This window comes from Lepisma saccharinum, unplaced genomic scaffold (genome assembly GCF_977018435.1).
Source record: "Lepisma saccharinum unplaced genomic scaffold, izLepSacc3.1 HAP1_SCAFFOLD_205, whole genome shotgun sequence".
Lineage (NCBI taxonomy): Eukaryota > Metazoa > Arthropoda > Insecta > Zygentoma > Lepismatidae > Lepisma > Lepisma saccharinum.
In genome coordinates, this window is record NW_028142992.1 from 120,141 (window position 1) to 192,229 (window position 72,089).

The following is a 72,089-nucleotide window of genomic DNA, read 5'->3' on the forward strand; positions in this document are numbered from 1 at the left end:
AATTATCTGCGTGATTTATTTATTTAATATAATTTATTTATTCTCTAAATTTATTAGCACTGTTTAACTTATCTTATTCTAAATTTCACTGCAAACTTATCTTATTTTAATTTCAGGTGTTATGTTTAAATACTTAAAATGAATTGAACCGTACTAAGGTACAAGGTAAGGAAAAATTGAGTCTGATTTACTCCTGACTACCTGAAATAAAATAATAATTATTATTTATGCGATCTTTAAATGCATTAAAATACTAACATCACTAAAACTTGAAGAATCTTTAATTCTCTCTACTCATTCTAAAATATGCTTAGCATATTATTGTGGCAAAGTTAAAAACTAAAACCGTTGTGGTTTACTCATGATCATTCTGCGATGGCAGAATGGATTTCCAGGATTTTGGTCATGATCCAATATCCGAAGGAAAATACTTGTTAGTGGAGCGCAAAAAAAATCTTGACGTCGACGTCTACATATTCATATAATATAAATATTCTCATAACTGGCGCTTAAAATAAACTTTGCTAATATAATCATATACCTTCTTCTGAAGAGTAACTATAAAATTCCAGTGATGTATTCGCTGAGCTAGTATTATTACATACTGCAAAAAAAAACTTTTGTGCCTAAAGCACATTATTAAATAATAAGTCTGCTTTTAATCTTTAATATTATTAGTGCTATTTTATGATAAATTATTATTATTATGTCATGCAAGTGAAATTAAAATGTTAAACCTGTTACTTATATGAATTTTCAATTTTAGTGACCATTATCCGTGCGTGAGTCCGCGTTGTCCTCTTGATGATCTTCATCTTCACCTGCCAAATTCTCTTCGCCTTCACCGTCATCAGGCGCATAATATTTTTTGAGTCTCTGGACGGCAATAGAGTCCACTACTGTCTTTCCGCGCTTGTTTTGGAATTCCACCAGGTATGTATTCGGATTCTCTTCTCGAATAACTGTGGCTGGGCCTTTATAAATACCTGAAAAGCACCGTGCGGTTCCAATTTTCTGGGTGCTGTCAAAAATTAATACTTGATCGCCTGGTTGAAACTTGATCTGTTTCCTCTTCTGATCATAATATTTCTTCACTTCAACATGTCGTTTTGCTAAGTTATCCGTAGCATTGGTTCTTGCTTTCTCCAATACTCGGAACCGTACGTCATTTTCCACATTTTCACAGCTTGGTGTGTGTAATGCAAGCTCCCAGGGCAAAGTGGGTTGGAATCCATGTACTAAAAAGAATGGGCTATACCGCAAATTCTGATTCCTGGTAGTATTGTAACTAAATACACTTGGCTGTAAATATTGGACCCAATCTGTGTGTTTTGAATTGACATAACACTTCATTATACTCTGTAAGACCCCGTGGTTACGTTCCGAAAGACCTATCAAATTATGAAGACCGACTGGTGAAAACTTGATGTTGATTCCCAATTTATTGCCAAGTTCCTGGAAAAGCTTAGATTTAAATGCTGATCCGCGATTCGTGTAAATATCCTGTGGGACTCCGTAGCGTAACACTATCTCTTCATACACAAATTCTGCTGCTGTACTGGCCGTGCAATCTGCAACTGGTTTGGCTATTAAATAGCGCGTCCCAAAATCTGTGGCAGCGATTATGTATCGATGACGAAGATTGGATGAAGGAGGATATGGACCTGAAAAGTCCAGGCAAATCCGCTGAAATGGCTTCTGTGCGGGAAAAGTGCACAGTTCCCCTGCTGGTAGACCTGGACGGCGTTTATTCTGCTGGCATGTTATACATTCCCTAATTTTCCTCTGTATAAACAACTTCATATTTGGAAAATAAATTCTTGGTAAGGCCACATTGTAACACTTGGTAAACCCAAGATGAGAACCTCCTATGGGTGAAGCATGGAGTGTCTCAATGACAGAATCACGTAATGTCATTGGAATGCATAATAATTTCTTGGTAGTAGCTCCTAATTTCTGTTGTCTATACAATAATCCATCTTCCAACACATGATGATAGACCTGCCTCTGGATGTATAGAGGTAATGTTCCATCGTCCCTGTCTGGGTCCTCCAAAACTTTAATAATTGGGCCAAAAAATGAGTCCTGTCTCTGATGTTCCGCGACATCTGTGCTTGCATCAAATAAAGTAAGTGTCCTGGGTTCGGGAATGTCCTCTTCAGTGTTGCCATCCTCTACGTTTTCTCCACATTCTCTGCTGAGGGGATCGGCGATGTTCTCCGTAGTTTTAACATGGATCGGTGTAAATGAAAAATCCTCCAAAAGGTTGCTCCATCGAAGAAGCTTTGAGCTCAAATTACGGGATGTCCTAATGTACGTAATTGCTTTGTTGTCCGTGTATAAATCAAAATGGCGGCCAACAAGATAAAATCTAAATGATTTGAAAGCATATAAAATTGCTGTTAATTCTTGCTCAATAACACTCAATCTTTTTTCAGTGTCGGTCAACGTTCTACTACAGTACGCACATGGCAAGTACTCTCCTTCTGCATTGGGCTGCATTAATACGCCACTGACCGCATGAGATGAAGCATCAGTGAAAACTTTGGTGTTCTTCGCTGGATCGTACGGTAACAAAACAGGTGCAGTAATTAGAGCTTCCTTTAATTTCTCAAATGCCGATTGTTGTTCAGGACCCCATGTAAATTTCTTGCCCTTACGAATTAAACCCTGTAATGGTGATGCAATATCAGAAAAATTCTTGACATATTTCCTCACGTAGCTGCAAAGACCTAAAAACATTTTTACCTTCTTCGTGGTGGTGGGAACCTTATAATTCTTAATGGATGACAGTATTCTATCACTTATACGATAGCCATATTTGCCCACATTGTGGCCCAAGGCAATTGTCTCATAATATCCAAATGAACATTTAGGTACAGCCAATTTCAATCCGGCAGATCGTAAACATTGAAACATTTTCTCTAAATTGACCAACATATCCTTAAATGTATTGGCAAAAACAAACATGTCATCGATATAAAAGGCAAAATTATTGTCGTTCATCCCCGCTGTAGCGAGCTGAACACATCGGGTCATTGCCGCGGGAGAAGTTACATGTCCCATAGGTGTAAAGTTCATCGCAAATTGTCCCCTGGCTGGTATAGTAAAGGCAGTGTACTTTTTCGATTGTTCTTCTAATGGTATTTGAAAAAATCCTTGTTTCAAGTCAGCACTACAGTAGTAGCTCTTACCGGCCATATTGTGCAATATCTCTGAGATGTTTCCTATAGAAACTGCATCGAAAACAGACCTAGCATTTAGTAATCGGAAATCCTGCACCATGCGATAAGCTCCTGATTTCTTCTTGACAAGAAAAACTGGTGAATTGTACGGTGATGTTGTAGGACTAATGACCCCTGCTTCTAGCAAGTTGTCAATTTGCTGGTTAATTTCCTTGCGCAGGTGAACTGGTATAGGGTAGGCTGGGACGTGAAATTCCGAATCGTCCTTTAACTTTATACGATGCGTATAATTAGTGGCACAACCAATGTCTTGCTCAGACCAAGAAAATACATCTACATATTTCTCTAATAATTGTCTAAGTTGCAATTTCTGATCGGGTTCTAATGCTGGATTTATGTCAAATTTAGTAATATCGTGCACTGGTTTTGTCACGGTGCCAGTCTCCTTGGTCACCATAACGTTAGGTCCTTCGTCGTCTGCAATATGACGCGAAGCTGGTACTGGATTTTGCCATGCCTCTGCGGTACCTAAGCGTGCCCCTTTCCTAATTTTAATTTTGTAGGAATTTGGATTAGTGATCCAAATTAAAAATGACTCCGGATTTACAATGGCTCGAGGCACCATTAAGCCTGTGTCCATTTGAAACTGTAAATCTGGTTCCAAATAAGTTAAGTTTTGATTACTAGAATTTGTCAATTTGACAGGAATACACAAATGAGATCTAGGTTTGATTCTAATTTGTCTAGAAGTTACAAATTCCGGCACATATAAATCCCTGATCAGACTAGCAACTTTAATGGAAACGTCAAAGGTCTTTCGGTGTTCCGTCCTTAACTGGTTTCGCGGAGGAGTACCAAATCTCCTCAATGTGAGTCGATTTTGATCAAAATCCAAATTTGCCTTATGGGCTCTTAAAAAATCATTTCCTAGGATTGTCCCATGTTCAAAATTTGGAATCATCCGAAAAGGATGGGTAAAATTGCGGCCGTTTATTGCAAAAGTTAATAGGACAATCTCTTTAATTTCAATTTGTTCTTTTGCTACTCCCCTTATGGCCGTATGAATTTTAAATCGTTTGGCGGTTGAAGGAATGCCTCGATCACTGGTGACGGATACTTGGCTTCCGGAATCCACGAGAAACCTCTGGCGTTGTCCCCCTAATACTGCGTTAATATAAATTAGTTCCTCATAGGGGAAAGTAGAGACTGATATCTGTTTGCCAACGAAATCTGCGCATACGTCTCTTCTATGGGCAGTCACTGTTCGTTTAAAGCCTCCGTGTTCTGAAAACAAGTGGCTGCTGTGTGATTAGGGTAATTACAGATTGAGCAGCGTGGTCTCCCCCGTTGCTCTTCCCTGGTTTCCTGGTCTCGCCCTGCTGACGACGAGGAACCCCGCGAGTTCTGGCCACGGAAGTTTCCACGTCCTCGCCATTGTTGGGAATTTCCATATCGCCTATTGCGATCTGAGTTGTTGCCATTATTATTACGTCCATTCCTGTACCCCCTATTGAATTGTCGTCTATTATTATTACCCCGATAGGAGCCTCTATAATTATTACTTGACTGATAATTATCCTTATTATAATGTTCTCTAAATTGTTTTGGAGTAGATGAGTCGGTGCCAGGGTTCTGCTTTTGATCCTCCATGCTATCCAATCTCAAAGTGAGACTGGCTAATCTCGCTTCCAGACCAGTTTCCTGAGCCTGGACTTGAGCTTTGGTATTGTGAGGATTGTTAAATAATTTTAGTTGCTCAACCTCCTTTTGCAATGCTTTGAATTTTGCCTCAAAGTCTGAAGTGGGTCGCGCTTGCGCTGACTCAGCAGTAGCCAGATTGTTATTCTGCAGTAAAATCTGCTGCTGTTGCGAAAGTGCTGATGGATTATGCAAAGGAGAGAATAAACTCTCTCTTTGATCTTCGTACCTCAATTCCTTCAGCTTGCGCTGTCTCATCAAAAATTGGAGTTTCTCAAAGGATTTTAAATCTTTAAGCAACCCATGCACGGACTCATACTCCTTATGGTGGATATCTTTCATATAATCCACCTGTAAGCCTAATATGATCTGTTTGATCTGTTGTTGGATACTCATTTTAGGGTCTGCCTTGAGTAGAAGTAATTGTTTGTCCCGAACATAATTCGTAACTGGCTCAGTTTCTTTGTGTAATCTATATCGAATTTGCTCCTCGATCTGGAGTTGATCCAAGGACCCTGTAAATTCGTCTTTAAATTTCTTCTGTATCTCCTCATAAGTAACTTCCTGATTTTCTGTACCATCTTTCCAGGTCTGGTACCATCGTAATGCTGGCCCGGCCAGAAGGGCTGGAAATAATTCCTGTTTACGGGCATTATTCCATCCATTTAATATGGCAAGGCTATCCACTTTATCTAAAAATTTTGAAACGTCCTCCCCGGCTATCCCCTGAAATGGGATACCCTCTAAAATAGTTGGGGGAACAAACTGCGACTGAGCCATTGTTGCGAATTGTGTTTGGTCTAAATCTCTAAAATCCTGATCTTGTAGCTCTAATTGTGGTTCACATTTCTGTTTTTCCAATAATTCTCGCTGAAGGCGTCTAGTTAAAATTGGGCTACGTTTAAACTTGGGAGTGGAACTTGCAGCTGGGCCGCTGACATCTAAATGAAAACTTGTAGTCCCTCGTGCTATATCTAATAATTGATCTAAAGTTTCGTCGAGTTCATCAGCAAGGTGAAAGCTCGACATCTATCATGGCACAAGTAAATTCTTCTCCCCCCATAAATGCAAAAGTTTTAAGCCCTATGTATTTTCAAAATTAATTTTGGCAAGGACATAATAAAAACTAAACAAATGAGCAAAAATGTTTGGGGTGGGTAATGAACTAGCACTCCACTACGTGTCAAAATTTGGGGTGGGGAATAATTCTAACCTGGTTAACAAACTTTTTTCTCATCGCATTTCCGAAAAAATGCATGAGAAGCCCTAGCAAATCCACCACGTGTCAAAATTTTGGGTGGGGTTTAAATTTAAACTGGTTGTTAAAACCTCTTTTCTCATCGCATTTCCGAAAAAAATGGATGAAAGCCCTAAGCACCTCCATCCACGTGTCATTCTATAGAATGAAGGGATCTGAACCAGTTAATTGATGGGGTGATGTAAACTACTCATCATTCATCCTCTTGATGAGACCACTCGTCATTGACATGACGAGTTATTGCTTGGCATACGAAAGGTACAAATTACACAAAGGAATTAAACTACTGAAAAGACAATGGCAACTCGTTGGATTTTGTGAACCGTTGAACCTGTATCATGGCTGGGTGTAGGATAATTACCTGTCTAACTGAAGTCTCTGAGCTGAATGAAAATAGCGAAGTCCTCTGTAAGCTTCTAACTTGTTGACCAAAGCGTGCTTCCACTATCGACCTCCTGTCTTGCTGACCTCCTCTCTCTACCAACTCAATTCCCAAAGTCCAGTCACTTCCCAGCTTGTCTCACCTCTATATTCCCTGGCCATCGAGCTCTTCCTCGATGCCGAATCGCCGAATCGTGTTTATTATAATTGCTACCATGCAAACCGCTGACACCAAACCCAGAAGTGTTACCTGTTTCCTGAATACTCAGGAGGTTTGCATGGCTCAACACAATGCATTGTAAACATGCCTAAGAGGCTTGAGACAGCTGAGAAAAACAAGTGAATGCCCTGGTCAACATGAAGCGTTCAGAGAGACTTAATAAAATAAACATACAATCTTAGGGATTGATACGATATGTGATTACAAGCCGCCACTGACTTCATTGTTTGGAAACGTCCTCCTAGTTGGTAAAATGCCAATAAGGTGTGCGAATGTGTGGTTATAAGCTGTCATTCATTGTATTTTGTAAACACCGAGTGCTTTACTCCTTGCGCAGTCCGCGGATTGCTCTTTCGTTAGAAAACAGAACATTTCCGAGAGGTGGCGTTGTAATCAAACAGGATAGGTACAATCTGTACAGAGAATTGTACATGCTTGTGACCAATTCCGAAATGATACGGTGCTGTTCGAAAGAATTGGAAACTCAATGCGGAATAGCGTACAGTAATGCATCTAGATGAAAGGATGACACTTTGAACACCTCCTTTAACAGGTACGAGTGTACAGTAATTGTAACAAAGAACATACGTACTAGGAAAGTAGTGCTGTATTCCTTGTTAAAGTAAGTAGAATGTTAAATAAAAGCAATGAGATCTCCTGATTTTTCATACTGTATTATTGGTATTTTACCAATTAGGACGACGTTTACAAACACTGAAGTCAGAGACGGTTGTTAACCCCACATTCGTACACATTATTAGTATTATACCAACTAGGACAACATTTACAAACAATGAAGTCAGTGGCGGCTTGTAATCACACATTCGAGATTGTCTCGAAAACGGTTCGTTTACAGACCCATGTTTACGGAGACATTTTGCACCTATTATAGTGTACTTTCACCTGTATCAGTTAGCGCCTTTACTTTTGAGACACCCTGTATAATTTATATGCACAGGGTGTTTCTAATGTTCGTTTCCAACGCGTAAGAGGTGATTATACAAGGGAAAATAAACACAGAAGTTCATGTGACGGAATGCCAAAAACGGCACCCATTCGGATTTCTTGAAGTGGGAAAAAATTTGAAAATAATGTTTACAAAGAAATAGTGGCACAACGGACAACCATATGACCGTGGCGAAGTGCGTTCTACAAAGCGTAACAATCCCTAAGATTGTATGTTTATTTTATTAAGTCTCTCTGAACGCTTCATGTTGACCAGGGCATTCACTTGTTTTTCTCAGCTGTCTCAAGCCTCTTAGGCATGTTTACAATGCATTGTGTTGTGCCATGCAAACCTCCTGAGTATTCAGGAAACAGGTAACACTTCTGGTTATGGTGTCAGCGGTTTGCATGGTAGCAATTATAATAAACACGATTCGGCGATTCGGCATCGAGGAAGAGCTCGATGGCCAGGGAATATAGAGGTGAGACAAGCTGGGAAGGGACTGGACTTTGGGAATTGAGTTGGTAGAGAGAGGAGGTCAGCAAGACAGGAGGTCGATAGTGGAAGCACGCTTTGGTCAGCATAAGAGAGAAGCTTACAGAGGACTTCGCTATTTTCATTCAACTAAGAGACTTCAGATAGACAGGTAATTATCCTACACCCAGCCATGATACAGGTTCAACGGTTCACAAAATCCAACGAGTTACCATTGTCTTTTCAGTAGTTTAATTCCTTTGTGTAATTTGTACCTTTCGCATGCCAAGCAATAACTCGTCATGTCAATGACGAGTGGTCTCATCAAGAGGATGAATGATGAGTAGTTTACATCACCCCATCAGTTAACTGGTTCAGATCCCTTCATTCTATAGAATGACACGTGGTCGAGGTGCTGGGATTTTCATTTATTTCTTCATGAACTAAATGAAAATTGAAAGATTAATTTTTGTAACCAGTTTAGAATTATTTCCCACCCCTAATTTTGACACGTGGTAGAGTTGCGGGCCTTTTCATTTTTTTTTCAGAAAATGAAAAGAGTTGCAGTTAAATTTTAACCAGTTTAAATTCAACCCCACCCCAAATTTTGTTACATGGTTTTAAATTCAAACCCACCCTAAAATTTTGCTCATTTGTTTAGTTTTTTGGATAGCCTTGCCAAAATTAATTTTGAAAATACATAGGGCTTAAAGGTTTTAAAATTAATGGGGAGAGAAGAATTTATATATGCCATGATAGATGTTTAGTCTAACATGAGGATGAATTAGATTAAATTTATCGACCTCAAGTCTGGGTCGGTAATCAGCGAAATGTAAGAATGCAGAGGAACCTGCGCCTTAGCTCCGTCGCGGTTACCCGCGTCGGGCTGGCGCTTTGGTATCAGGAGCGTCCGGCATTCCGCGTGGCGGAAGGTTCCTTGTCGGATTTTAGGGAGGCCCATTTCATCAAAAATGTGGCCGGCCCAGGGACGTCCGTGGACGATTCCCTATCAATCTGCTCCTGGTAGCTCTGTGGTTCACTCACGAACCCGGTACCATGGCTACAAATTCCCACCTGGGAAATTATTACCATCCAGAATTTTAATTAAGGAATAAGGAAAAGGCATTTAGATTTGAAGATTTCTTGCATTGACAGTGATTTTAGAATTTTTTTTACATAATCTTGAATACGAAAATTATTACAACGTTGGTTATGAGGATGCAGTAAGCTACAGTGAACAGTAAACGATTTTACCTTTAACATTTTAATTAATTAATAATGTGGATTAAAAGTGGATTTTAAAGTTATTTATGAATGAGGAAAATAAATTAGTGCCACCGAGTCAGAGTCAATCGGCACTATGGTGCATTTTAACGAGTCATGGCACAGAGTATGCTTGTTTGAGTCAATATTTTGTTATTATTATTAATTGAAATTTCTTAAAAGTTTAATTTAAATTTTGTTTAAAACTGACCGTAACTTGTAAAGGATTTAGAATGCTTGAACTATGACTGCTAAGACTTTTGCAACGAGGATATTACATTTTTATACATATATAGTTTTGGGAACGAATAAGGCCCCGAGGACCACTTATTTATATTCTTAATGACTGAAGTCTCCTAGCACCTCATGAAGGGAGCTTAGATTAAGGAGATAGTCAAGTTTATACGAGATAGTCACTTGCCTTATGTTACCTTAACTTACGAATACATTGCCTAAAAATTTTCAATTCATGTTAATATGTAAAGAAACGAAACGCTAATTATATTCCTCGACACGCTGTACAATTATGTCCGCTATTACGCCAGGCGTATATAGTTAGAGTGGCGTACCGTGATTTAGGGTATAAACCGCCCGATTAATTAAAAGTTCTAGTTGAGAAGTAATAGATGTATAAATAGGCTGCAGTGACGAGAGATGTCCGTTCACAGGTAAGCAGTAGTGACGAGAATGAGTCCGTACACAGATATACATATACTTATATGCTTTAAGCAAAGTTAGGCACAGCCAACTTATTTTGAATAACTAGAAGAGAATTAGGAGAGCATCACACGGCGTGGACGTTTCTCACATATTAACGAGATTTTTTTTTGTTAGTATATATTTATATTTTTTTTCCTGTCCGAAACAATGTTTCGTTTGACAGTTGAATATTTATCCTTAGCACGTTGTAGCTTCGAACGTTAAAAACTTTAAAAAGTAGTTTGTTTAAAATTTTAAAATATAAATATTAATATTTTGCTCCAAGTTACGGTATTTATTAAAGTGAAACAGGTCTAATATTTTAAATCCACTCTCGTGACATAATAATAATTTATAATAAAATAGCACTAATAATATTAACAATTAAAAGCAGACTTATTATTTAATAATGTGCTTTAGGCACAAAAGTTTTTTTTGCAGTATGTTATAATACTAGCTCAGCGAATACATCACTAGAATTTTATAGTTACTCTTCAGAAGAAGATATATGATTATATTAGCAAAGTTTATTTTAAGCGCCAATTATGAGAATATTTATATTATATGAATATGTAGACGTCGACGTCAAGATTTTTTGCGCTCGTATAACAAGTATTTTCCTTCGGATATTGGATTGCAACCGATAATCCTGGAAATCCATTCTGCCATCGCAGAATGATTATGATTAAACCACAACGGTTTTAGTATAAAGCTTTGCCACCATAATATGCTAAGCATATTTTAGAATGAGTAGAGAGAATTAAAGATTCTTCAAGTTTTAGTGATGTTAGTATTTTAATGCATTTAAAGATCGCATAAATAATAATTATTATTTTATTTCAGGTAGTCAGGAGTAAATCAGACTCAATTTTTCCTTTACCTTGTACCTCAGTACGGTTTAATTGAATTTTAGTATTTGAGAATAAAAATAACACCTGAAATTAAATAAGATAAGTTTGCAGTAAAATTTAAAATAACATAAGTTAAATAGTGCTAATAAATTTAGAGAATAAATAAATTATATTAAATAAATAAATTACGCAGATAAATTGAGCCTAGAGTCAGAAATAATTAAAAGTTGAGTTAAAATATTTACTAATTAGACTAGGCAGGCTTAAAGTACGTATTAGTTTTGAAGAACTGTTTGTTTTGATTGCCTAAGCAACATGAAAATCATTGCGATTTTAGTTATTTTAAACGGATTTCTTCCATACGTAAAAGCTTATAATTTTATTTATCTGTTGAATAAGTCCTTTGACTATCCTTATAATATAATTACAATTTTATTATTAACAACATTTATTATTAGTATTTTTATAATTTTCATAATCTGTTATTTTCTATGTCACCGCAAGAAATCTATTACTTATGACCATGAGTGTACCAACGAGTTACAGTTAAGCAAACTTAATAATGATTCACCGCCCATTGATCAGATTTACGACGATGTTGCACCGATTGTTGAAGTGGTACCATTTAAAACGAGTAACCCGCCAATCCCCCCACCCCTTTCTCAGTCCATTATTATTCAACCTAGGGTACAACAAGAAGTTCAAGATGTATCCAGAAATAGTTTAGTCACTAACGACGACAGTATAGATTTGCCGAAGAATATTTTATCCGTTAAAGATAGAGTTCAGAAATTTGCCGTAAACAAGGGTCCTAATTTTGTTCAAAACAGTCGCAAAATGGAAAGTGAATTGCCTATTTCACCCTGTGTTCAGCCAGTTGTAAAAGTTAAAGAGTTATTTGCGAATCAGTCACCAGTAAAAGTCAAGAAAGTTTCAAGTGTTACTTTAAAAGCAGAAAGTAAGCCAAATTTTCAGGTTCCCGAACCTGTTGTATCGTTTACAGACCATATTTTTTACGACTTCATGTTCGATTAGAATTTTTATATTAATTACGTTTCAAATTTTAAGTATAATTCATTTTTTACGTTTAATTGTACCTTATGCAAGGTTTATTAGTCATTTAGTTTGCTAACAGCTTCCCAACTGTTGTTATTTTACGAGCACGGAAGTGTTCAAGTAACACACTGTCGCAAGCGCAACGATATATTTTTCCCTTTCCATCCCATCTATGACGTAATTTTAAAGACCTTGACTTTATTTCGAACTCCCGCAGCTGTTACTACACTTTGTTCGTAGTAATTTAAAGTTTTGTAAACTTTAACGCGTCATTCAATGTATCAGCGAATCATGGCGTTGCATTTTCGTCCTCCGTTCCTTTGCTTGTTGCCCGAAGCAACGATTTTTTCGTTCGCTATCCCGAACGGAACCCGAACTTCCCCGAAGTCGCCGATCACGCCTGTCGCTGTAGAGAACTCAGTCAGTTAAGTCCAAGCAACGTCGGAATTCAACGATAAGCAGAAATACATCGCAGCTGAATTTGCAAATTCCTTTTCCGCACTGTAGCTCTCTCCCGAGCACTTTGAACACGCTGGAAGCTCAGAAAACACTTACCATAGGCTTTGCATATTTTTTTTGAGTTAGTGGCGTTCGTTCAGTAAAATTTTATGGGATCAGTTTAGTTACGCATATAGCCATCAGAATTTGATTTTTACGATAGAAGTTCATGTAAACAATGTTACGGATAATTTTTGTTATATAAATAACTTTTGCCATAAATCGTCGCATTTATGCACTTCCGACTAATCACGACCAATAATTTTACAAAGGAACAACAAGACGAATTTTTGCGTTTTTTCTCGCAAAATTTTCCCGTTTTTCATAGAGATATTTATAGTAAGTAAATTTTTTGGGAAATCGACGCATTTTTTCATTAAAAACAGGATAAAGTCAAACGAAATTTCGATAAAATCAGGGAAATTTTACAAAAGGGCAATTTTAGCACTTTATGCACTTAGAGTAATCAAAATTATTAGCAACATGCCTAGGCTAAGCCTCGGTGATTGGCACAGGCATGTGAAGCAAAAGTCGCCACGGCATCGTTACCCTTTCCAAATTTAAACAGTGTGGTTTACCACAAATGTTATAATTTGGGAATTTATTATTATTATTAATATTTATTATTAGGAAATTTAGTTTACTTACCCAATTTGCACCTTATTCGACAATGCAGCAATAAATTCATTACTTCTTACTGATTAACTTCATGTTAATGTTAGTACAGTAGGTAATAACTATTAATTTGTATTTATATTGTAATATATAGCTTAACTATTTTCTATTTATTTTGTTTGGACATACCTAAGGAATTGACACACCATTCTTATATGAGTCAAGTATACCTTTCCGCGGCGGGTCTGTTTACACGACCAAGTGATTTGAGGTATACGGCGGACTCGAGAAGTTTTGAGTGGTTAAATTTCTTTTGTTTAAAGAAAATTTGACATTGAGAAAGTTTTATTATTTTTATTGTGTTTAAAATTTGAATATCACCCTTTTAATTCCCTGATGCTATATTTGTTACCACCTGGAGTTTCAACGAAACTCAGAAGTAGCATTTACTGAAAATTTTGTTTTACATTGCATATTAATGAACCACGGCGAATTGCACCGGTCTATCATTTATTTGGAGGCCATTAGAGGCTTGTCAAAGCAACCTTTTAGATACGAATAGCTTGCTTTGCGCAACACAAATTTTATATATTTATTTTAAGGGTTCACAACATAATAATTTTTTTTTTAAATTAAAACAGAATTTAGAACATGCTTGCAACACACCGATGAGAAATGACCCTTGCTTCTCCTACAGTGGGCAAGAGGACTCAATTACATTGCATTGAACCTTCTCATAGAATGGAAATAACTTAAATACGTAATTTAATTATAACCATATGTTTATCTCTCGTACGTGAGTTTGCAAAAATATACGCACATCTATGTCCACTTCCATAGTTCAGCTAGTTAAATGTTGAAGATATGAGAAGTACGCAATAACTAGAACACTTCTTACTTGCGTGTGCATTTGTTACATAGCACAGTGTGAAATACAAATTCTGTTAGAAATCCTTAATTTGCATTGACCGCTATAAATGACGTTAAATATGGAAACACAAGAAACCTTTACCACGTATCTTAATGAAATCCACATAAGAAGAAGAAGAAGATGCAGTAACGAACCTTTGTTTGTGCTCCGCAACTTTGTTTAATTTACTCAGTTTTTGTGTCTATACTGGATATTCCTGTTATAAAACAAATGCAGTAAGTACTGTAGATTATATACATACATAAATCAATCGAAACTAGTAATGTAAAGTGATATATTTAATCATTTCTCGTCACTCAATACAATGTAAACAAAGAACAGCAGTTTCAACGACAAGTGTAGTCACATTGTTTATACAGCACGATTGGAGCACAATCGTTCGGCATGAATGCGTGTGCGGTGTGTTCGAAACCTGTTTCGATTCAAGAACTTTTATCAAAAATACAGTGCAGCAACAGTTTTAATTGGTCTCATACGAAATGTGTTCAGCTGAAAAACGCAAATGTAGAATTTATAAATTCTATGAAACATGTATAGCGCTGTAAAAATTGTGTAAAGAATAGACGCAGAAGTATATCTCTTGAAAGTGTTTCGGAACCAAATGAAATGAGTCAGCCGTCTATGATGGATGTATACAAACTATCGCAAACAGTATCGAAGGAAGTGGAGGAACTGAGGAAGCAAAATAAAGAGACAGAGCGGGAATTGATCAAATCATTGGATTATGCTAATCAAAAACTGGATGAAAATGTTGATTTAATAAAAAAGCAATCCGAGACCATCGCCACATGTCTTGGACAGGTGGAACGGCTGCAAGAGGAGAACACTCAACTCAAGAAACAACTTCAGGAGACGCAGTTGTAGCTTCATGAACTTGAACAATACGGGAGAAGAAATACAGTGGAAATTTTCTGCATTCCCGAAAACCCAAATGAAGAACCTTATGAAATTGTGAAAAATGTAGGACGGGCTCTAGATATGCAAGTGGAAAATGAAATGATAGACACTTGCCATAGGTTAAGGAAACTTCCCTATCAAAAATCAGCAGGTATTATTGTCAAGTTTGTAAGGCGGGCAGATAAAGAGAAAATTGTACAAACACGAAAGGTTAAAAGGAATCTTAATTGTACTCATGTAGGATTTTCTGGTAATGACAGTGTATATATTAACGAAAGTTTAACACCTCTTCGTAAGACCATATATGGTCAAGCAAGAAAATTAAAACGAGAGAACAATTATGCATTCTTGTGGGTTGACAATTCAGGTACGATTAAACTAAGAAAAAGAGAAGGCGACAGGAATGTTTTTGTTTTAAGGACAATTGAAGATATTACTAAATTGGCATGACTCTAAATGGCTTCCCCAAATGACATTTCCATTTACTATCAAAATGTTAGAGGTCTAAATACAAAAACACAAGAGTTTTATGTAAATAACATTGTGAATAGTTACGATATATTTGTTATTACTGAAACTTGGTTAAATATTGGTGTATACAGTGATGAATTGTTTGATGATAACTAAAATGTGTCCCGACATGACAGGTTAGAAAATAAGAGAGTTGGAGGCGTATTAATTGCTATTAAGCATAATATAATATCTGATAATATTATTCTAGACAATAATAGGGATATTTTATGTGTAAAAGTAAACTTAAACAATAGAATATATTATGTAATTGTTGTATACTTCACCCCTTCTTCAACTCTGAATGATTATATATCGTTATATGATCTGTTTGAAGACTACGAAGAATTGCAAAACAATAACATTATTGCAATTGGTGATTTTAATCTGCCGAAAATTGTAGATTTCAACTATAACCTACAAACAGGTGGAACTTGTTACAGAAGTTTGGACAATTTCTTGAATCTTTATAACTTACATACAATATTAAAAATCACAATAGTAGAACCCTAGATTTAATTCTAACAAATGCACATAACAATATCATCGTAAATAGGGATGAGATGCCTCTTGTCAAGGAAGATCTTCACCATCCGGCTTTAATATTAAATGTGCATTTTAAAATATCAACAAATGTGATGAAACGAAATCCAGTCGAAAAATTAGATTTTAAGAGGGCAAACTTTTTAACATAATACAAAACTGGGCTCCCATTACTAGCATGGGTGAAGTGGAAGAGACTATAAACTATTTTTATGAAAATGTCAACTCTGTATTTCATAACACTGTACCAAAGAAGAAGGTCCACAGAAAATGCAAGTAGCCTCAGTGGTTTACTGGAGAAATTATTAAAACTTTAAAACTTAAGGAATACCATAGAAAACGCATGAAATACGCGGATGATAGTAAAACAAAATATAGAGAAACTAGCAAAAATCAAAGGCAATTATAAATAAAGAATATCGTATGTACATTAAAGAAACAGAGGAAAGCATTAACAATAATATAAAATCTTTTTGGAACTATGTACATAATAAGAAGGGTAGAAACGCGTATTCAAATCAAACTATGATACATGACAGCAGAACTTTACAAACAAATCAAAGTATAGCTGACAGCTTTGCATCATACTTTCAATCTGTTTATGCTGAATATCCTAGCACATACGAAATTACCGTTGAAGTTAAATTAAAGGTATCTAGTTCACTCACTAATTATGGGATCACTGACAAGGAATATTGGTATGCAGTAAAAATATTAAAACCGAAAAAATCCAGTGGACCAGATGGAATTCTTCCATATGTAATTAAGGCTTGCGCCGAAGTGCTTCAGAAACCATTATGTTTTATTTATAATGTAATAATGAAGACACAATGTTTCCCCAAGATTTGGAAATTAACTAAAGTCTACTCAATCTTAAAATCAGGTGAATGTACAAGAATTGAAAAATATAGACCAATTGCTGTAATATGTGCACATGTTAAAGTGTTAAAACAAATTTTATATGCAAGAATAGTCAAACATGTCAAAAACTACAAAAGCGATTGCCAACATGGGTTTTTTTCCAGGTAGATCTACTACAACTAATTTAACAAATTTTGTGCAAGATGTATATAATGCATTCTATTGTAGATCTGCTGTACACACAATCTATATTGACTGTGCAAAAGCTTTAGATAAAATCAACCATGATATTTTTCTGCATAAACTATCAGGCTTTGGTTTGACAAATAATAAATCATATCTTCAGGGTAGGAGACAATATGTAACTTACAAAGAATCAAAGTCATGTGAATATACTGTAAACACCGGTGTCCCACAAGGATCTAATCTAGGACCTCTCTTATTTATTTTGTATGTAAACGATCTACCAACTTGTGTTAAGAACTCACAGATTCTTCAGTATGTTGATGATATTAAATTGTACAAAGTAATTAATGGTCTAGACGATACAATAGATCTCAAAGAAGATATAGATAAACTATATGATTGGAGCTGCTTAAATGATCTCACATTTAATACAAATAAATGCTACTTTATGCAACTAACGAATAAAAGAAATAATTTGAGGTGTACATATTCAATTTGTGGTAAATTACTTCCAGAGGTGAACCTAATCAAAGATCTTGGTGTTTTCATTGATTCTGCTTTGACCTTCAAAGAACACATATCATATATTGTAAATAAGGCCTACAGATCATTGGGTTTTGTTATCAGGAATTATAGAGATTTTAATAATATACATTGTATTACAAGTCTATATAATAGCATAGTATGTGCATAGTAGACTTGAATACGCATCCGTTATTTGGTCTCCAATATATAGATCGTACGAAAATAGCATAGAAAGAATTCAGAAAAGGTTCCTAAGGTATTTCTTTTACAAAAAATATGATATGTCCTCACGACAAAATAACGTGAATTATAATAATCTGCTTGACATATTTGGATTTAATAGCCTTAGTAATAGGAGGAAAATATTAGAACAGTTCTACTTGTATAAAACAATTAATGGTGTCTTAGACAACAGCTCCTTTCTCGGTCAAATACAATTCAATATAAGAAAAAATAATCTGCGTAATAGAAATAATCTAACTTCTAAAATGTCAAAAACGCAGAAATATAGAAACTCACCAATAAATGGAATGTGTCACAGTTACAATATCCTTGTTGAAAACAACCAACGTGTAGATTTTTCACTTCCATTTGACAGATATAAAAGAATAATAGATTCAGTGCTATAAAAACTCTGATAGAATATAGATTATTTAATATAAATATTACCATTTACAGTGTGCAATATTTGTGAATTACGTATAAACCTCTTGCTTAAATGTATGTAGATAAGTGTGTATATATATATCTTGCGTTACGTATGTTGTATGTTGTATGTTATCTGTATTGTACGTGAATGAATGAACATGTGTTTGTGTATTTCCATGTAATTTCTATTGTATTAATCAAACACAGTGTACGCCTTTTGTAATTGGAGGTTCAATCCTCTGTAGAAGTGCAAAGCATAAATAGATAAATAAATATTGCTGTTCTCAGAAAAAAAACAGCTTCAAGAGAATGCGCAAAATCTCTTGAATGAGCAGTCTTAAATGAGAACAACAGAGTGCCTATAAAATTGATACACTCAGCATACATCAACATGAGACACGGTTCTTCAGGAGCTATCTCCTCTGAATTTGATTGGATTTAAATCACAGCAACACCTTCACCTCCGCTCCAGCAATCCAGGTCTGTAAATGGCGCACATTAGTGATGCTTTGATTGATTGATTTGGTGTTTTAAGTCCACTTTATGCAAAGTAAGGCTAATCGGGACTGGACCTACAGTTTTAAGTGGGATCCAAAACACTATGTGCCTCCACGGGGTATCGAACCCGGGGCACCTTGATTACAATGCGAGGACGCTACCACTACGCCATCGGGAAGACCCACATTGCTGATGCAAATGAGAATCAATAAGTGTTACCAACACAACTACAGGAATTCTTCCAACACAAAATGCAGTAGATCTGTAACATTACTGGCCACTCTGGTCTCGAATTACCAACGAAACTACGTCAAGAATTAGTTGCGGCACTGGCAACAAGAGAACTTTCTGTTGGAGCATCGTTGTCAACCCCTCAAGCAAAATCATTAGAGGAAACTGAAAAACAAGTGCAGAGGACCTACAGAGGAGGTATATATCAAACCTTCGGTCACGAAACCACACACACCTTCAAGAAAATGTCACGCTCTCCCATAAGAGAAAGAAATACCGGATAGAATTTTTTAGATATTCCTCTACATCTTCCATAAATATGTTCCTTTCTACTAGTTAATATCAGGATTCAGGGATCATAGAAAAACTGGAAAAGTAGAGGAAATTATTTATTTCCTGAATGGCAAGACTTTTCCTTTTCCCTTTGCGCAGATCTTAACAGCGAGAGAGGCAGATATCCGCAGGAGGACCGAACGACTACCAAGTTCGACGTCATGGTTTAAGGAGACGATCGACCTTTCTGCACTTTCCGAACTTTGCACCTATGCAATTGGAACGGGCGGAGCGAAATCTTTATAATAAATTGAAAGCATGTGCATCAAGTTGGAAAGGAAGACATCATAGTCCACGCTAGATTTAAATATTTCTTCTGAATGCACTTCGTTGTTTATTGATAGAACCTCGGTCTGCGAAGTACTGGTATTTCTTCCAAAAGATATGAAGAAATAAGTCAGAAACACCTGAAAATGTATTTATCAATAAAATTAACATTAAATTGTAATATATGGAACAATGTCAAACAGACAATTTTTTTAAAAAAAAATTGGTTAAAGCATTATACTGAAATATATTGAATGATATCACATACCCAAATGATTTATTAATTCTCAATAAAAATTGAAATATATTGATTCGTATATTGAACGATATCATACACCAAAATGGTTCAAAAATTGTTGATATATATATTAGTATTGAATTTAAATGTTTGACTGACACATTAAACGATATCATAAACCCAAAATATTGAAAACTTCCTTTTTTAATTTTAAAATTTTAAAATTAAAAAAAATATACTTTTGACGGATAGACTAGATAATATAGGAATGCTAAATGCAAGAGGTGAGTTGCTAGGAATCATGACAATGTTTATAACATCTATATTTAAGAATCATTATTCAAGGCTTTCTATAAAAGCATTGAACTGACATATAGTAATTGACATATTAAACGATATCATTCACTGAAATAATAGAGAAATACCGGGATAAAATTAATATTGCATTGAAAAACATTCATTCATATATTGTACGAAATTCTACACGCAAGTTACTTAACATTTCTGACAAAGTTAGCACCGAATTGAAAGATACTGATTCCTATATTGAACAAAGATATCACACAAGAAATATATTCAAAGATTCTAATAAAGTTAACATTGAATTATAATAAATAATAAAAAGGGGGAACCCACCGAAGCTGCCCGCCTCCACCACGTACATTCTAGGTACGCTCTTAGTGCCTTTAAAAAAACTTGGACTTCATTAGCTCCGAATGTATCGGTTGCCCGGTTTTCTTCTTATTATTATTATTTGCTTTATCTATCTCTTGTTTAAGATATACAAAATTAAATATATCATAAGAAGAAAAAACAAAAAGAGTAGAAGAATGCACTTATTTCATACATGTATGTTTATCATTATAGACCTGCTCTGTTACACAAAGCAGGTTGCACCTGTAACCAATTATATTTTCTATGATTAAATGTAGATTTAATATACGTAAAGGGTGTTGAAAAATACCTGTTAAAACGTATGGGGGGTGATTCGTCAAGTAAAAACAAGGAAAAAATGCCATGTGAAAAAATGTCGAAATCGGCACCGTTTTCGAGTGACAGGCGTGCGAAAATGGTCTCACGCCGTGTTAAAAGCACAATAACTCAAGAGGGAAGAAATATATTTATATCGGATTAAAATAATACAAATAAAGTTTTATATGACGAGAGGCCCTGTGTAAATTGCGCAAGGGGACTCTCGAGGAAAGTTGGGTCCCATAATGGAAAATACAGGAAATGTACTTCTATTCTCTACATAACGGCGAGATCGGAATGAAGCCAGTTAAAAAATGACAACGTATGTCCACGTGTCCCAATACTGCTGGAACCTCGTCCCACACTCGTGAAATAGGAAAACTACTGCAAGTCTCCTGTTGTATACGGTTCACATTGCAGTACGAAGAAGAAAATAAACCAATGTGTAGCATGTCCCACTACAGCTGGGACACCATCCCAAATGGAAAAAAATACGGGAAAACCGGAAAAAAACGTTTTCAATCTACTAATGTTTACACACTACTTTGCAATACGATAAACAAAAGTTAAACAATGACCACATGTAGTCAGGCTGTACATACTACAAGAGAGATGTCCCAAACAAATTGGATAATCCTCGAAGAAATGATGACGGAGAATAGCAAGAAAACGCACACAATGACAAGTAACATTTGCAGGCACAGCTCATCTTGAAGGGATTCCCGTGAGAAGCGCACAACCTCCGCATATGCAGATCGTCGGTATGTATTGCAGCAATCTCCAGCATCTTCACTCGCACATTTCACTAATGGACATTATGCGGAACTAATAGGGGCTCACAAACACCGATATACTCAGAGACGGTGTTAAAAATATCTGCCATTGACTTCAATATAAAGATGACCTTGGCGAAGCACTGATTGTCTGTTACGCGCAAATACCTCTGGATTGTCACCAATTGTCCCAGCAGCGGCAATAACACGAGCAACGAGGTCCTCAGTACTATCCACAGGGGTTTCTTAATACACAAGCCTTTTCATTTCTCCCCACACAAATAAATCCAGTGGTGTGAGGTCGGGGGACCGAGGTGGCCAAGAAAAAGGTCCACCCCTGCCAATTCAAAGATCGCCGAAAATATCGTTGATTAAGGTCTTCGCTCCCCGGTCGAAATGCGCAGGGGCGACGTCGTGTTGAAACCAGATACGTTGTCTACCTGCCAGTGGCACGTTTTCCAAAGGTTCAGGTAATACGTCATGTAGAAACACCCGATAATTCCACACAAAGTAGAGGGCAGAATGTACGGGCCTAACTAGGTCACAACACATATTCACTGCGAATCTATGTTGATGATAGCCCACAATGAATGCATGCGGATTGTCCATATCCTAGACGTGGCTGTTGTGGCTATTGTACATGCCGTTCCTGATGAACATTACCTCATCGGTCCAGAAAACTATTGTTTGGAAATCTGTAATGGCAAGAGTTTGTTGGACGTACAATTCGCAGAAATCCATGCGTAGGGGAAAATCCATGGATAGTATGTGTTGCATGAATACGTACTCAACATATAATACTCATTGCCGCAATTCAAACACACACGCACGCCAGACTAAACTCCTCGCTGCGACATGTAGACCAGACAGGAAGAACAATGGTCGAATACACTCTGTACGTAGTATCCACCAACGCTAATACGTAAAAGGTGACCTACACTCCCAGCGCCTCTAGTGAGGCTTTCTGTATCACTTAACTGAAATCAGTCTCAGCGTAATCTGACGGCATAGGGTCATTTTCAGGTGAATTTCTTATTTCCCGAATGTGGAACGGTGTCCCAGCAGTAATGGGACATGTGGACATACGTCGTCAATTTTGCTGGCTACATTTCGATCTCAACATTATGTAGCAAATAATAGTAAATTTCCTGTATTTTCCATCACTGGATTCTCCATTTTCTTTGAGAGTCCCCTTGCGCAATTTACACTAGGCCTCAATTGCTGCACTATTGTATTCGTCAGGTACAACTTTATTTGTATTATTTTTATCCGACGTTGATATCTTTCTTCCTTCTTGAGTTATTGTGCTTTAAACATGGTGTGTGACCATTTTCGTACGGCTGTCACTCGAAAACGGTGCCGGTTTCAACATTTTTTCACATGGCATTTTCTCCTTGTTTTTACTTGTCGAATCACCTCCCATACGTTTTAACAGGTATTTTGCAACACCCACAATATAGAATAATATGTAACAAACAATAACTGACGACATCTATTGCATTGTACAATGTTTAACAATGAATGTATGTATTGTATTGTAATTGTGATCCACTTTTCCACCGTTTCACAATCGAAGTTCAGATTTACAGGTGCCTAAAGTGACCCCTTGCAACGTTCCTCAGCTAAGAAATGGCGAAGTCCACTTTACTGGGTTTGCGTCCAGTGTCCAGAAAGCCGTAAACATGTCTCAAATGAAATAGGTTCTCTTGTCCGGGCCTACGTGATGTTCAAGTTCTCACGACGCCCAAGGAAGATTGGAGGGAAGGGGTGAAGAGAGGACAATGATATACTGAGATGGGAGAAGATTTCTGCCTTCCACCCGTGAAGTCGACTGTTGTGTGACGTCAGTTCTCCTTGGAACATGCAAAGGTGAACGGGAAGGTGGTTGCGGGAACATGTGTACGAGGTTTGATCTTTGCAAACCCGAAAGACTACACACCTGCAACTGGATTGTACTGTGCTAAGCTAACTAATTCTCTAGAATTTTTAAACCGTAAATTTTATGGCTGCAACAACGCAAGCCTACCATCTGTCTCTATTCTGGGCAAGATCAATCCAATCTTTTTCATTCTTACGGATTTCTTTTATGTCCATCTCAACATTATCCCTTCATTTTCGTCTTGGTCCTCCTGCAGGTCTCTTACCATCAGCTTTCCCAACAAGAATCCTGTAAACTCTTCTTTCCATTCTCATTAGTGCCACAGAACTTGCCCTCTTACGTCTTCTTCATTTCATTTTTCTAATAATATCTGGACATGAATACATATTATATAGTTCTAGTTTATGTAACCTTCTCGACCTGTATCCTCAACGCTTATACGTCCAAATATTTTTCTAAGGATTTTATTTTCAAACACTCTTAATTTGTATTCCTCTCTCAATGTAAGGGACAAAGATTCTGAGGGCCTCATAATTGTTTGACGTTAATTAGAATATGAGTAATAGAAATTTGTAAAATGTATTTTTCACCTTTACTTTGTACAGTTAATAAGCTTTGGCGAGAAACTTAATATAGGTACTACTTGTTGCTGTACAAAGCAGGAAAATTATTTCGGTAAATTACTTCTTTCTGTTATAATATATATTTTAACAATTTTTACAATAATGATACAATAAAATTCATGATTATTTCAATTTCAATTTCAATTTCAATTTTCCTTTATTAAAGGGCGAGGTTCAGCCTGTGGCTGTTCTACCACCTAAGGCATAGAGCTTATATGTATGAAATTATGGATAAATAAATTTGAGGGTAAAGATACACGGATAGGATAAAATGATTGCTACAATATACTGGAGGGTAAATTTAAAGTCTTACAGAGTTCATACAGAGATGAAGGTTCTTATTCAAATAAGCAAAATACTTGCATTGAGTTTATTTGCATTTTGATCAATCAGACACTTATTGCGAATATCTAACGTATAATCAAAGAACTTCATTTTTCGTCGCCGACTGAAACTATAAACAGTTTTATTCAATATTTTTGTAAATGTTCCTACGTTGACGTTAGTGTATGCCTTAGATATGTAAGTGGTCTTGTAGAAATTACATAGTTGAATGGATGTTATTATGCTTTTAAACATATTTTTCTTCCTTCATTATCATTATTAATACTAATATTACTGATATCCGAGGATTCGTCTCGAAATTTATTCCTAGATATAAGCCTCTTTCTTACCAATTATACTGTATATGGGTTTAATTTCTGCATTATGCACAGTGGGCTCCCTCTTAACCAGCCATCACAGAACGGACCCTTTGATGGATAACGAAATGGCCGGTTAAACGGTAATATGTAATGGAATTCAGATAAACATCGCTACATCACTTCAAAAGATGAGCAGAAAATCACAGAATAATACTGTGTATGTATCACTGTAGAGTATGAACACATTTTGAAAGCTAAATACTTGTGGACTACATCTTTAAAAATGTATGAGTACTACACGTATTTAAAGAAGGCTGTACTGTATTCTAGAAGAAAACAACATTTTTTCTCAGCTGAGCTGCCGGTTATACCGAAGACCTGTTGAACTGAGACCGGTTAAGAGAGCGCTCACTGTATAAATAGAACAATATACAGGGTGCGGCAATGAATCGGACTATTTCAAATACTCCACACTGACAGAAAAATTATATATAATACACAAGAAAGCATACATAATTAGGAAAACATTAACTACATTTTTCTTTAAAGAAGTACTATCAAAAGTAAAACTTTACATATATTTTGATTTATTTGAAAATAACATCCCTAATTTCTTTATACTATCTTTATCTCAGTCCTATGAATAGGTTACATATCTCATTTCAGCATGTCCACAGGATCCGACTTTTTAAGTCCATGCATTGAGGGTGTGTGCAGGTGTTGGTTGGAAGACTTTTGCTTTCAAATACCCTCCTATCCCCATTGCTTTTGCAATATGCTTTTACTGTGAAAGCACTCTGTCCCTTTCCACAACTCTATCATAAGAGAATGGTAAAGCATGCTGCATGATGGTGGTAGTTCTCATTCCGTAACATGTAGGTATATACTGTTTTGCAAATTGCCCGATTCATTCCTGCACCATGTATAAACTGTTGTACACTAAATTGTTACATTGTTCAAATGACTGAAATTTGATGTAAATATCCTTCACAAAGATAATATTTTTCATCGTTCAGGAGAGATCTAGGAGGATGATTCATGAAAGCTCTAAGTTAATAAAGGAATCTCTATGACATGAAAACCCCCGTCCTGTCCGTGAAAGTTCAATATGCATGCCGCTTGGTTTGAAGACAGGAATGAAAACTAATGGAATTGTTTGTTGTGGCGTCGTAAACCACAAGAAAGTCGGATTCCTTGCCCAGTCCGCTATGAGAGTTGACAACAGAGATTCCGTAGAAGGTGTTGATGCTAAAACCTCGTAGTGACGTCAACCTTCTGCATGAACTAGTCGAACGGAACATCATGTGCTTAGACAACTTTTTTGCCAACATCCCCCCCTCTCTCCCTCTCTCTCTCTTTCTCTTCTCCCTCTGTTCTTTTCCTCACCCGAACACACACCCTCGGGAAGTTACTCCAATATCGAATTGTTTTAGAACCCTCAATGACGCATGGAAATCTGTACCGAGTTTTCAAACTCATCTACGCAGAAAAAAAAAAAAAAAAACGTTCTGTAAATTTATGTATTAAAGAAAATCAAAATTTAATGTGCCGAATTATTGTGAACATCTATTATATTATAATTATTAATATTGTAAACAAATTATAAGTTATTATTTCTGCTTTACATCGTACCAAAATGGAAATGTAAGTTGTGCCAGGCCCGACGTTAAGGGCCTTGTGTGGCTGTACCTCGGACTTTCAGTTGCAAATTGTTGTCTACTGGTGCAAAACTCCTTTGAAAAGAGTCACAAAATAGACAACATTGTTTTAAGTTTAAGAGCAATGGAGATAATGCATCTCCTTGTTTAAACCCATCATGAATTGTAAATTTGTCAGACATATTAATACCCACACGAATTTTACTTTCTGTTTCACTGGTGCATATTTTTATCATACTAACAAGCTTCTTAGGTATTCCGAACTCTACTAATATATTATATAATTTATCTCTTTTGACCGAATCATATGCTTTTTTGAAATCAATGAATGGCTGATGGACATTTTGATTATATTCCCACTTTTTTTCAAGTGTCTGTCGATGTGAAAAATTTGATCTGTAGTTGATCTGTTACGTTTAAATCCACATTGATAATCACCTATAATTTCATTAGGATATGGGGTTAGTCTTGTTTAAAGAATGTTAGATATATTTTACATGTTGTTGAGAGTAGAGAAATTCCACGGTAATTATTGCAGTTCATTTTATCACCTTTTTTAAACAAAGGAACAATTATGCATTCTTTCCGCTGCTGAGGGATTTCTTCTTTATTCCATATTAAACAAATTAATTTATGAATTTGACATATTAATGAATTTCCACCACATTTAATTAACTCAGCAGGTATTAAATCAATGCCAGGTGCTTTGTTATTCTTTAGCCTTTTAATAGCATCTTTAACTTCAGTCAAGTTAGGTTCTGGTTCTGCTGTGTGGACTTCATTTACTTATGATTTATCTCCTACATGGACATTTAAAAGGTTATTAAAGTAGTTCTTCCATCTATTTAGAATATCGCTTGGGTCAGCTAGGAAATCACCGTCTTTATCTTTTATCAAGTTTACTTTAGGTTGCCACCCCTTTCTAGACTCATTTACACCTTTATATAAATCTCTGATATTTTTATTTTTGCTGTTTGTTTCAATTTCGTTAATTTTGCTTTTCAAGAAATCTCTTTTTTTACTTCTAAACGTGCGGTTAACTTCTCGCTTTATTATATTATAATTGTTTAGATTTGCATCATCAGAGTTATTTAACCACCTAAGTCTAGCCTGATTTCTTATTTCTATTAGATTATGACATTCATTATCAAACCATGGCTTACTTGTTTTCGGTTTATGGTATCCTATAGTTTCTTTAGCTGCTGATTCTATTGCATTACGTATGTGTTCCCAATTCTTATTTACGTCTGTTTCATTTATATTTTCATCATCATTTAAATCCTGCAAAACATCAAATTCTATTTGACAGTTTAATTTGGTAGTCTTTCGTAATTCTTTCATCAGTAAACTTTCCTGTATCAAATTTTAGAACTTTTAGATTTTGTTGCTTATGATTTATCACTCAGAGTCTTTCTCTTAATTTAGCAATTACTAAATAATGGTCACTGGCACAGTTTTTTTGTTTATTCCTACAATAACAAACATTATAGACATGATATAGATGTCGAATAAACATTGTTTACAAACTTTACACATGCTATATATTTTGTTTAACCCCGACGGCTAACAGCACGATAGGAAAGAAGAAGTATTGTAAATATATTTTGTTTACTCAGAATATTTAATTTTAGAGAAACCGGAACAAAAAAAAAAAGAAAATCGAGTATGTCAGTTTGCGACTTATAAGCATTTAGCCGAACACCCTAGTATATCAATATGTTAGCCATAAAATGTGTAATGATTAGGTTCTGAGTTAAGGTCCACACATTCCCCGTGGGGAAGTTGATCAAACCCTGCTGCTACTACACGTATCAACATCCTCATAATATTCTCCAGCACTGTAGTCTACGTATATTCCTGTAATGCACCACACAGGATTACACCTATTACAAGTGTTGCCTCTCCATGGGGAACTCAATGTGGGGAACTATTAAAGAGAAAAGGTGGCAACACTGCTGGCACTTACTCTTACGTTAGTGACAGGCCGCAGTTCCCACGGGCCAACGGACGTTGCTGTGTGCGTTGTTATAACGTTCCACATACATCTTTACTCTGCTGAATAAAAATCTATATAAAATATGTTTCAAAATGTGAGTTGACAATGCTAAAGGAACTTAAAAAGATGCGAATAGCTATAAAACAAGGCCAATGTTGTATTTGTAGGCATATACTAGGAAAACGTTGTTTCGAAAAATTGATAGCAACGGTTATTTGACAAATTTTAAAAAAATCTGAAAATTAATAATTGTTTTTAAAACCGTTTTGCCTGCATCGTACTAGACTTTGATTACGATCGGACAACCCGTTTTCTATTTATGGAACACGAGTGGAGAAGCAGAGGGAGGAGGGAAGTTCTTGATGCGCAGTCACATTTAAACAGCTTTGGTCTAACCTATTACCTTTCCCCGGATAGCGATCGCCTAATAGTTCCTGTGACAATAGAAATAATGTCTGCTAGACATCAAGGGACGAATGGGAATCAGAGAAACAAAGCACGTGCTGCTGCAACTTTTTAGTTTAATCTTCACTTTCTTGTGCTCTATTAAAGAAGCTCGTTTTGCACAGTATCTGCGGTAGTGGTTATTGTGTTGTACGCACAGTTGTGCAGCTTCGTGTAGTTTTGGCAGTCCGAATTCCCCAAAACCTACTGTTTACAGTATGTAGCAACCAAAACAATATAAAGATGTATTTTTAGGCTAATTATTTATCAATTGTTGTCCTGTTTACTTGGCAGAGGGATACACCTTTAGAAAATGAATTTCGGCCACCAAACATTTCAATATGTTTGTAATATTTAGCGCCGTTATTCTGCTAATTTTTGATAATCGCGACGATGAGGATGAGTGATGAAATTTATGGAAAAATTGGGAACCAGCAACGTTAGCTCTCATACATTCGAGGGTATGCGCTTAAGTCCTGGTGCCTTTGAATAAAGTAGGACATCTGTTGATTAAATTTAATCGGTTCCCTCGCCTTTTAATTTTCATATTTTTTTATATAATATACAAATGAAGCACTCCACCGAATAACGCTGTATGGCACTTTTGGGAATGTGCTGAGTTATCAGTGAAATCATGCTGCGGCCCTGTTTCTACAGGCTACAAGCTGGCCAGTGATAAGGTCAGATGTTGCCTAAAAATTGCTACTGTGTTTGCATAAGGATTTATGTTGTTTCTACTGTAGTCCAGTAACATACAACAGGTTTTATCCGTTGTGCTCGCATTCACTGAAATGTGCGATACAGCGTTATTCGGCGGAATGCTTCATATATATATAATATACAAACAAACAAAACATATATAATATATAATATAAAGATGAGATAACTAGTACGAAGGGTAGACCCATTCTGAGGTCCTGAACACTTGTTCAGACTTAATGACGTATGGGGTGACGTAAATGATGTATTTATGAAATAAAACTAAAAAAAAGAACACCAATGCCTAGGTTGGGATTTAAACCCGGGGCCCTTGGCGTCTTTGCATTCTGTGATAACCATTCCGCCAAGGAGCTCGGCACTCAAAATTTGATTTTTTTTCTTAACTCTAAACTTGTATGCACAAGTAGAAGTCTGTTTACCTTGAACCAAATAATACGCAATAGCAATGAATGTATCCTACTTGAGACAGCAGTCACGCCAGTAGGAGCTATATTGTATTTAATATGGAGGAAAGAAGACCAGCTCCCAAATGTGTTTTGGAAGCTGCTAATTGCGTGCGTGTGTTCAAGGCAAGAGCGGGTCAGAAAGCACGCGCTCATCACCACGGGACGGTGGCTGCGAAACGTGAAATAGCCCTAAAGAACCCAAAACTCTCGTGTCGCGCTGCGTATCATGTTTCCTCATCTGCTCTTAATTGCTTTGTTTGCAATTAGCACTCTCGCACCACGGTAGAGGTGCGTCTGCCCTGCTGAATGCGAATGTCTACTCTTTCGTCGCCTTCCTCCTATTCAGACTCGTGACTTTCTGCCGCGTTTTGTAGATTCGTTTGCCGCAATCAAATTAGCGTATGTTTTGCGGTCATTTTGGGATTCCAATCTGTTTCATTCTTCTACATTCAATTGCTAGTTGGCGGTAGCAGCCCCCTGAATGAGGATTTCATTACCACACCGAGGAAAAAAAGGTTGGAGTCAAGAGAGTAAAATTGAATGTAATTTTCATGTTCTATGGTTTTACAAAAAAGATGAACAAATTAGATGATAATCACTCCTGAGGGACAGTACGAATGGTAATCGATATGTTTATAAGAATATGCGAGGTTTGTATTGCACTAATTTTGCACCTCAATGGGCTTGAAGTTTTTGCAACCAGTAATACCAAAAATTTGGATTGGGTCAGTATCCAAGCTGCTGTTCTTAGAAAACAGGTTACGTTAGATTGGTTGTGCTCAATATTTTTTTTACGTATCTCTCTGGCATATTGAGATGGCAATTATGTATGTGGTGAAGTTTGATACTTCCAATTTGTCGTGTGTGAATATAAAAGTAGAAACTCTGTCCGATTTTCTCAGTTTTAAGGAAATATGTTGTACTTTTTCGAACTCTACCGAATTTTTCTGGCGATTCAGACGGTTTCTAGAAAAACTTAAATACACTCGAAGATGTCGATCAATATATATGTTGGAGAATTATCTCTAGAAACTAACCACGATATATATTTTTATATATTCTTGTATTGGCAAATAACATAACTTTTCTCTTGCTCATTTTGCTATGCATTTGTTTCAATACAGGGTGATTCTAAAGGTATAGTACAAACGAAAACCACAGATACCTCCCATGAAATAGAGACGAAAGTTCCCCTTCCAATTTGCCGAGAGATGCCTCCGTGAGGAGCTAGACAACGCCGAAAACGTATGAAAATGAACTTCACACCTCTGTACAGCCAGTACCAGTGAATGTAGAAAGGCGGAACAAACGAAGTCAAAAGGAACACCAAAGTCGCCCATCCGAAAAACACTAGGCGGCAGCTGCGCAACGCATGCGCATGGAGTTCCACAAAGGAAATAGGAGTGTCCCGCAAGACAAGTGAAGGGAAAGGGTAGCGATCGACAACGGTAGGGTGAAAAGAAGCTATGAAGCATGAAGTAACAATTGCACAGCGGGAAACAAACACCATGGCTGAAGCAGTGCAGTCGAGAAAAGTAGTGCGGTGTTGCAGAACCACGGGAGGACGACGTAGGATGTAAAAACACACCGAGAATGCAAGCAAAGTGGTCCGTGACACTCGACAGGCAACAGACGCTTACATGGTTCGGGGCAGAAATGGCGGCGCTGGCGGTGCAGCGCAAGGGGAGTCCCCAAAACACAGTGGGGAGACACCGCAGCAAGAACAAAGCACGGTGCAACAAAAGAGAAAGAGGACCGGACGGGGAATGGTACCTGCCAAGGAGACAACAAATGCGGGACGAGGGATTCCCCGTAGCAGCACCGAGGGGATGTCACACAGAGGTCGTGCGCCAGCAGGACAAACACAGCAACTACGGGCACAGGAGGTTATTGCTAATGAAAGGTGCACGTACAGATAGGACCACGTACCCCGTACTGACGTTGTAACAAACGTCGTGATGGAGCCCAATCAGCCTCTTAGAAATGAAGGCGGAGGCACATCGATGGGTGGGAGCGGGCGAAAGGCTGCTGGAGTGTCGTACGGACCCCACCACTCCGTACGGTGGACGACACTAATGGACGAGGTCGGAATGTTTCCATCCCGATCACCAGGTCCACCGTTCCCAGACCTGACGCGGCTGCTTGCTTCCGAGCGCAACCCCAGCCGAACAACTCGAGTCCCTCCTCGGCCGCAGCCTTCCGCTCCGAAACCAAGCGTGGCCTCACACCACCGCAGCCGCACACTGCCGCGTGGGTGTGAGACCGGGCCGAGCAAGGCTAGACAGATAAACTGCGTGGGACAATCGTGTAATGAAGCTACGTGGGGGTATGCACGTCTCTTCAACTGCTGGGTTACCCCACATTGGTGTACACTTCGCAACATCTTATTTGACCGCCCTGAAAAATTTCAAAGTCCGAAATTCGTAAATTTGGCAGCATAGCGCTTCAGAGCCAACTAAGAGTAGCCAACTTTGCAACATTTCTTCTTCCTGAATGAAAACGCTCTTGATTTTTTTTTCATTCTTTCAAATTCCATAAAGTAAAGATACCCTAAAGCAGTAATACAATATATGAGTAGACAAAAAAATGTTAAGTAGAAATACGAATGTTGAAAATATTTCAAGATTCTTCGTTCTGAATTTGAAAATAGGAAAATGTATGTGCATTGTGAAACACTGAAAAGGTTCTCATCCACCTGGAAAGAATTGCGGTCACATTTGAATGCAAAAAGGCAAATTTATGATGATTTTATGCGAAATGTTTAGTAAAGATACCTTGCACAACACCAAACGATTCTGCAAAGTGTGTCTTTTCCTTGGTTCTTGGCGAAAAATGGTTCGAAATTCCGGCACAATGTTGCTTCAACTGAGATTAACGTGTTTTGGTGATCTTTTTGTTAGCAATCTCCTGGAGTAGTTGGCTAGATGACAGCACTTTCGTTTTTTTTTTACTGTTTTCGTCAAGATCGAAACATCGTAGGTTCAAATCCCACCCTCTCCTGATTATTTTTTCCTTTTTATTTACAGAGTACGAAGTGTTCTAATAACGTAATATAATATTATATGATATTACTGTAAAATATTTATGCGATGCATGCTCAGTGGCGGCGATTGGGTTTCAAAACTGATGGGGCAAGGTGGGGGGAGGGGGAGGGCAAGGACAGTTTCTTTCCCTTGGTAGATAAAGTTTAGCATAGTGCTGGGTCATCTGCCCCTCCACACTCCATAATCGTCGCCTCTGTGCATGCCTCAAGTAATGCTTCTACTAATGTTTTTAATCTTTCAGTGATTGGCAGGATTTTAGGAAATACTTTTCCTTTCATTCAGCTGTTATAAGTTAACACATATTAAGAACTTACATGTCAACTTTCTGCATCCGGAAATGCTTTAAATAAATCGCATAAATATCAATGGAAATATCCAAGAAACGTAGATAAGCATTCTCGTCCAAAGCCGTTTGCTTCCCGAAAAATAACTTTCATTCCATAAGCAAACGATTCCCCTACACCACACGGTTCACGTTAAACTGTAGGTCCAGTCCCGATTAGCCTTACTATGCATAAAGTTGACTTAAACCACCAAACCAACCAATTCATCTCCTTTCTGAGTGGGCCTTCTATGATACTGTAGTCGGCCAGAGTCCGAAAATACATTTCCGCTTCGCGTATACCAGAGTGTAATTGCATTTAATATTGTGACTAATTTTACTTTAAAACTACAGATTAAAGCGATAATAGTGTCCAGAAAAAGAACCTCAAAGTAGATCTTCCCACAAAATATTTTAATCCATTGCCAAACATTTCAGTTAAGAATAATATTATGCTTTTCCATTGACCGTATTTTCGATTCATGGTGAATTTGCTAAAAGGACCATGTCAAGAAATCTAAATATGTAAGTTTTACTAGTAAATGCATTTAAAATGCACGAAACAACAGGGGAGGAGAAAAATAAACTTCAAAAATAAGTGAAAATGCAACAAAAACTGTTAAAGATACTGACAAATAAACTAAAAGCCAAAAAAGGCCGAAAAATGAAAAATAAATGTAAAATAGAAATTGTTTTCCGGTTCTAACTGAAGGGAAACGGACATGATATCAGGTTTAGCATTGTTTTTAAGGGTCAGAAAAAAAGTTGATTTTTCATCAACTTCCGGACCCTAATTAGTGATTATGACAATTGAAAAAGTTGGAGGTAGCTTACTTAAAATTTTCTTGCTGAGGGATCGTATCGTCCCATATCTCCACTTCATAATAAAGAAAAACGTCAAGTTCATATTTCGAAATGACTTGGAGTTTTCCACCACGAAAATATGTTTTTCATAGTTTGAAGTTCGTTAGTATTATCTTTCAAGGTTTCCCTTGTTTTAATTTCACACATATTTTATATTTCATACGTTCCTCTCTCTTTTCATACAGTCTTTGGAAGAAAGCTGAAGTTTCTTGTCAAACGGGGGCTGGTTCAAATGACTCCTTTTCGCTCTCCTGTTCCTACTTTAAACAAACAACAAAATACTTCGTAACTAAACGGTGTCTTGTTCAAAACACGGAATTTTTACACAATTTCAAAATATGACAAAACGCCAATAGAAATGTTCATCATTTTTCCCTTTGAGCATTTCTCGATTTTCTCTGAATTCGTTTCCTCATGAAAATTGCCACGAGGAAATTATAGATATGACATGACCATATGTGTGAATTTGTTTCTTCAAACTGGTAGCAAATTTTAACATTAGCTACCTGGAGAAGCGGTAGCGTGCTTGATTCTTACAAGGGTTCGATTTTCCACCTAGGCAGGATTTTTTTCAGGAGTATATCCTTGGGTGTAAAGTTTATCCACCGTGCTAAGAAGTTAATATTGGTCTCTGTATTTCACGATAGGAGGAAGTCACATGCCACGAGGAATGCGCAGAATCAAGTTACATAGAGCTAAATCTGTAATGGTGGTTTCGAATATTGCAAAGTTAGTGCGGAAAGTTTGTTATATCTGATACTCGTACTTTCTGTTCAAAGAAGACAAACATTTTAGATACAAAGCAGTGAGGAATTAACGATCATTATGAGGTTTTGAATTTTTTGTTTGTCACTCACTATATAAATACTTATTAGTAGTTTCTTATCGAATCGGCCTTCGTCGCAATAACAATTTATTTATGTTAATTAGCGATTTACTATTAGTTTTAGACGCATGGTAAGATGGTGGTGAGGGGATTGACAACAGTCATTACGAAGGAACGGACATAAAATTACCAATCTTAGCAATTTGAATTCATTAAACGCTTTCCTTCGTTACAGTACTGCACTAGATCACTACTTAACATAACTGTGTATCTTTCTTTAGTATATCGAAATTAAATAATCAATATTTTAGGTGTCAGTGAAGAACAAACAATACATATCTTTAATAACATTACATATTGCATCCTGAAGTGTGCATCGGATTCATTTTTTAAAATATTCTAATATCAACGGCATCTGTTCAGCAAACAAAAAAAGAAAAAAGAAAGAGGAGAAGGTGGGATTTGAACCCGCGACCTTTCATGCTTGATGAAAAATAAAGATAGCAGCGCCTAACCAACTGCTCTACGTTAACTTAATGACGTTATACCCTTAAAAACATGTTGACGTTTATGAAGACTCCTACCTTCCTGTGTTTCAAGCACATTTTCTCGACAAGTCGTGTAAAATATATGTTTTTGAGAACTGTTCGATATTATGCAAGGTATTGTAAATAAAATGTTGCATCAACTCCTCACAAATTTGTTTCTTTCTGCACAAACTTGATGGCAATTTCCTCCAGGTGGAGAAAAATTCTATTCAGTGTTTCAAACCCCCCAAATTTCAAGTCGGGCAAGCAGAATCGTAAATATCCTTCAAGGTTATTTTTCAAATTTATTATTTCTGTTTGATTGTGTATTATAATAGCGGTTTATAGTTTCTAAGTTCATGGAAAGTGTTAAATTGAAAACCTATCACCGCAGCGTTTTTCGTCTAGTGGAAGGACCTACTCAAAGTTGGCTACTCTCACCTGGAGCTGAAGTGCAATATTGCTAAGTTTACGATTTCGGGACTTAGAATTCTTTCGGGGCGGTCAAATAAGATGTTGCGAAGTGTACACAAACACCACACGATCGTACGTAGTGCTCCCCGTCGGCTCGAGCAAGACGGACGAAGTACGTGTTGTGGGTGAATGGGGCAAGAATGAAGGACGCAACATGTGTTCCACGATGACAAGGCCACAGAGTACATGGCCCCACCTGACGGCAGTGGTCAGGTAGTGAAGAGCACAGGCACGGGTGGCTCAGGAACGTCAGCTGATTGTACCACAGCGCCGTGCCGACGTGTGGGCTGATTGGAAGTGCAGCGTCAGGGAGCATGTCAGTGAAAGAGCCGGTGCGGTGGTGGTGTGCTTGACGTACGACAATTGAGTACGTTGTTCCGAAGCCGTTGTGACCAGTGTGTGTGTATGTGTGCCACCTGTGCACTGCAGTACAGTATTCCATAATGGGCACTATCCTCACCGTACCATGGAACGCTACACATTTGTAGAACTGAGGGACATGCATTTTGTCTACGGCCTTGCAGATGGCAATGGCCGAGCAGCTGCACGCCTTTATCGCGGACGGTATCCGGAGAGGCGACAACCCGACAGCAGGTTGTTTTCGAACGTGCACCGTACCTTTGGTGAATCGGGTGTGTTACGTGCAGGCCATCATGTCGGTCACCCAAGACATGTGCGCACCGCGGCGGTCGAGGAGGACGTACTTGCTCGCGTGGACGACACACCGTCCACTAGCACCCGTAGCATTGCACGTGCAGTGGGAGTATCACAGTCGACAGTGTGGCGTGTCCTTCATGATGATCTGCTGTATCCCTATCATCCACAGCGAGTCCACGCGTTGCAGGCTGGGGATTACCCACGACGTGTGGAATTCTGTCAACGACTGTTGCAGTTTTGTACCGACGACCCCCGTTTTTTGCGCCATGTGCTTTTCACGGACGAGGCAACATTCACCCGTGAGGGCATCTTCAATTGCCGAAACAGCCATGTGTGGGATTATGAAAATCCACATGCAGCAGTCGAGGTGCACCATGAGACCCAGTTTGCAGTGAATATCTGGGAAGGTATCATCGATGAACAGATTATCGGTCCATACCTGCTGCCACCACGTTTAAATGGCCGCCTCTATCGCACCTTTCTTGCATCAGTCCTTCCAGAGCTGCTAGAAGATGTACCCCTCAACGTGCGACATCGTATGTGGTTTCAATTGGATGGAGCACCTGCACATTTTGATGGCACAGTGCGAACCCTTTTGCACCATACCTACCCACAGCGCTGGATCGGCAGAGAGGGCCCCGTCCCCTGGCCCGCCCGTTCGCCTGTCCTAACACCAATGGATTTCTTCGTGTGGGGCCATGTGAAAACACTCGTCTACGAGACCCCGGTGCCTGACAAGGAAACATTGGTAGCGTGGATACTTGCAGCATCGGCCGAGGTGTGTACCATGCCAGGGATTTTTGATAGGGTTCGCCAGAATTTCCTGCGACACTGCAATGCCTGCATTGAATGTGGTGGTCGTCAATTTGAGCAACTTTTGTAACAACGTCAGTCCGGGGTACGACTACGTACTACGTACTATTCCTATCTGTAAGTGCACCTTTGCGTGGCAATAAACATCCTGTGCCCGTAGTTGCTGTGTTCGTCCTGCTGGCGCACGACCTCTGTGTGACATCCCCTCGGTGCTGCTACGGGGAATCCCTCGTCCCGTATTTGTTGCCTCCTTGACAGGTAACATTCCCCGTCCGGTCCTCTTTCTCTTTTGTTGAATCGTGCTTTGTTCTTGCTGCGGTGTCTCCCCACTGTGTTTGGGGACTCCCCACGCGCTGCATGTGTTTGTTTCCCGCTGTGCAATTGTTACTTCATGCTTCATTGCTTCTTTTGTCCCTACCGTTGTCGATCGCTACCCTTTCCCTTCACTTGTCTTGCGGGACACTCCTATTTCCTTTGTGGAACCCCATGCGCATGCGTTGCGCAGCTGCCGCCTAGTGTTTTTCGGATGGGCGACTTTGGTGTTCCTTTTGACTTCGTTTGTTCCGCCTTTCTATCTTCACCGGTACTGGCTGTACAGAGGTGTGAAGTTCATTTTCACACGTTTTCGGCGTTGTCTAGCTCCTCACGGAGGCATCTCTCGGCAAATTGGAAGGGGAACTTTCGTCTCTATTTCATGGGAGGTATCTGTGGTTTTCGTTTGTACTATACCTTTAGAATCACCCTGTATTACCAATTACTTATTTTGTGTATATTCAGTGCTTTAAGAAACCTGCACTCCCATTGGTCAGTTCATATCGGGTGCGGTGCCTAGTTGCCGCCATCTTTGCGCGGTAGCTTACTTCCGCCAGTGTTCGTGCAGAAGTCACTCCTGCAACAGCCGAAAGTCACCGCGTTGCAGATATTCATTAAAAACGTAAGCCTAACGTGGCTAAGTTTCATTCGGCATATCAGTGAAGTGCAGTGATATTTAGTTCAGTTTCACAGTAACATTATAGTGCTGATATCATTCAGTGAGGAACTAGTGACGTGTTATTGTAAAACCGGCTTTAATTTCATATAAACAGTTTACTGAGGCAGGAGTGCAGGACAGTGTAATTACGTGTTATGTGTACATATTTATTATTAATATAACGTTATAGTTTTATAGAGTGCCTTCATTTTCTTTACACCTTAATAAGATCGCGGTGAACTCAGCTCTATGGTGAGACAATCAGGGTCCTACCGGGCAGCAAAGGCATTTATTTATGGTCCTCCGGGTCGGATCTCCTTTGTATTGAACATGAGGTACGTTACCATCAGTTATTTTAGTGACATTGTGTTGTGCAAACATTATTTTCATGTACAGTAACTACAAGTTATTGAAAGCATTACTTCATTCGTTGTAGCGTGCGAGATATTTTCCACGTGGCTGAAGGACACGCCCGGGACTTTCCCGACCGACAGCGCTCACGCTGTTCGCTTGTCAGTGACGTTTCACACTCCGCTCCCTTCGCCCCTCGCGCTGTACGAGGAACTCTCGGTCCGCAACCAGTGACGTGACGTCATCCACCCGTGGTGTGTCGCTGAGTTATTTTTAGACTGCAGTATTATGTTCCCCCGCGGACTGGCTTGTTCGTTAGTTTTCGTGCGGGAAACTCCTAGCGAGGAGAAACTTATCGCGGAGAGGTGCATAGCAGCCCACGCGTGCAGACGTGATATCACCATAGCGACCGTACATCAGCTATTCCAGTACTCGTCAGTGTCAACGACTACAAGCAGTGTTGCAGCCTAACCAAGATTTCAGATGCCCCGATGGTCCAGTGAATGCCAGATCGGTGAGTACAACAGTGTTTGGTTCAATATTTCCTTATTTTTTTATTTTCATTTCAATACGCATTGCTTAGCCCCTCCCACCTTGAGGCATGGCAGACTTAGCACATCTTGTAAAGCAACGTGCCGCCTACAGGAGGCAAATAACGAGATTGCAGTCGTATATTAGCAGTGTTGATCCAGAGGCACCGAACGTTCAACAGATCAAGGTTCGGCTGGAGCAACTGAACACATTATGGCCCAAGCTAGAAGAAATTCAGGATTGCATTGAATTTGTAGCCACAGACGATGAACACACGGCAGTTCGAGAGACAATCGAACTTTCATATTTCGATCTCAAGTCGCAGATGCTAATATTAATTGTGGGAAATCATTGAAATACAGACGGCGCGGAAAATGAACACAGGGCTTCGTGCAAGTCTCAAGTCAAGTTGCCATTAATAGAGATTCCACATTTCAGTGGAAATTACGCCCAATGGATATAATTCAAAGACACATTTTCTTCGCTCATACATGATAATTCGGATATTTCAGATATTCAGAAGTTCCATTATTTACGTGTCGCACTGAAGGGTGAGACATTGCAAATCATTGAAAGCATACCAATTACAGCATCCAACTACGGTTAGCGTTGAAACAACTCCAAGATCGTTTTTACAACAAGCGTCTCATAGCTGCTTCACACGTCAATGATATTGTCCATATAAAACCAGTGTCGAGAGAAAAGTTGCGAGCGTTCACAAACACAGCTATCAGTTCCATCTCAGCGTTAAAATTATTAGCAGGAGATAGTTCACTATCAGATATAGTGTTAGTTCAACATCTTACTTCTCAGCTTGATGCCACCACACGAAAAGCTTTTGAATTAGAAGTGAATGATTCTGAATTCACCACTCTTGACAGTTTGTTTCAATTTCTAGAGCACAGAACCAAGGCTTTAGAGAAATTCAAACCAATTTCCAATGAAAGATCAACATTCAAACCACAGTTTAGTGGCAACACCAAACAAAAAAGTCACAAACCTGCGCATCCTTCTCCTTCAAGATCGTATGTTTCTACTGTATCTCCTTCATGCCTGTATTGCAAAGATACTATGAAGAATAATAAGCATCCGCTGTTTGCGTGCAGTTCTTTCAAAGCAGCTACTATAGCTCAGAAGTACAAATTTCTTCGAGAAAACCAGATCTGTTTCAATTGTCTTGGACAGTCAGATCACCAGGGATTTAGGTCAGGATGGAAGGCAGGATCTTGCAAGTATTGCGGCGAGAAACATAATTCCATTCTTCATGAAGATAAGAACAGCAGAGAACGTCAAACACAGAAGCAGCCCAGTAAATCCAGAAGTAAATCGGCAGTAGGCGATGATACTCTTTTTCCAGGATAATGATGCCCAGACTAAAGCAACATATTGTTCTGTCTAGAACAGAGAAACTTCGCAAGTTCTCCTAGCCACATCAGTAATAGAAATCAAGAACGCATACGGCGAGTGGCTCCCATGTCGTGCACTTTTGGATGGAGCCTCCCAGAGTAATATTATGACCGAGAACCTTGCTCAGCAGCTACGTATCAAGAAACAAAAACGCCGAATTCCAATCCAGGGGATAGATGAAGCTAAAGTACAAGCCTTTCACACCATGGAGACGCAGATTAAATCCAGCATAAGTGGATTCACAATGGATATATCTTGTTTCATCTTGCCAAACATCACAGGTTCGATACCAGCGCAGAGGCTCGAAACTTCCACATGGGGAATTCCGAGTGACATACATTTAGCAGATCCTAGCTTCCATACACCTGGCAACATTGACCTACTTCTGTCTGCAAATGTGTTCTACACGATTCTCAAGCCAGAAAAACTTTCAAGAACAGGAAACTATCCAGCGTTGCAAAACAATGAATTTGGATGGATTGTAGCAGGAAGGATTCCCAATGCACCATCTACGAACGGACCTTCGAAGTCATTCTTTGTTCGCATAGAAGATACAGTCAATTTCCATTTACAGAGATTTTGGGATTTGGAGGAACTCCATGATAAGTTAGCTTCGCCAGAAGAAATCGCCTGTGAAAAACATTTCCAGGAAACTACATCTCGTGATTGAGAAGGTCGATGCACAGTCAAGCTACCCTTAAAGAAGGACAGATCCGTTCTTGGGGATTCTCTGCAAACAGCGATTTCACGATTTAACCAATTAGAAAGAAGACTTGATCGGAACATGGAATTGAAAAGAGAGTAGACAGAATTCATGGTCGAGAACCAACAACTCAAACACATGCAACCAATTGGGACATTGGAAGATATATCCAGAGACAAGGAGACAAGGTACTACATTCCACATCACTGTGTGATCAAGGAATCAAGCAAAACTACACGTTTAAGAGTCTTTTTTGATGGAAGCTCGCCAACAACTACGGGGGAATCGTTGAACAGTATGCAGATGATTGGTCCCACGATACAAGAAGAATTGTTTTCAATCCTGCTCAGATTTCGTAGTCACAAAATCGCACTGACTGCAGACACGGCTAAAATGTATAGGCAAATTAACATGCATTCTGAAGACAGACCACTTCAATGTATCTTATGGAGAGCATCACGTGACGAACCGATCCATGTTTACAGTTTGAACACAGTCACTTATGGATTATCTTCAAGTTCATTCTTGGCAACAAGATGCCTCAAAAGTTTGGCAGAAGATGAATCATCAAATTTCACAGTAGCCACTCATGTCTTGACACATGCCTTCTACGTTGACGATTTTCTGGGAGGAAATCATTGCATTGAAGGTGCAATAAAGCTGCGTGAAAGTCTCACAGAATTACTCCAGAAGGGAGGATTCAATCTACGTATATGGTGCTCCAATAGCAAGGCAGTGCTACAATCTATTCCAGAAGAATTGAAGGCAGTACAGGACCTAGTGAAATTCGACACAGAAGGCACAAAAACATTAGGAATTTCATGGCGCCCATCCACGGACGAATTTCTTATGGACAGCAAGGTCGCCACAACAGTGGATGTAGGCTCGTTGAAGATCTTCTCAAAGCGCCAAGTTGCCAGAATAATTGCACAAGTGTTCGATCCAATCGGACTAATATCGCCAGTGGTGATCACATACAAGTCATTCCTGCAGCAGTTATGGCTCCACAATGTAGGATGGGATGATCCGCTTCCTATAGATTTGCAGAAAATATGGCGTCATTCATTCGCAGCTCACATGTATTAACGAATTAAAAATACCACGATTAGTTCTGGCTCCAGGAGACATACGTAAAGTTCAAATTCACGGTTTCTCTGATGCATCAGAGAGAAACTATGGCAGTGTTCTCTTCGTAAGATCAATTGATTCAGAGGGTCACATAAATGTGAACTTATTGTGTTCAAAGTGCAAGGTGGCTCCGGTGAAGAGAACCACTCTTCCACGTTTGGAATTATGTGCCGCAGTTCTACTAGCCAAATTGGTACACAAAGCATTGCCCATACTGCGTCTATGTATAGACACCATTCACCTACGGACCGAGTCAAAAATCGTCCTAGCTTGGCTGGCGTCACCAGCCAGTAAATGGAAACCTTTTGTTGCCAACCGAGTTGCTATGGTACAGGAACTCACACAAGTCAGTGATTGGAAGCACATTCCGTCAAAAGACAATCCTGCAGATCTGATCTCACGAGGAGTTGATGCAAAAACTATCAGATCACTTCAGCTTTGGTGGCACGGACCCACCTGGCTCCAAGAAGACGAGGCACAGTGGCCATCATCCAGTTTAGCATTTCGTCCAGACAACAACACTATTCCAGATCAGCGTAAGGTAGCAGCTACCACATTGGTCACTCATGTAACAACTGAAGAAGAAATCATATCTAGATATTCAAGTTTATCCAAGCTACTGAGAGTAGTGTCACTCTGCAAAAGGTTCATCAGCAATTGCAGAAACTCAAGAGAGAAAAGGAGTGAAGACCTTACCACCTTTAAAATTCAAGGCGCCACACTTGCCTGCATCAAGATAATACAACGTGCATTCTTCTCTCAGGAAATCAAAGATTTGTCTGACAAGCAGCAAGTACACAACAAGAGCATTTTGAGGAACATTCATCCATTTCTCAACAATGAAAAAGTAATTTGGGTCGGAGGAAGATTGGAAAACAGTGAATTGGAGTTTCAAAGCAATTATCAAATTATTCTTCATCCGAATAGTCATTTCGCGAAAATTCTGATAGCATCAGAACACAAGAGACTTATGCATGCTGGTCCACAGTTTCTCATATCATCACTTCGTGAGAAATACTGGATACCTCGCATACGACAGGTGGTCAAACAAATCATACACCAGTGCAACATATGCTATCGCTTGAAGGCTTCAGCCGCCCAGCAGCTAATGGGGCAGTTACCCTCCAGTAAAGTGAGACCCAACAAGGCATTCCATCACGTAGGCGTTGATTACGCAGATCCATACCACATCAAGACCGGAGCCGCAAGAAGCAGATCCACAAGAAAATGCTACATTGCAGTTTTCACTTGTCTTGCCACAAGGGCAATTCATTTAGAGATTGTCTCAGACTTGACATCACAAGCCTTCATCGCAGCTCTACTACGCTTCACCGCGAGAAGAGGAAAGTGTGCAAGTATTTTTAGCAACAATGCTACGACGTTCCATGGTGCTAAAAATGAATTGCAGGAATTAAGTAAACTCTTTCAATCACAAAAGTTCAACAAGGACATCAACAGATTTGCAGCAGAAGAGAATTTCCAATGGAAGTATTTTCCACCACGCAGTCCATCATTCGGCGGGATTTTTGAAAGTGCAGTGAAGTCTATGAAATACCATCTTCGCAGAGTAGCAGGAAACGCCGTGCTAACATACGAAGAACTAGTAACTCTGCTATGCCAAATAGAGGCCTGCCTCAACTCCCGTCCTCTTTCCACACTCCCTGATTCTCATGATGAATTCAGCTACGTACATTACCCCTGGTCATTTTCTTATTGGAGATCCTCTAACCTCATTTCCTGACCCAAACATTAAAGATCTGACTGCCAACAGATTATCCAGATGGCAGCGCATACAGCAGTTCCAGCAGCGAGTGTGGAGAAAGTGGTCTCAGGACTACCTGCATAGTCTGCAGCAGCGACGGAAATGGACAGCCGTTACGTTAAATTTGAATCCTGGCACACCAGCGCTATTGAAGGAGGACAATCTTCCACCACTCTCGTGGAGAGTCGGCGTCATCCAAGAAGTGTTTCCGGGAAGGGATAACCTAGTGAACGTAGTCACCGTTTGTACTAGAGACAGAGTCTACAAGAGAGCATTAAGCAAAATTGTGCCTTTACCACATTGGGAAGAAGACGCTCCATGAGCTAAAGCATTTACAATATATCCCCTAGTGTTAGGTTGGATGTAAACATTCCAACGGGGGGGGGGGGGGGAGTATGTTGGAGAATTATCTCTAGAAACTAACCACGATATATCTTTTTATATATTCTTGTATTCGCAAATAACAGAACTTTTCTCTTGCTCATTTTGCTATGCATTTGTTTCTATATAACCAATTGCTTATTTTGTGTATATTCAGTGCTTTAAGAAACCTGCACTCCCATTGGTCAGTTCATATCGGGTGCGGTGCCTAGTTGCCGCCATCTTTGCGCGGTAGCTTACTTCCGCCAGTGTTCGTGCAGAAGTCACTCCTGCAACAGCCGAAAGTCACCGCGTTGCAGATATTCATTAAAAACGTAAGCCTAACGTGGCTAAGTTTCATTCGGCATATCAGTGAAGTGCAGTGATATTTAGTTCAGTTTCACAGTAACATTATAGTGCTGATATCATTCAGTGAGGAACTAGTGACGTGTTATTGTAAAACCGGCTTCCAATTTCATATAAACAGTTTACTGAGGCAGGAGTGCAGGACAGTGTAATTACGTGTTATGTGTACATATTTATTATTAATATAACGTTATAGTTTTAGTAAGTGCCTTCATTTTCTTTACACCTCAAGAAGATCGCGATGAACTCAGCTCTATGGTGAGACAATCAGGGTCCTACCGGGCAGCAAACGCATTCAATATATATTGATTGAAATATAGATATCCTCCGAATGCTTTTTACAACTACGAACGGCAATTTGATCTTGCAGGCATATACCTGATATACTCGCGAATGGGCATCGCTAAGAAATTAGAGTTATGACAGAATTTCCACCACATTTCTCGAATGAGCAAGAAATAAACTAACTAATTCCCATTATTTAATATTAAGTTCTCTCGATAGGTCTTTTGTGAAATGGGAAACCTTCTGCCAAAGCTATGATGGATATCGCTCCTTGTCAAAAGCCTCAAGCCGGAACCTGAGGTCGAGTGGTTAGCACATCGCACTGCGACGCCAAGGGACCGGGGTTCGAATCCCGCTCGGACTTGGTTGTTTGTGAATTTCCATACATTAATTTGATCATTTCATCACTCATCCCCATCTTCTCAAATTAGCCAAGAGGCACAAAACGAGAAGTTGCCATTGCAACTACCTAATAGCACGCAAATGTCGTACATTGAAAGAAAGTGATGTTGTTTCGAATATTTGTTTCGAATATTTTAAGGATAAGATATATGGGTGGCATGAGCCCGGGAACTCATGTAATTACTCGCGAATATTATTCAGTAAGAAAATAGACCTTTTCTCCTTATTTTTCACTTTGATAGAACCAATTATTTAAGACAAAGAAAACGATGTTCGAAGAAAATCTCGCCGAAAGTGACGACGACCTCCTTATTACCAGGACGAAGTACAGCAACAACCGAACCGAACTTCTCTGATGGCCAGATCCTCGATTATTGTGATACTTAACCTTATTTTTGAAAATCCAGGAACCTGTGTTTTGCGGTCCAAACAGGCACCTGTAAATAGTGTGATGTATAAAGCGTGGTCTTTGATAACTCATGGGAAATAACTTTCTTTATTGAGTGAAGGAAGTGTATATATTTTCATTGAAATTAAACTTTGGAATATCCTCTTTGAAAGGGTAACATACATTTTGATGTAGTCCCCACCAGCGTCGATACCCTTCTACCATCGCTGCACTAGTTGCTGCAGGCTGTCAGAGAAAAATGATGTCGGCTAACTTTTGTGAGCTGACGAGGGACCCAACTGGAACACACTTTTTGAAACCCAAGTTCGTCGTTGATATAGTGATATTCACTGTTTCAAGTGAAATGCATAGATATCTAAGATTTGACCGTGCTCCCATGTTCCCCATATGCAGCACGCATCCGACGGTGGATTTCGATAGGTGGAAACTTCACATCCTCTGAGAGCAGACATTCCAAATTTCAATTTAAATGTAAAATCATAAACTTCCCTCACTCGATATAAAAGTAATATCAACCCTAATATATCAAGAATACTTTTGTTCTTCATGCGCAATTGTGGTTTCCTAACATAATATTGGTGTCTCGTCACGTCACCTGTAGTAAATAGTACAAGGCTAATACAGAAAAAAACGCATAATGGAGCTTTGATGTTTCCATCGATTTGTAATGCAGACATTACAAATTCCTCATCCGGAGGAAAGGTACTTACTAGCCATGGACAGGCCGATATGAATTGGCAGGTACTGGAATTTGTATATTCAAGCAGCCGAACCAATCTGAGAATTTGGAACGAATATTGAATCAGTTCTTAGCGCAGTTTGATATGAAGACACATAGTTCAACGGAGAACAAAGTCGTGTTCACATTGATCATGAAAGTGTCTGTCTTTTATCCCGTGTCTGCGTCGATCTAGTTTTAACTTCTAGCTGACCCCTTTCTATTTAACTCTCCATCGAACTAGATCCACTAATATTATTCAGAATGGAAAGAGAGAATGACAAAATATTGGCTTTAACTCGCAGTTATCAAGGCCTCCCCGATAGCGCAGTGGTAGCGTTTTCGCCTTGTAATCAAGGGGTCCCGGGTTCGATACCCGGTGGAAGTACATGTAGTTCGGATCCCACTTTAAACTGTAGGTCCAGTTCCGATTAGCCTTACTGTCCATAAAGTGGACTTAAACTCAATCAATAAATCAATCCCATTTATCAAATTAGTTGCACCAATAGTGGTACTCTGGAACATTTAACTAGTTGTTGTTGTTTTAAGTCCACTTTATTCACAAATAGGCTAATCAGGACTGGTCCTACAGTTTTGAAGTGAGAACTGACCACTGTGCATTTTGCCTCCATCGGGCATAGAATCCGAGATCTCTTGATAAAAGTCAACTAATGTGTAAGTGCGTTTTAACATCACGTTTGTTGCTCGTGTTGAGTGGGGCTAAACCTACGCCTTTAGTTCAAATTTTATCCGTAACCGAGAATTGACTTAAGGTTCTTGAATTGAAGGGAAAATGAAGGACTGAGTTTAGGCATTTCTGTCTGTCTCTGTGAGTAGTAGGAAAGTATATAGGACTGGGACCACTTATAAGTGTAGAAAAGAAGAGGCTATTTGATTGAACAATCCATTTTGTCTACACTTAAAACAATGCCAAGAGGGGCCTATACCCCAATTTTTTAAGTGTGATATGCTCTGAATTTTTAAGAATTTTGAATTCTAGTGTAGAAAAGATGAAGCCCCCTCAGACAGATTTGCCTACACTTAAAACTATGCCAAGTTCCCATATCATCTTATTGTTTATAGTATGTTTTTCTGTCAAAATCCCAGGAGACCCAGTAGAGTGTGGTGCATAGCCCCATGGTTTTTATTGTCTTGTAAACAAGAGGCTCTGGATTTGAGTCCTGATAAAATGTGAGGCCTCCTCTGATTGCAAAATATTAATATTGTTGCTTTGTAAACAAGAGGCTCTGGGTTTGAGTCCTGATAAAATGTGAAGCCTCCCCTGATGGCAAAATGTTAATATTGTTGCTTTGTAAACAAGAGGCTCGGGTTTGAGTCCTGATAAAATATGAGATTGAAATACATGTGGCAAAATAATATGTCCACACGTGAGATTTTGAGAATAATTATTGCTAGTTGATATACAACTGATAGCTCCCAGATCTGAAACCCCCCCTCCTCTCCTCAGACAGATTCGGCCATGTGTGTAAAAGCTATATCTGTGTGATTGTTGTTCATAAACTTGTCAAAAATATGGCCCTTTTGATATTGTTTTTGGCCATATTCCTATGCTCTACAACTTACAGATCTAATTCAATACAAAATGCAAGCAAAATTTGAGCTGTTGCCTGCTTTTTTTCTAATCTCTGATCAATTCCATTGCTCGGGGTAAGAAATTATTTAGCTCGGAAATGCATGAATTGATATTAATCTATCAAAAGACTAATGTTTTGCTTGCATGCCTTGCCGGCACACAAGAGATATAATCTACACAGCTAGAAGGCAGAATTAATGATACTGGTTACTGCTGGGGTTTATTTATTAATTCGTTTTGGAGATATATTAATGTGTAATTCACTGAAGGGGCCATTAATCTTTCTGTGCGACAGGGGAAAAATTCTTAGTCATGCAAGACAACATGTAAAAGTGTAACAAAGATCATTGAGATAAAGATACAAATTTTTTGACACAGTGGCAATGAACTGCCTTGCATGCTGAAACCAATTCTAGTTTTGCATTATTCTGATAATACGAGCACAGGCAAGGCTTAGGGAGTAATTTATTGTTCAGTTCAAAATCCAATTTTGTCTGTATTAGCTTCTGGGTCTCAGAACCCAGTAAAATGTGGATATATTCCATATGGAGAAGTGTTAATATTGCTGCCTTGTAATCAGGGGCTCTGGGTTTGAGTCCTGATAAAATGTGTAAGATTGAAATACATACAACAATATAATATGCCCACACATGAGATATTCACTGCTAGCTGATATACAGTTGAGGTTTGAAACCTGGCAAAGTGTGTTGTACAACAGCATAATAGAGCAAATATCTTCTAGAATTGCTCTGTGACTCTCTCATTTCTTACATCATAAACATATGATTTTTCACCTATGAGAATAACACTACATATGGTGTTATCAGGTAATGCCTCATGGAATTCACAGATAATTTTAATATTTGTCCTGTCATTAACCACAACTTGTTTCCTTTTTGAAGTGTTGATTACAAACATGGGTCTCTGTGCTTTGAATTCATCTGGTGTGTAATACATGTCAGTATTGCCAGTAGTGACCCTTTTGTATGATGAAAATGCCTCATATAATTTGAGGAAATCATCCTTGGACATGTCTAAATTATAATTTTCTCTAGGAAATACCTCATTTCTGCAATTTTTAAGATATATGTTCTTGATGTTGCAGTTATCAAATTTACTTGATTTTTTTTCCTGATTATTGTGTCTTCCAGTCTGAAACAGTACCACCACAAAATCCGGCATGTCATATTGTATACTGGAGAATGAATTTGTAGCATCAAACTCATAATAAGTACCAGTTGCGGGCTTCTGTACACATTGATATGTATAAAATTGTAAAGGAATTTGTGGATTTTTTAGAATATCTGCTTTGTATTTAAGAGCATAACTGGCCTCATATTCAACAACAGGGATTCTTAGCTCCATAGTCTGAATAATGCATTTGCCCTCATCTGGTAGGGTATTAGGCAGAGCTTCCCCTGTAGAGTTTAATGTGCTGTACCTCATCAAAGCATTATTATCATTGGCAGCTCTTCTAAATGTGATTCTTAAACCACCCTTCCACATAATATCTTTGTAATCTGAGAAGAATCCTGGCAACAGGCGCATGGGGAACAGCACTGTGTGGTTCTTAGATAATATCTTATCACCAGCCTCAAATCCACCTATTTTGTAGTAAGAAGCCTCGGTCTTGGATAATTTTAGTGTGGCCAAAGCTGTGGAGGTAATGCCGGGATAATCCACTCTGTTTATAACAACACCATGCTTTCTGATCTCAATTTCAGAGAAAAGATGCGGCACAAAATTGTCCACCAATCTTATATTTGAATTTGCCGGATAATCGGTACCATCGAGCTTTACAACATCAAATTTGATGTATAGATCTGCTCTGTGGGGGTGTATAAAGCCATCCCCTACATCAAGATCAACCTCAATCTCTGTGTTGGGTTGATTTAAATTTGCAAATGTCCTCCTGTTTGGAGGGAATGATTGTAGCTCATAACTCTCAATATTTTCCATTTTTTTTCTTGTATGTATTTTTATTTAAATGTTAATCTCTATGATTGCAGTTGTTGTGGCTCCAGCAAAATCAACTAATTCTTCTTTTTCATTAGTGACCATCAATTCAATATTATCTATTCTATTATGACACACAGGAAAATATAATGTTGGTGATGGATTGTAGATGATGGGCTCCATAAATTCAGAGTTAGGTTTGAATGTTGCAATGATGCCGGTTTGTTTGTGAGTGCCTATGCCATTTGATTTGGTGATCATACCCTCAGCCACATTACAGTGAATATTCAGAGTCTCTATGGCTAAGAATTTAGGTATATTAATAGCAGTGTGTTTGATGCCTGGTTCAAGTTTTGTATTGTTCTCAAATCCTAACAGCTCTCCTATAGTACCCAGATCCACTGTCTCTGTAGCAGATACAATCTCTACTCTGTGAGTGACAGAATTTTGACTTAACACTACACCTCTGGGTAATTGAGCATTTAGAGTGGATAGATTATATTGCCCTGGAGTGATGACAATTTTTTCATCACCAACTGCAATTGTGTTGTTGTGGTGTGTAATATTAGGGATCAAGTACATGCCATAAAATGCTCTGAGAGCTATTGTTTTGGGATACACTATGTCATCATGTAATTTGAGTTTCAATATTGAATTTTGGCTGGTGAGATGGAATACCCCCATGATGTTTTATATACCACAAGGCTTTTTGAAAATCTTCAATTGATGGTTTATTTATTTGAGACAGATATCTAAGAACAGATAAACACAAATGTCCGCAATTAACATCTTTGAAGTTTTGAACACGGGTATTATTGTAATAAAGATTAGCTGATTTTAGATATTTTATTAAATTTTCAGGTGGAACACCTCCAAATGAATCAAACACAAATGCCTCATTTTTTAAATATTTAAGATAACAGATCCAGTGAGTGCCCTGATTTTTGAACTTATCCAAATTAACAATGCCACACTCTTTGTTGAGTGGTTGTTCTGGTAAAGAATCAGACATGTACACACCTCTAAAATTTTTGATGCCCAGTGGCTTGATTAAAGCTTCAATATCTTGGTTTGTAAGCGGCTCTTGTTTTTTTTAAACTTATTCATGGCTCTCTTAACACCTTTGCCTTGTTTCTCAATGGCCAGGTTATGGCGCCTCTGCTCATCTAATTCTGCCCTATTCTTCTTGGCATCTATTACTGTTTTTGCTATGGCAGCTGATCCCCCAGCCAAGCTCCCCACAGCCCAGAGAGCAGCTAAGATGGCAGGGATAGAAAATATAAATCCACCCACATGTGATTTTTTTCTTGATTGCTGTAATTTTTTTAATTGGGGGGTACTAAGTAATAAATTCATACCATGCCCCTTTGCAATACAAGAGCTTTTCTTCTTGCGCTGCTTTTTAGTTAAAAGGCTGTCAATAGTTTTAAGAGATTTAAGACCTGCATAAGGTATTTGATACATAACACCCTTGGCCTTCATTGTAGGTTTATTATATACATATTCACAACCCCCACTCCAATTTTTGTTTGGTGTTCATAGCTATGGTGGTTCCCATTCCTGCTATTTTTCACTTAAAGAAGAATCTTTGCTTACAAATCTACCAAATGCAGCCTCTTCTAATTTCTTGTCTGCAACATGTCTCTTGTCAAGATCAGAATGTGTGTTGTATGCTATGTCATGGTCTCTACAAGTAGCATCTAGGGGATTAACACCAGGAACACCTCTGTTTAATCTATGGTCCAATTTTGTACCGGGACCACAATATTGATAGCCTGGAATGTGTAGTTCAAATGGCAGCTTGTTTATAATGTCATCAACAAGGCCCCGACCCTCATAAATATTCCAAAATTTAGGTGGTAGAGTATTAATAATTTTTATGAGATATCCAATCCCCTTAGTGTCATTCACTATAAAATTAGACAATTTTGTGCTTATCATGTCCATAATTCCAACATTTTCATTGTAAAAATTGTGGTTGCCAGCATTTTCCTCCCCAGCTATCACCAATAACCTATCTACAAGTTTCCTGACATCATCAACCCACACAAATTCTTTGGGCACGGTGTTGTATTGTTTGATTCCACTGCCAGTCTTGATCTGTGACCATATTGGCTTGATTAAATTGTTGTATTTTGCTCCACTGCTAGACTTGACTCTTTTTTGTGTGGGATCATTGTTCTGGTATAGAGCATCTGATTTTATTAATATTTCTTTGTAATGTTCATAATCTTGATCTGTATAGCTGCCAGGCCTTTTCCTAGTCATCAGTTCCCACAATCCAGGTGTTCCGGGATACTTAACAAAAGCACCTTTTTCTCCAAGACGAGATTCTGAATATACAATCAGATCATCTCCCATAAATGTTACTCTGAAATTGCCAATTCTATGTATGATGCTACCATCACGCTCTGTGTCAGCATATAAGCCAAAAACCTCATCTTTGTTGTCTTTAGATATGCTTAAATATTTTTGAGCAAGAAGACCCAATTCAATAGGATCTTGAGTAGCTTCAATTCTTCTAGGAGCAATAGGACTAGGTGTATGAATACTGGAAAGTGGGGTGAATGGATAATCTAATATGTTCCTAGCAGCTACAGGTACAAGCTCTGTGATCAAATTTTGATTTTGCTCTGTAACAGTTTTGATATTTTTACCTAATTCACCAATAGCATCAATTATAGGCTGTTCTGTTTGTTTGTGTTTTTCATAGATTCCACGGTTCTCTGAGTTCCATCCCTTAAATCTTTTTACAAGATAATCTCTTAATTTAAGATCATCAATTATTGGCCTTTTCATGGTTATTTATTTATGTTTCAATGTCTAGAAAATTGTTGATTTTATTTCTATATTTGCCACTATTGGGTTTTCTTGTCATATCAATTGTGACAAACCCATAACTGTCCTGGTTCCAGCACCTGCTGCAAATCTTGGAAAAATCATTGTAGCTCAAGTCCCCACCTACATATTCATCATGTATGTGTTTGAGGTTGGTATGGTCTTGATGAAACACACATATAAAATTGCTGTTGTCTCGGATCAGCTGCTTCGGTATTTTTGAAAAAGTCTGTGCCAGGTAGAAGCAATCAATGTTTTTGTGTCGGCCCTGTGTAAAGAAATTTCTAACCTTGTTTTGATTATCCAGTATAATGTCATCAAACACAACAACAGAATTATCGAGACAGTCATGAATTGGCTTAACATCTGGTTCAAAAGTGGCTATATCCAATCCATCATATAGCTTCATCAGCTGCTGATATTTTAATTGTTCCAAGCTCTTAGAAAAGACATACAAGTGCCTGTTTTTCCAGTCTAACCAGTTGGGTGCCAATGAAAAATTATCAACCATTAGTGTAGTTTTACCACAAGCAGATGGCCCAACAATAAGACACCTAATATTATCAGGCAGCAATTTTCCATTTCTCTTATTCTGCTGTTCAGGTTCTGGCAGCCTCTTTATAACATCCCAGGTGCTCATATTATTATTTTGTTTGCATCGATCCAGCTGTGTTCTGGGAGTCCTAGCCATTTGACAAGTAACTTGTTGCCTTTTCTGCGGATGATTTTTTCTATGAGATATGTGTCAGGCTGTTTAGTTTTGCTGAGCTCTTCTTCATAAAACCTGCCTTTGAGAATTTCTCCTCGGTGGTCTTTTATTATATATGTGTATCGGGTCCCAGGTTTAACTTGAACCACTGTAAATAATTCAGTGCTCCAGTTTCTTGTAAAGCCTCTTTTGAATAAGTGCTTATATTTGCTGATTCTTACTTGATCACCCACCTTGTATATGGCCTTTCTTATTGTTGGCTGGTATCTAGGATAATAAACAGTGCTGATCAATTTTTGCTCATCAGATGAAGTTACTTCAGAGGGTTTCATGTTGATTGTGGAATGGACCGAGTTGTTATATTTATGTAGAAGTTCTGGAAGAATATTAATCCATTTATAATTACCTTGAAGTGTAAATTGTTTATACATAAGATTTTTTAGGGTTTTGTTGAATCTCTCTACAATTGAGGCCTTGAGATCACTGTAACTCGAATAATGTTTTATTGCCTGGCTTTTAATAAATTGTTGAAACACTGAATTATAAAATTCTTTGCCATTATCTGTTTGCAAATAGCGCGGTGATCTTCCACTCTGATTGATGATTGTTCTGATGGCTTCTGTAACACATTTTCCAGTCTTGGATTTGAGTGGCACAGCCCAGGCAAATTTTGAAAATGTATCTATGACAGTAAGTAGATACTTGTAGCCCTTGTTGATTTTGTCTAAGTTTTTCAGCTGTCCACTTGCCATTTCAATCAAGTCGCTCTGCCATAAATCATCTATGCCCTTTGTGACTACTGGCAATCTCTTAAAATTATGTCTGGCTTGTCTGTGTAATTCATCAACAATAATTTGTCTAGACATAATATGAAAACAAGAATATTGCAACTATGGGGTGTTCAGCAGCTGATACTACAGGATTTTCTAAATATAATTTGTCCCCTATTTGTATTTTAAATTCCAGAGAGCCATCATCTTCAACATAGGCTGTTTCTAATGTATTGGGGTCTGTAAAATCCTCTAACTCTACACTGGTGATTTTCACTTTGTTATCAGCATTTGTTATTGATAAGGTGGGGTAGTGGTGTGCCTGTGGTTGTAGCCAATATTTGATCTTGATTGGTCTAAGTGTGCCCCCAACAAAAAACTGGTAATACAATTGTGCAGGGGACAGCATATATATTTTGCCACCTGGTGTAAATGGTGAATCATATTCTTTGTTGGGGATGCTTTACAATTCAAGAATTACTGTATGTTTAGGATTTTCAATTATGCCTGTTATTTCTTTTTCTGCTGTAAGCAATCTACTTGTTACAGATTCAAGGTGCTCATTGATAGTCCTAACAACATCATCATGGCCTGGCTTGATTTTTATGTCCACAACAAGTTTCTTGTATTGTTGCACAATCTCTTGAAGCTGGGTGGCAAAAACAGACAGAGCATTTGCTTGATTGGATTCCATGGTCCCTAGCTGTTGCTTGATATTAGCTACAATTTGCTGTAAATTTTCAACAACTGCCAATTTTGAATTTTGAGCAGTAAGATCATGAACCTGTTTTCTGATATCCTCAAACAGTTCATGCAGTTCATTAATATGTTGATTGGTTGGTAGAGTGGCCACTGTCTGAGTGAGTTGTTTGATCTCTGCCTGGATATTCTTGATATCTTCTGATTTCAATATGCGATTCACTGCTCTCTTAATATTTTTAAGTTCCTGTGATGTAGGCAGATTTGATACTGTATTTTGCAAAGATTCAAGTGCCAATTTTACATTGTTTAATTCAGAAGCATCAGCCACATTTTGCATAGCATTTTGGAGCAGGGCTATATCTGCCTGAGTGGGTGTGGATTGTTGTAAAATTTCAAGCTTTGTTTGGATATCATCAATCAAGTGATGAAAATGAGATAGCTCAGATTCAGTGTTGAGGTTTTCGAGCTTTGTGATTTGTTGCTGGACACTGATGAGTGTGTCTACAATCCCAGGCAATCGGGATTCTAAAGTTTCTTGTACATTTGTCAAATCATTTTGCACTGCTGCTATTGTACCTTCAAGATGGGTTATGGTACTTTGAATTTTTCCAAAATCTTCATATGTTTCAAGTTGCAGCTTAATATTGGCTACACTGCGAGTTATTGCACTCAAAGCATCAGAAGATGGCAAGTTGTTCATAAAATTTTCAAGTGTCTCAATTTTTTCTTTAACCTCGGCTATGGCATTGTTCAAGGGGTCCAGATTAGGTATCTGGAGTGACTGAATCTGTTCCTTTAGAGTGGAAATCACTAGATCAAAATCTTCTTGTGATTTTATGCTTTTGACAATTGTTTGGAGCTGTGCCTGGATATTATTAATCTGCTCTTCCAATTGTTGTTTCAATTGCTCAGAGTTGGTGGCCTGGGTCTTAAATTTGGCTTGAAGAGCTGCTACAGCTTCTTCTAAACTTTGAAAATTATCCAATGTGGCCAAATCAGTATATTTCTGAAGCAACAATTTGAAATTCAGAATCAATTTTAAGAAGAGGGTCCATGCATTGTGATTGCAAATTTGTAATTTCTAATTGAAGACAAGGCATTGAGTGTAGTTTGTAAAGCTTGTAAATCATTTCTTAATTTCTTGACTCTGACATCAAGCATCAGAATCTCATCACTGTGATCTTCATGTCTTGTATGGCCAAATATATCATTAGGCATTTTTGTTTTAGTGGTTATTTATTATTGAATATCTAATTCTTAATTCTATAAAAAAGGGTATAAGCTTGTCATAGGATCCAGGGACCTCAATATATAAGCAGTCACCAGCAGAAACAGTATAAACAGTGCCAGAAATCATGTTTGAGTGCTTAATTCTATAAATATTTCTCCCTACTGAAATTTTAACATCACCCTCAGGGGTTGTAATAAATTGTAATTGCCCACTTACAGGTAATTGGTAATGATTTAAATTATTGTTAAATATGTACAATGTTTTGCCTGTTTCATCATCAATATCTGTAAGTATGCTGTTCAGATGAATAATTAACAAAGCACTTAGTTTAGATATCATATCAGAAGAGGGTTGTGGTGTTGGCAGCTCCATAATAGCCTGTTTTTTGAACCCAAATAAGTTCATAGGCATGTTTATTTATTTCAAATCATGCTCTGTGCTTGGGCATTGATTGCCATTTTTCAAATCACAATGACCCCATGGTAAAGTATGTATGCCACATGATAAAATGCATCTCTTATCATCATGTGGGTCCAGAGCCACTTTTCTTACAATATTTGTAGTCAATAAGTGATCTTCACTCTGAATTCTGGATTCTGATGTTCTGATGGTGCTACATGATTTGAGGCAATTTTTGTAATCTTCAAATTCAAGCTCTTTTTCAACAGTTACTCTGCCAATGCCCTTGGCTTTTTTGGCAACAACAGCACTACATGTTTTAAAACTGTACATCTTGGCCCTTAACCCAGCAAATGCCACAATAACATCACCAAGTGTCTCATCTTTTAACTTGCCAGGCACCTTTTTGTTGTGGGGTTGAATCTTTGTATGTTCACTGGTATCAAAATATTCAAGCAATGCAGGCTGTGCTATATCTTGATAAACATCTTCTGTTTGAATATCAAGAACAAAACTATCCGTGTCCATGTACATCAATTTTACACAATTACTATAAAAAGGTTTCAACAGATCATAATACAATTTTAACATGTGTAATTTGGCCAATTCCAATATTACAGCCCCTACATAAATAGGTTTATCAAACTTAATCTTTGTTTTTTTCATGTCGAAGAGTGCCATATTGCATCATAAATTCTTCTATAATTGAAATTAGGCTTTGCAACCAATTTTTTGCTCAGGCTGTGGTCAGTAATTATTTTAACATCGGTATGTTTTCTGACATTTTCAATAGTTTTGCCATACACAGAATTGAGCATCAATTTAAACAAGGCCTTATCAAATTGGCTTCTTGCAGATGTTCGAAGCTCTGTGTTTGTATCAATATATGGCTTCAACCATTTTAAGTGCCTGAACCTCAAAACTTTGCCAACTTTGCTCACTTGGACACCATGATGCATCAGGAACTGGAGGTTTTTGTAATATATGACATAACCCTGTTTTGGCTCCAGTGTCATCATTAATTTCTTCTGTTTAGAGCCAGGTGAGCACTGAACCTCGGGAATTGGGGGCAGATCAGAAAATTTGTTATTTAAATTATCTGGAATTGTCAGATCAACCTCTAAGAAGAGGCCATAGTTACTGTCATCAAAATCCTTAAGATTCTCAATATTAAAATCTTCAACCCATTCAAGCCCTGCATATGGCAGTTTATCCATCATGGCATAACCATACAGACTGTTTGCATCCACATACAGTATATAATTTGATGGCAGTGCTGGATCATAATCAGGAATATATTTGTTATCTGCTCTGGCATATCTCTGAGAGCATTGCACCATGCCCCCTCTTATACATTGCTCCATAAACAGATACATATCTTGATCTTGGATCAGATCCAATTGCATTTTAGTGTTTAAAAACATTGCAGCCCATGCTAGGCCCGGGGCACTGTAGAAATACATTGGATCCAGTTTATAATTTTGCATGGAAGATTTTCTGAATGCCTGCAATATATCAGCTAAGAGGGTCACATCAAGTTTTAAATATGCCATGTGATAATCACCAAATGTCTGGCATTTTAAATTGTTCCACATCAACTGGGCATGGTGATAATCTTCATCAGTAATTCCAGATCCTCTGATTTTGCTGTAAAATGCTTGTTGTGGTGGCAGAGCAGACTCATCAAATTTAGAAAAATCTGTAACATAGTCATATGGATATACACCCTTCCGCCTAATTAATTTCAGGTCCTGATTTGGAAACAAAGCACATGTGATTTTAAATTGATCATCAGATAATTGAGTGGCCAGTGTAGCCAGGCTAGCCGATAAAATTCTGTAGGAATCAAGAAATCTTAAGTGAATAGGAACACCATTAACTTTAATTATTTTGCTAATAGCAATATATTTCTCATCATTTTCAGCTAAAATATTTAAATTCTGCTTGTCAAACCCCTCATATCTGATCAGATGATGGAAATCATAATTGGATGCTCCATGGCAAAATATAGGGATAAATTTTGGTCTCTGGATCTTAATATTACAGCTATTACACAGGGCCATTTTGAATTTACCATCTGTATGAGAATGGTGTTTCACCTTGATATTTGTATCTGAAAATTCAAAATCACATACTTGGCATTTTTCTGCATTGTTGAAATCTTCAATCTGTTTCTCTGTTAAAAGCAACATAGGTTTTGATTTTAATAAGATATTAGATGCTATGTCATAGCACTTATTTTCTAATCTAGGTGCAAATTTTTTGATGGCATCTGGTCCTGTGTATGAATCTTTTTTACTAACAACACCATCCTGTACAATCACATAATAAAAGCTGGAAGGTTCATGTAACTGGTATGGTGTAATTGAAGATTCCTCAGGGTCTGGGCTACAGAATGCAAGAGGTTTGAGATTTGATTCAAAATCACAGACTATATATGCTGGGTGTTCCAACAAGGCTTCAAACTTTTTGAATTTTGCATTTTCTCTTGGATTGGGCATCACCATATGAACAGGTTTATAGTTGCCACAGTATTTTAAATGTTCAATTAACTTGTTTTTGGCAATTTCTGCATTCACTTTACAAACTCCTTTTATTATTTTTTTACCATCAAATACAGTTAAACATCTTCTGCACAACTTGAATATTGTATTGGATTTGTCTAGTTGTTTTCTGACTAAAGCTTGAAGATTATGTATCAGAGTGTAATGATATGTGCCATCTCCTTCAATTAAGAGCAAATCAATCGGAATAGCAGATTCATCATCAAGTGTACTGATTCTGAGAGGTGCTATCAAACAATTGCCACGGCCAGTGGAACAAATAAATACATTAATAGATAATTGTTTGCCATTGATATGCCTGGCCTTTTTTTCAAATTTATCAATATTCTGAACAGACAATGGATATTCTAAGCCCTTCATTGCTTCATCGAAATTGTGTTCATATTGTTTATAATAAGTTGTTCTCTCAGGATGCCTTGAAACTGGATACAAAGCAGCTAAAATACACCACAAAAAGCATTTCTCATCATTATTTTTTATATTAACCACGGCTTGTTTGCTTTTAATATTAGGAGGTAATGGCAGATATGTAGATCCTTGTAATGGGCTGAATTCAGAAATATTAACATATAACTTGTGTGGAGATCCGCATAGGGTCCATCCAGACTCTTTTGCCGCAAATTCAGAGTGTTTCATATTCAATTGATCTATCAAACTGCTTATTATTTTGTCTGAATTTGCATTTGAGTATACAGGTACAGTTTCTGTTATGTGGGGCTGTGTAAATTTTGTGCCATTTGGTTTCTTATATTGTGTAAACAATTTGAGGGACAGCTTATAAGAGCCATTTTGTGCATTTAGAATTGCCTGCACATCAGGATTTACACTGTTCAAAAAATTCTTAATACCACATCTTGGCTCTGATACAAACCGATAATCCCATAATTGGCCATTAAAACTGCTATGGATAGGTGGTGCATAGCGTGGCTGCTTTGCCGGTCCAGCATTAACAGGTGCTTCATGCTTTCTTTTCAGACCAGATGTAGATGGTTGTGAGGGCAATGTTGATGACTGTACATAAGAATTACACTTGTGCCATTTGTAATATGCCTTGCTTAATATTTTATGGCATCTTGGACACAATTTAGTAGCTTTTCTGCATTTCTTAGGCTCACAAATATGCCGGTGCCTAGACCAACTAGAACTAGATATATTTTTATTACACTGATTGCAATATTTTTGTTTTGGCATTTTTGTTGTTTATTTATATAAAATTTCCTGGTCCAAAAAAACAGAACTATGGACAATATGCCAAAACAATTATAACAGCAATAACTAGGCTCTGGTGAACCCCAATATAAAATAATTTTGCTCTTTTATGCTGTTGTATAACACTTTTTTACTAGGTTTCAGATCTGGGAGCTATCAGTTGTATATCAACTAGCAATAATTATTCTCAAAATCTCACGTGTGGACATATTATTTTGCCACATGTATTTCAATCTCATATTTTATCAGGACTCAAACCCGAGCCTCTTGTTTACAAAGCAACAATATTAACATTTTGCCATCAGGGGAGGCTTCACATTTTATCAGGACTCAAACCCAGAGCCTCTTGTTTACAAAGCAACAATATTAATATTTTGCAATCAGAGGAGGCCTCACATTTTATCAGGACTCAAACCCAGAGCCTCTTGTTTACAAGACAATAAAAACCATGGGGCTATGCACCACACTCTACTGGGTCTCCTGGGATTTTGACAGAAAAACATACTATAAACAATAAGATGATATGGGAACTTGGCATAGTTTTAAGTGTAGGCAAATCTGTCTGAGGGGGCTTCATCTTTTCTACACTAGAATTCAAAATTCTTAAAAATTCAGAGCATATCACACTTAAAAAATTGGGGTATAGGCCCCTCTTGGCATTGTTTTAAGTGTAGGCAAATCGGATTGTTCAATCAAATAGCCTCTTCTTTTCTACACTTATAAGTGGTCCCAGTCCTATATACTTTCCTACTACTTCTGTGTATATTTATGTGTGAATATATATATATATATATATATATATATATATATATATATATGTGTGTGTGTGGGGGGGGTATGTATTATACATGTGTGAAACATGATCCATTACACTAAAAGAGAAATAAAAATTAATTTTTGAATACAAATTCCTTTTGTAAGTATTTGCACATAAAAATAACACGGAGTTGGGGAAGGTTGAGGGAAGGTTTGTCACGTTTTAGAAATACAAATTCAGGTTAGTTGCTGTAGAATTTAAAAATTCATGAGTATATTTTTTATATCTTGAGATATAAGAATGAAGACAATAATAAGGACACGTGAAACACTTTCTATTTGTCATTATGTTCGGACATAATACAATCTAATATATTCCTGAAATGAAGAAATTCAGAACATTTAGCTTACTTTCCCAATGTAAAATGCTGAGACGAGGACTGCCTTCTATATACTATTTTGAATCGCCATGAATTGATTCATTGATTGATTTAGTTTATTTTACTTCGCGTTTTGTGCCTCTTGTCTAATTTGCGAAGATGGGGATGAGTGATCAAATGATGAGATTAATGAATGGACATTCACAAACAACCAAGTCCGAGCGGGATTCGAACCCGGGACCCTTGGCGTCGCAACGAAATGTGCTAACCACTTTTTTATTTATTACATAATACTACCAATTATACATTGCAACTCTTTGGGCAGTAAACATTACAGTAAGAAAATTAGCATGCAATATATTTCTTTTACAGTGAGGAATCCTGTGGTATTCTTGATGGAGGTAATTTACAAATTGTATATTAAAATCTGTTTGCCGATATGTCGATAGGAAATAGGCATATTGTCCTAAGACACATTGCACACTTTTACGTTTTGTTTTTGGGTAATAGGCAAGAGCTGAATATAAAATAATATCTACAGAGATGTTATACACTGATGTTCGACACATAGTACTCACAAGTTTCCTTATATAGAGCCATGATGTTTCTATAATTGGGCATTCACTCAGTCTATGGACTAAACTATCAGATACATTACATTTAGCACACATTATTTATTAATTTATTATTTATTAATGATTTATTAATTTAAGATCATAGAGTCTCTCTCCAGTGATTAATTTTTGGTGGACAATTATATACCATGCTGATCGGATTCGTGATGTAAGATGGTGAGCCTGAATATTATTCCGTATTTCTCTTCAATTGATTCTGGGATTTTGCTCAATAATTTTACACTTTGGTTGTTCTAATTTACATAGTCTGGAATATATTACCGATGTCACTGGTATTGTTAATATTGGAGATTGTAATAGGGCATAACTAATATCCACAATTGTTGCCTTAAAATACTATAAAGTGTCTACCAGTTTAGTAATATCAATAGGAGCCTCTAGTGAAATGTAGTCCAAATCGCTTCTCAAAACTTTACTTGTGAGGCTGAGTGGATGCTGAATCAATGTCTGCGTGTCAGCTTGAATACTTAAAGCCTTGCATTTGCGTTCTATATTCACAAGATCCATTCCACCCTTGGCAAAAGGCAAACAAAGTAACACATGTTTTACCCTCAATATCTGACCGTTTCAAATAAACCAATTTTCTACACTCTGAAGTTTAATTATATCTAACTTCCGTAGTGGGAGGATTTTTGCCATGTACGATACATTTGAGAGTGCATACACCTGTACAAAGGTCACCCTTGACTGTAAACTAAGGCTGCGAAATTTATTTGTTTGTAATAGCGCTTTAACCGCAGTAATTATTCTATCATACTTTAATTGGATCATACTTTGAATAGACTGCGCATATATTATGCCTAGTACACGTATCGTTTGTACAACCTTAAAATTACCTTGCTGCGAGTGAGAATCACCCACATTTAAATTCAGAAGTGACGATTTTTCTTGGTTTATTTTTAATCCCGATCATTTTCCAAATTTCTGTAATACTTGACACGTTGCATCGATATCAGACTGTTCATTTATTAATACAGTAATATCGTCAGCATATGCTAACACCTCAATGGTAGTAGAGTGTATGTTAATTCCTTGAACTTTTCGGAATAATTCAGAAAGAATGGGCCTCAGTGCAATACAAAACGCTAACATCGACAAAGGATATCCTTGTCTTACACCTTTATAAATATAGAGTGCTTTTGCCAGAAAACCATTTATTTTAATTTTTGCTGTTGCATGACTATAAAGACTCTTAAATACTGAAAGAAAATGTCCACGTATACCGTAACCCTGCAAAACGTTAAATAGATATTCATGATTTATCGAGTCAAAAGCACGTTCAAAGTCTAATGGTAGTATAGCATTTTCAGAGATATTGTTCTGTAGTCTATAACATGTAATTATTTCACGCATCGTTTGTAAAACATTTGTGATTATCTTATTTAAACCAAAAACATATTGTTCCTCTCCAACTAATTTGTCGACATATGGCATAAGTCTGCCAAGCATACATCGCGCCAATATTTTGTAATCCGTACATAGGAGGGTGATGGGTCTATAATGACCAGCTTCGCTTGGTTTTGGACATTTTGGGATTAAAATTATTATACCCCTATTGGAAGATTGACCCCATTTCATACGTGCTAAACACTGCATTTATCCAGTCCGTTATTGTTTGACCCATTAATTTCCAAAAGGTTTGATAAAGCTTATTGGGTATCCCATCCCAACCAGGAGCTGAAAATGATTGACCTGCCTTAACCGCTCGAAACACTTCCTCACGTGTATATTCTTTGTTTAAGTTTTCACTTTCTTCATCTGTAAAAGCCTCTGATTCGGATGCCAATGCATCCATCAAATCTCCATTATGTGACGCTGGGTGGGAATATTGCTGCTCAAAATAATTATAAATGAAATTACGTATTTAAGGGGCTGAATTGATCTTTGTTCCCCCATTATCAAATATTTTACTAATACATTGCCTTTTAGCATTATTTTCTTTCATGAATTACATGGCCACCTCATCGTTGTCAAAATGAGGAAGTCTACTACGAATTTTAACCCCTTGATGCCTTTCTGCAGTCATTTTTAACAGTGCAGCTTGTATACGTTTGACTTCAGTTTGCACTTTTTTCCCGTCTGTTGCTTGCTGAATTTGTTCGCGCAACACCCTGTAGTAAAAAATATATTTATTTGTCCAATCTCGCGACTGTTCCTTACAGTAACTGATACAGAATCTCCTCCCACCAGCGGATTATATCTATCCTTCTCAGACGGTGTGTTATCAATCTCGACCATTGGTCATTAACCTCTTGTGTCCCAAGCGTCTCGACCGAGATACCCTGTGTCAAGGTCGTAGTTTTTACGTTATAACTTTTCTATTTTTGGCTAGAATTTCGATTTTTTTATATTGTTCCTAACACATGTATTTAACAGAAACGTTTTTTGCATTTTTTTTTGTCTTCATGAAAATGGAGTGGGAAAGGTGGGAAAGGGGACTTCTCTTTTGCGTCTCTTTTCGCCGACAAAGGAAGACCGGCTTTGTTGTTCTAAAGCAATGCTTTTCACTCCCTCCTGTTAACTGCATTCGAAGGAAGCTTGTTTATCAGTATCCGATGTCAATATGAAAGTTTTCCGTGAGGGCGCAAGCAGGGGGTGGGGGAGGGGGAAGACTGGTTGTTGAATCTGCGTTGTGAGAATGCAATTTCGAAGAGCGCTGAAGGAAAGCTTTGTTTTTTAGTACAAGTGTCGACAAGTTGCAACAGAGGTTACCCTGCATTGTCTAAAAATAGAATTTCAAGCAGCTGCAAGAATTGGCGCTCCTTTTTTACTGCGTTCTAGCTTTTCGTCCGTGAATTTTGTGCGTAGGTGTCGTTTTGTGCCCAAGTGCGAGGACATTTTTTTGGGTGGTGACAATTTTTTAAAATACTTTTTAGGGGTTTTCTCGCTTCCCCTTCCATATATAGGCCAAATTTGCATAAATTTTGCATTTTGACATTTTGGGGGGCGGGGGGAAACACCCTTTTCTTAAGAAAAGTATTTGTGAGGGGATGTCCCCCTTTCCCCCTCCATGTGTACGCCGATTGTGCATAAATTATATATCGTCTGAATCTGTGATTCATTCTGCGTACAATGGTATATATTTCATATCTCTAGGGCATTTAGTTTCTGAGCTATAGTCATTTCAATGTAACTCTGCATTTTGAAGCTTGAATCAGTGACGTGCCGACCATTCATTTTTGGGTAACAACTCAAGTTACATTGGTCATATGATAATAATGCAAATATTTTTGTGTTCCTTACATGTCAGCAATAACACTGATAAACAATGAAATACTCCTTTAAATAAAACTAAGTGATCTTTATGTATTCAGATGTGCTGATAACGAATATCGCATCAGTTTTCCTGTATCACCTAAAGTTTTTGCAGAAAACCCACATTTTATAGTTTTATAGTTTCAGGTCTCCGCATCCGGCTTAACGTTTGGTTCCTAGCAAATGGATAAGAACCTTTCAGCGACCTTGTGTGTTTATGACTGGCAATTAATATTTCGTGGAGGAAACATCTGGCAGTAGAGTAATTTCCTGTTTTCTGTTAAAATTTGTTCTTTTGTGGGTTAGTCGAGTCTTAACTTCCTTTCCGATAACTTCCCGAGTAGCCGTATTTTATGTTTGTGTATGTTCGTGAAATTGTGAATGTAATATTGTGTATAGTGAAGTGAAGTGTAAGTTGTATTTTAACAAAACGATCAGAGCATTGTTTTGTTTTAAAGAAATATATTATAACTCAATTAATGAATTCGCCATGTCACGCAAATGTGTGAATAACCCGAACTTGTTTTGTTATGTTTGCGGATAATTTACTCCGAAGTCACAGAGAAATACTATCACTCCTATAGTAAAAAAAGCATATGAGTTTTTGGAAGTAAAGTAGATGAGGGAAAAAGCTGGGCACCAGGTAAAATTTGTTGTAATTGTTCGCGAACTTTACGCGGTTAGTTTAATGGCACTCACAAATCAATGCCCTTCGGAAACCCTGTAATATGGACAGAACAGAAAGATCATACTACGGATTGTTACTTCTGTTTAACAAACATAGTGGGATATAGTTCAAAATCAAAGCATTCTATATTTTATCCTGATGTTCCTTCAGCCAAGAAACCTACGAGTCATGATTTTATACCAATTCTATACCAATTCCTAAGCCTCCTAAATAATGGACAGTGGATGAAACAGAACCAAGGAGTCCTTCTCCAGATGACGAACCTGGACCCTCATATTCAAACACCAATCCAAATTTTTCTGATCCAAATATACCTCACTTTATTTCCCAATCCGAACTAAATGATCTAGTCAGAGACCCCAACCTTTCTAAAGTTCAAGCGGAATTTTTAGGTTCTCGTCTCCGAGGGTGGAATTTATTACAAGATGGTGTTAAGGTGTCATATCGGAAACGCCAACAATCACTGACACATTTTTTTTTTCTGTGAGTAATGAGTCAACTTACTGCAATGATGTAGAAGGCCTTCTGCAAGAACTTGGAAGGAGTCACAACCCAAACGAGTGGAGACTATTTTTAGATTAATCTAAGAATAGTTCAAAAGTAGTATTGTTGGGAATATATACCCATCAGTACCCCTTGCCTATTCTTCCACCATGAAGGAAACATATGAAAATATGGATACAATATTAAAAGTGACAAATTATGAAAAATATGGTTGGCAGATATGCGGAGACCTCAAAATAATTGGTATACTGTTAGGCATGCAGTCTGGGTTTACAAAATTTTGTTGCTTTCTTTGCGAATGGGACGGCCGGGCGAAAGATAAACATTACAACATTGTGGATTGGCCCATACGAAAAAAACTTAATTCCTGGAGAGAAGAGTGTTAGGAATCACCCTCTACTTGAGAAAGACAAGATTTTGTTACACCGTTGCATATAAAGTTAGGGCTGATGAAAAAATTTGTTAAAGCTTTGGATAAACACGGTGAGGGTTTTGGGTACTTGAGAAAAACATTTCCTAAACTCAGTGATAGTAAGTTAAAAGAAGGCATATTTATTGGGCCGCAAATCCGTGAGATCATTCATGATGACAACTTTGTGGAATTGCTAATAGAAAAAGAGAAATGCGCGTGGTTAGCTTTCAGACAAGTATGCTGTAATTTTCTTGGAAATGTGAAAGCTGACAACTACAAGGAACTTGTTAAGAACTTGTTGAAGTGTTATCAGCGCATGGGGTGCAATGTGTCCTTGAAAATTCACTTTTTACATTCACATTTGGACTTTTTCCCCCCTAACTTGGGCGCGGTTAGTGACGAATGCGGCGAGAGATTTCACCAGTATATTTCTGTCATGGAGAAACATATGCAGGAAAATCGGTACAGAACATGTTAGCAGATTACTGTTGGAACCTTAAGGAAGAGGTTTCTGGTGGCAGTTACAAACGACAGAGTTCAAGAAAGAAATTTTGAAAATGTGAGTAAAAATGTGTTTTGTTTTTTTTCCTTTTTTGCATGAAATTTCTTCATTGAACACTCAAAATCGGTCCTATATATATATATATATTTTTTTAATATTTCATAGTTATTCACTTCAATATTTAAATCTTATTTCATGAGCAAACAAACAAAAATAATTTCAAATTTCGATGTATTATTACAAAGGGAATTAAATTTTTATTAAAAACAAAAAATGAAAATCCAGGGAAAACGATAGGTGATACAGCATTTCTACTTTCAGATTTGGATTCAGCGGGGTCGAATTATAAATAATCACCTATTTTCGTTCAAAGGAGCAAAAAAAAGTTTGAATTTGTTCATCAGTGTAATTTTTATGTGCATTTTGAACTTTTCATATCCTTTTTTTCGGGGGACGGGGTGGGGGGAGAAGCCCCATTTTAAAAAATAGTATTTTCAGGGGATTTCCCTCCTTTCCCCCTCCATATATACGCCGAATGTGCATAAATTATATATCTTCTGAATCTGTGATTCATTCTGCGTACAACGGTATATCGTTCATATCTCCAGGGCAAACAGCCTCTGAGCTAAAGTCATTTCAAGGTACCGCTGCATTTTGAAGCTTGAATCAGTGGCGTGCCGACCATTCCTTTTGGAGGTACAACTCAAGTTACTTCGGTCATATGATAATAATATTTTTGTGTTCCTTACATGTCAGCGATCATTTTCATGTGCATGTTGACACTGTCATGTACTTTTTTCTTGAGGGGAGGGTGGGGGAATCAATTTTTTTTCCCCGAAATTTTGGAAGTTTGAGAGTTAGCCCACTCCCCACCACCACATATACGCCGAATTTGCATAAATTTCATATAGTCAGAATCTCTGGTTCATTCCGCGTACAACGGTATATCACTCATCTTTCTAGAGCAATTAGTCTCCGATCTACACTCATTTAATTGAAGCTCTGCATTTTGCTCAAAATCGGATTGGGCACCAAGGGGGGTTACATGTGAAAATGGCCTTGGGTTCCAAAAGGTTAAATGCTTGTTGGAAATTTTTCTCATTAAGAATTTAAGCATTTAATTTCCACAACCGTACCCTCTAGGGACTATTGGAATGTCCACATTTATCATCATAATGACAGCACTGTGATCTGGAAAACATGTAGGTGTTATACTGATTGACTTTACATACTGACGTAATTTGGGTGTTACATAAAATCTATCCAATCGGGATGCACAATTGTCACGTATATACGTGAAACCTCTCTGCCCAAAATTTTTATCACTCCAGACATCTGTGAAGTTAAAGCCAGTTACTAATTTTTGCAATGAATTCGACGTGTTAAATCCAGGTCTTTGGTCCTGCGGATACAATACACAATTGAAATCTCCCCCACATATTAGGTGTTCTCTTCTACCCTGCATTTCAACTGCAACTTCCTGCGCAAAAAACTCATCCCTTTGTTTCCTACACTATGGCCCGGACGGGGCATATATATTATATATCCATACATTTGCAACTTTTGCTGATATGATTCTATTATTAGGATAACATACCACATTACATTTGTGAGGGGAATCGTATTACGTGTTAACAAAGCTGTTCCTGTCGATTGAAAATTCGCATTATTATGAACTCTTATCGTAGGGGAAAAATTGAAATTCATTTGTCCATATTCTTGGAGAAATGCAATATCTAATGATGCTTGTATAATAAAGTCCTCTAACGCCGCCTGTTTTGTAAGGGATTTCATTTTGTTTATATTTATCGTCGCAAAACGAAGGGTCGTCATCATAAATACTATGAACAAAATTTTTGGGATTGGGTATTCCCAATACTTATACTTCCAACTTTGCCCCATACGCTATTTTTATATACCCCTAATGTTATACACCAAAAATTAACAAACACACTAACAATATTATTTTAGTAGGGGGGGAGGAAACACCCCTTCCCTTTATATACCTTAATCCATAAATAACTATCACCACACAATTCATTATCATTAACTTACTGACAGTCTATATAAAAGTATTCATTCCAAATAATACTATTTTCTAATCTTAAAATGATTACCTGTACCCAGTATTCACATACTTTCATGCCCTATCGGACTCGGATCAATAACCATATCTTGTACATTTGTTTTTACATGTCTCAATGATCGTCTTTTCGTCCGATTGGAGCCTGACGCTTTCCTTATACTCTTTGGTTGTTTTTGTGAGCCGGAAACCGAACGACCCGTACTACTTTGGGCACTTCCAATTTCACTACCAGTTTCCGAATCTTTTTCCTGTTCAGCTTCTTGTCGGAAGTCCTTTTGCTTGATCTGATTCTGCTTCCTCTCCTTCTTGCTCTGTAGCACTTCATCACTCGATTCCTCTTACACTTTAGTTAAGTCTTCTTGTCGTCTTAGTATCCATAGTATCCAGGGAAATGTCTTAACTTTGTCTCGTAAGTTAAACATTTAACACAGGTTCGTTTGGTTGCTCTTGCATATTTTCTTCAGTTTCTTCCTTGGTAAAAGTCTGTTGATCATTCTTGTAAATATTTTTCTCTTCCTGTATATGTATTCCCTGTTGAAGTACTTCTATCACCGTCAGTTGTGCTGATTCTTGCTGTGTCGTGTTATGGTGACCTACATTTATACCTTCGTGTGTAGACGGTGCAATTGCTTCGCTATAGGACCGAACTGCACGACCCATGACTTTGAACACTGTTGGTTTCCGTAAGTTACAATTAAACCTCATATGGTCACTGCTACCACACCATTCACACGTCAGGATTTAACCATTATATACCATATGTGCCGTATATTGGCCTATTTCACAAAGGAGGGAATTGGCTTCTTAATTGCCATCAAAACCTGACGCACCCTATTATACACTTTGTACCAGAATTTGTCACTCCAAGTTTCTGCTATCAATTCATCGATTGTCCCATATTCACTCAGTTTTTCACGAATTTTTCGTTCTGACACTTCCAAAGGAAGAGTAAACACTCGAACCGGCTTCACAATTCCATTCGCATCACTCAGTTTCACTTGTGTCACAGCTCCACAACTATAATAAAAATTCACTTCACCAGTATTTTCTTCTAATATTTTTCTCACGTTTCCAGGACGCATTAATTTCAAAAATACACCTTTAATCGTAGTGGGAATTTTTGTGGCTGCAATTTCATCCACACTCAGTTTGAATTTATTATGAATAAATTCATGTACTTCCAAAGGACTAGGTTTCAAAGTTCCCGTTTCAAAACTGATTTATATCGTATTTTCGCGGTCCTTTCTATACTTTACTTTTGTCCAATTCTTAACTAGCACAGTTGAACAGCACACAATCTCCCACAAGTACGTACCGATATCGCGCTGAACGTTCACTTTTCCTCAAAGCACAGAGCTCGTACGGCACGACCTACCTGTTCCGCGCTAGGCGCGAGACTCAACACTTGGCCATAGGGTTCGGCGAATCGCCATGAAATCCGACGGAGCAAATATTTGGAAAAGCAGGCAAATCTTGATGATTCTGTCGTAAGTTGATTAGCATTTCCAGTTACTTTTAAATAAACAAAACCAGCGTTGTTCTGGAATGGAAATGCAGTATGCTTCATTGTTCGAATGGATTCCCTTTAATGAGCTCAGTTGTTTGTCGTCCTTTTGCGGACCTTGTTGACTGCAATGCACAACCAAGCACGATGTTTTTTGTTTTTTTTTTATCCAGAAACAGAAAGCTCCACAAACAGTCCAGCTGCCCCCGGAATAAATCCGAAAATCATGTTCAGTTCCCTTAAATTACGGATTACTTTGGATTTTATAAAGGTAAGTGCCACATTCTGAACTGTATATGACAAATGTTTATCTTTCAAAATTACTTCATCAAGTTGAATGTTTACAGTAGTGTTGTCTAAGTTAAGGAAAACCTAATTGTGATTTTTTTTATTGTAAATCAGCCATACGATTCTTGCAGATAGGCAATACAATATACGCATCGAATGAGTAAATTATATAAATCTCACAGATGTAATTAAAACTATTTTATCTTCTCTTCGCTATACAT

General features: G+C 37.8%; 1 protein-coding gene across 1 annotated transcript; it reads left to right on the forward strand.

The window, feature by feature from the left end:
• The first annotated feature begins 40,859 nt into the window (after positions 1-40,859).
• LOC145982506 (uncharacterized) lies at positions 40,860-41,423 on the forward strand. Its single transcript, XM_083115964.1, has one exon. It carries the CDS (start codon positions 40,860-40,862, stop codon positions 41,421-41,423), a length of 564 nt encoding a protein of 187 aa, XP_082972090.1.
• Positions 41,424-72,089: the final 30,666 nt, after the last annotated feature.

Excerpts from the sequence above, each read along its gene's own strand:
- LOC145982506 (XM_083115964.1), top strand. The coding sequence starts at position 40,860 with ATGACCGAGAACCTTGCTCAGCAGCTACGTATCAAGAAACAAAAACGC.